Raw genomic sequence first — 61,705 nt, forward strand, 5'->3', positions numbered from 1 at the left:
ATTAGGTTAATCTAGATTTTTATAATCTCGTGATTAATTAAAATAAAGTTGTGTCGTTCATATTTGATATTGAAAATTTTCAATAATGTGCTACTTCAGCCTATAAAAAATATTCAACAAAAAAAGTCAAATGGAAGTGAATAATCATTTTATTTTAAGATTTTTATTCACTCTTTTTCAAAGCGACTATCATTACTATTTTTTTTATCTTTTTTAAGAATTGTTACATTACCGTTGGAATTTGAACAGGTAGAGATTCGACAACACTACTGTTGCGTTTTGCAATGCAATACAATACGATTTGTAAGTGGTAGTTATTGATGTTTTTGGAGGCATAGTAATTGTACTTGTTGTTTATTGCGCTTTTAACGCGTCATGTATTCACTGTTAATCTATGTAAAATAGTGCTTTATATTTTGATCGGTTGGTTGTCACAAAAATGTTTTGTTTTGAATATTAGATCTCCTTGATTTAGTCTTCGAAATTCTTGCAATAAAAGTGTTTTTTTTTTTTAAATATGAGTTTAACCCTTTAAAAGCCAGAGACTTTTACTGAGTCACATGTTATTTTTCTTCAAGAGTCAGTATATATTTCTAAATATACATATACAGTACTTGGTTTACTGATAAATGAAGGTAGTGCAAACATCTTTAATAATAAAAAAATATTGTAAATAATTCGTTAACTTGTTCTTAAAAAAGAATCAAAAAGTGTGCGAGACTTTCTTAAACAAGTTGGATAAAGAATAGAGGGCTAGAGGAATAGATAATTTTATTGTCATTTTTACGAAAAATTAGTGAATTATATATAATACTAAAGAAACTCAAGATATACTTACTGGGATATTTTAATAAAAATTATCCGTAAAAATTATTTAGACCATGATTCTAGGCCCCGTGACAAAAATGACATTTTATATATTTTCTAACATCGTAGTATAATTTCTTGGATAAATAATAATAGGTACGACTAAACCCTTTCTATGCTACAAATAAATATAAAAATTAGCCATATCACTGGCCATAATGCGGTGAACGTTCATTGCCGAGCGCTCCCACTGCGACGGCGCCGACACGATTTTATTGCTTTTGACGTGAATTTTTGCCTTTTGAGAAGTGATAATTGTTTTTGCGCCCTTTCATTGATCAAACACTCGATTATCAAGCGTGTATATATTTTTTATAACAATTTTAAGAGTGAGAATCGAAAAAAGCACATTTAAACCAAATTTTGCCCAATAGGAGAGCGCAAAAAGCAATTATCCCTTCTCAGAAGTCAAAAATCCACGTCAAAAGCAATAAAATCGTGTCGGCGCCGTAGCAGTGGGAACGCTCGGTAACGAGCGTTCCCGCTGCTACGGCGACGGCACGATTTTATTGCTTTTGACGTGAATTTTTGACTTCTGAGAAGGGATAATTGCTTTTTGCGCTCTCCTATTGACCAAAATTTGGTTTGGATGTAATTTGATCAACCCTCTTATATAATAAGTCAATAGTATTATCGTTAAGGATAGCTATCATATTTCAAAAATATAGTATAATATCGAAATGCAGATAAATTATGGAACAATACGTGAGATGCTTATGAAACTTATTTTCCCTGAGAAATGAGTTGGTTAAGTTGGTATCTTAGACTTGACCTATTAAAAGTTCTAAAATTGTAATTAGTTTTAGAACGTTTATTAGGTTAAGTTTGGGTTTGAACAGCAAATGGACGTTTCGCAACTGTCAAATTGGGTTTCATACACATTTTAGAGCAGCATATTAGCGCCTATCAGTTAAATTATATTTTCGCTAGTAGAAATATATATCTACGAGTAAAAATGTATTTGGACTTTACTAGTAAAAATATAACTTTACTAAAAAATAGACATTCATTGTTACTGGTGAATATTTATTTCGATATGATTTTACTGAAATGACATATTTTAAATAATATTTTCGGGATAGATTTGAGACTGTTTTTTTCTAGATTTTCTTTTAGGAATAATCACATGAAACTGAATATTTTGCTCCATTAAATACAATTGTCAAATTACTGATCTATAAAAATTACAATCTATAAAAACATTTAATTTATTTAATCCAGTTGGTGCTGTTATTGATTTTTTGTAATATAATGTTAACAAGCATTACGAACTGCAGTATGCTCCTTAAAAAGTTAGATGATACTGATATGAAATATATTAAAGTTTTATCGGAAATAGTCAATATAATAAAAGTTGTAGTATTTCAAATAACCGAGCATAAACTTTCAACGCATAATATCCACGTCACGTGTTCTTTCAACATAAATGCTAATTAGCGAGTCCAATCTTCGAGTCCGAAAGTTTCTTTATCGTACGCCATCAAAGTGAAACACCATCCTTTTAAAAGTTAGTTTAAAGGATAGCGAGGTAAACATTCAAATACACACCAACTCAAAGCTAATACGTCCTGAAGGAAATATATACGTACTGTGGTGAAAGTTTTAAAGTTTTACCGCGTACAATTCAGCCGCATACCCCACACCATTAAAACATGGTATGTATACTACCTTTATGATTGATGCTTCTTTCATTACACAAAAAAATCACGTCTCAGGAATATAAACTCAACTACTCACCCTCGTTCATTCATCCACTTGGAGATAAGTAAAAGTCGCGTGGGGTGGATGTTTAATGCCTTTCATGAGATTATTTACCGCTTTCACAACTGGATGCTTTTCACATTCGTCTGAATTAACGATCCCCGAAATCTTCAGATGGAAAGTCTCTTCTGTATCAAATACGTAAGATATCCATCTTTCCCCATCCCCTTGCCTTCCTGCCATCTTTGGAATGGCAAATTTAATTTACTTCAGTTAGGTGAGTGGAATGAATTAGCAGAGGTTCGCTGAAGAGCGGAGCGTACAAATTGTAGGCGAATTAAAAAGAGATTATGCTTAAATCAACCCATAATACGTATATATTATATAACGTAATAAATACAGCATTTTCGCTAATAGGTACTTTAATAAATCTAGTACTAATAAATTTTAAATTAATTTTAGAGTTAATACATTTTAGGTGAGAAATTTCAAAGCTATGGCGTTAATTTCTGTGTATGTGATTCAACTCTGGATTTTTATTGTAACATGTATTTATCAACATATGTGATTGCAAAACGTTCTCTTTATCAAAAAAAAAAAAAACGGTAAGATATAGTAGAAACAGTTTTTGACCAAATTTGTGAATCGGTGTATATCCATGGTAACGATAGAAAACATATTAAATATATAAAAAATTAAATAATTAATAAAATTAGGATAAAATTTTGATTACATATAATATATTATATTAGTATTTAACTTGTTTTATTAATATGTCATGTTAATAGCTATTTGTTGATAATATTCTTTCAAAATTACGTCTATACAAAAAATTAAAAAAAAATCTTATAAAAAAAAGTAGGAATGTAAGAAGTTAAAAAATTGAAATTAATGTAAATAAAAAAAACAATATTTCTTGTCATTTATGTGGATTTTTGAGGACATGATACTGTCGTTGTTTCATATTAAAAAGACAGGTTTTAAATTAGATATTGTTAATATTTGGACAAAGTTTGTTAACCAGCTTGATTTGTCATTTTGTTTCAAATTAGTGGCTATTCAAAACATAACTCATAAAAAATTGTTTAAAAAAAATTTTTATGTGACATTTAGCAAAATTTAAGCAGACAAAAACTTCTGTAGTTTTAGTCTTATACATATATGTTACAGGCAAATTGTGAATTTTGAAAGTGCATACATTAACTAGGCAATGTATGAATTGTAAAATCTCTCAAGTTACGGTACACACAAAATAATTTATGAACAATGTAATTTGTTATTGAATGCTCTCACTGATCGGTGTTTTTTAAAGTTGGTAAAATTAAATATTTTTTATATTAAATATATATTTTAAACTATTTATGTAAGGTAAATCTTGTTACCAATTTATGTAATTTTCATTTTAATTACAATAGATTCGTTGCAAAGAGTTATTTATGGGGTTTTCACTGTTCTGATCAACGCTCACTCGCTACCGCTCGCTCGCACCTTTTTTTTTATCGGTTGTCAAACACGCTTATCTATCAAATCTTGTTCTTTGGCGATGTATCTCGCGTCAGAGAGTGCATACACTCACTAGGGAAAGCATATATTATCTATGGAAACTATACACGAAATGTAGCATTGTAAGCTTTGGCTAAAATCATAGTTAGTGCATACTAACATACATATCTAGTCATTGTATACTTTATCGAAATTTAACATTTTAACTGTGACATATATGAAACTCAGTATTAAAATAGCTGTTAAAACTATTGTTTAATTTATTCTGCAATATTGTTTCAAAATTAAGGCTCTGAAAAATAATAATTTTAAAGTAAAAAATGTTTATTTTTTGTCATGAATATTGATGATTTTTTTTATAATATGAAACGATATTTAAAATAAAAAATTCAATCAGTCTTTTTTTTATATATTTTTGTGATTTATTTGGCCTTTTTAGGATAGGATAACTCTATAAATAATTCGCTATCTTGTTTCAAAGTGGCGACTATTCAATTAATCATTTCTTTGCTAAAAATAATCTTAGAGAAAAAAGTAAAAAGACAAAAATGTTTTAAAATTAAAATAAAATCAAAGAAATATTTTTTTATTATATAGAGTATATACAAAATTTAACTGCGTTTAAAAAAGTGCTAGAAAAAGAATTAAGTGATCAAAAATGTTCTATAATAGATATAAAAATAAAATTGTTGTAAACTTATTTTAAAATAGCAGCTATTTAATCAATTAAAAAATCGTTACTTCGTTAAAAAAATAATAAATAAAAAAATACTAAGAAAATGAAATATAAAAATTGTAACTAAGTTTAACACTTATGTTTTTATATCTATCTAATTTTCCAAGTGGATTTTTTTGATCTATTATTTTCATAATATATGAAATGGTGAAAGTAGATTGGCATTATTAAGTATTTTTTTTCAAAAAAAAATAGTTTAATTTAAAGTAGTTAGTTGCTAATAAAAATTGTATTATTATTATTTTCAAACTATTATTTGCTTACATAAAATATAGATATCAATTTTACCTCATTGTTTGCTTACTTTTTTGCTGCTATTTGTGAGTTTAAGAAGGGTTCTAGGGTTTAATCCGGAATGATTATGTTGACGACATAATTACATATATTTGTAAAATCTTCTTTAAATCCTTTCGAATGCTGGCTATAAACAAAAATGTCTTAACAGTTGTTTCTACTAAGGAATGATTTAGAAACTGATAAAATTGTATTCGACCCAAATTTCTTTTGTGTAAGGTTTTGACATAAATGCAGAAATAGTTGCTATTTATAATATTATATTTAAAAATGTCAAAACTGTGATTGAATACGTTTTTATAAGCTAATAATATAACATTTATAATTTTTTTAGGCATACATAGTCTGCAAATAAAACACAGTCTACAGTATAATTACACAATATTTTAATTATAATATTGTTTCAACTTAATAAATAATTAAAAATTAAGTGTAAATAAAATTGCTATTATTTTTTTCTATAATACTTTTCCGATGAGACAACTTTTATTTTAATTTTCTAACCATGCATATATTTCTAAGAATCGGAATGATATATGTATATGTACATAAATAAATTTGTTTGATATTTCACCGACATTTCATATGCAACATCCTTATAAGTAGCATATTATTTTTTCTTATCCAACCTCCAACATAATAGCTTGTTGCAAAAAGTTTGCCCATTGACGATGACGGCGTATGGCGTATGTGAATGGATAAAGGCGGTTGACTATTGACTATCTGCTGTATACACGCAGTACTTGCACCACTTAAGGAATTACTTTTGAAGTACCCTGTATAAACGCCATTGTGTATGGTGTGCTATGGTGTGTGTGTGCGTTTATCTTTGGGGATGTTAGGCGGCTCCTTGTTGCCGGCTGGTTGGATTTTTACAAATAAGGGCTCAATCCGCGAACGACAACACATGCTTTTGTATGGAAATAAAATTAAGATCGGGCATAAGAGTAAATATTGTGGAACGCCTTTTGTAGAGCTCAATACAGTATGTTTAGAAAGATATCATTCATAATAGTCACTGGATAAATTAACATTTTTTTAAAGACATTGCATATAATGTACTCGTAGATGTGGGCCAAGTTTTATATTTAAAATATTTACATAACGAGATTTAATACAAAACTTTGCCATATCTTTTATACTAATACAATTTTGTATTTTATGTGTAAATTAATGTCTTAAAGATGCATTTTGGTACTATAGTTGAATTTATTTAAACAAATTTCATTATGATTTAAGCTCAATTTACCCGCGCGCTTAATTATATTGCGTTTCCCTTTGGAACCGCCCTGTACTTTTAAGCTTTCAGGTACTGACACAAAGGCAGCGGGTATATTGTTCTCATAAGCACCTCTTAATTTCCTTTAAAAACACCTTTGCGCATTGCTGCGGAAAAGGAGATTATCACATCGAAGCATTCCAGTGCTTTAGTGGCCGCGAGCTTTTAGCACCGCAGGGGTGAACCTAATGACAACTACCCCGTTTAATTCCTTTGTTGCTTCTATTCATTTTGTGTATTTATTTTCTCACCCTTGACTTGCAAAATAAACATCGCGGTTGGATGGAAATCCATTTTTATATATTTCAAGAGATTAATTAATTTTTTTATATAATACATTATTAGCATATTGATTTCGTAGTGTTGTGAAAATATGTATGTATTGCTTTTTTTATATAGTTTATGCTTTCCGTTAAGATCTAAGATCGCCGATAGCTCATATTCGGTCCATCGGAGTCTAAAGGGGATTTGCAACTAGAAGTGTCAATTGTTTTCATAACAAAGGTGGCATGTTTTGCTACCAGAAGTGCCGATCATTCGTGGATTAGAGGATTATCTGACACTCAATCCCCCCATAATGGATGTAGTGGCTCGACAAAAGCGCTTAAGTGTGCTTTTATATGAGTATATTCCTAGAAAGATTATCCAGCTCGTGTTTAAAATTCCAGACGCGGCAAAGTGACACAAAAAAATAAACGATATTATCACACGTGTGCTATAGGACCCATTTGCGACGTTAGCAGATTGACATTTCGGTCTCGAGATTGATAACGAATTAGAGCAAAAAAGTACTAGAGGAGAGAGGAGAAAAAACGCTTTTATCATTCGAAACGAACTGAAAGGAGTTTCCTTTGTGTATTTTAAATTCAAAAAGAAAATCGCAGAGTAGTGTCTCGATCTTCTCTGTGTACTTTTTTCGCTTTGGAACCAATCAGAGCTTTTATTCTAGACACCCAGCTCTTCAAAGCATTTTTTAAAGGTACATTTGCCTATTGCTAAAAGAGGTCTTTTTTATTTTTATATAAAATATGTTTAATAATTAAATTAAAATGATAATATAATATCAATCACTTAAGATATGATGAATAATTGCAATAATAAATATTATATATTATTTAAATGCTTAAAAATAATATAATTTTTATTCTATATATTTTATATTATTTATATACTAAACATTTCAAATTAATTATAAAAAAATGTATGTCTGTAGAAAATGCGACGCGTAAGATTAATTAATTAAAATATCCCAATTAAAGTAAACTAATTTTTTATTAAATGAAACTATAGTTTATTGATAGTAGATTTATGTATAATAACATACTGTCAGATTTTATAAAATATAACAATACCTCCAATTAGCTTATACATATTCAGGATCAAATTATTTTTTTAAATTAAATTTTGTAGAAATATTTTATATAATTATAGTTAGGAATAAGTATTTTTTGTGCATATATATGCATGGAGCATCATCTTATTTTTGCGTTTCTGTAAATGATTAAATAGTACGAGTTCGCAATTTAAAAACACAAAGGCAAGTGACAATTGGAATATTTAGAGATTGGTCTCTTTGGAGGAAATAGAGGCAAAAGTAACAAAGGATTCATAAATGGTATAGGGAGTGTTCGTGCAAAACCGCTTTGCAACGTTTATAATACATATTTACTATATGTATGTGGTATATATTGTATAAAATATTAAAATATCTCATAAGCAACTTAGTAATTTATATTAGAATGTATTTTATATTAGAATGATCACTTGATACAAAACATTTATAAAATACGTAATTGATTTATTATTATAGTATTATTCAGTCTTATTTGTATGTACATATTTGGTGTTGTACACTATAAGATAAAATTTTCAAGGATATGGTTTTACTTATTTCCCTTATCTCTGTAAAATAATCACGTTTTGTTTATTTATATATTCATATTCTACGTTAAAGTCGCTCTTAATTTGAAACGCTTGCTGTTTATTTAATTGGGGCATTAAATTAGCAATAAATATTTTAATTAATATATTTTTTTAGTTTATTTATATAAACAATTCAATAAAATTACTATTGCTATTTTTATATTTACAGTTAATCATCACTTTTTATATTAAAAAAACTAAAAATACAGTTTTTTACTTGTTTTGTAATTATAAATGTTTCTTAAATTATTTTATTACAAAATTTTTATAGTTAAATATTAATATATACATAAAATAACATTTTTAATATATTCAATATTAATTTAATACAATAAAAATGTAATACTAATTATATATAATATTTAATACAATAAAATTGTGATACTAATTATATATTAATATTTAACTATGGATATTTTGTACTAAAATAATTTATATAACAATTTCTTTACTAAATAGTAGTATAATAGTGCATAAGAGATTTAAATTAGGACGTTATATATATTTATTTGTGGACGATTTACTAATATAGATAATAATACTATGTGAGAAATAATATTAACACATTACTGTCCGTTCACGCGTTTTCGTGTGATACCGATCAGTCCGTTGAAAATGATGAAATTTAAGCTTATATAAATATTCTGTGAACTTTTGATAAATTTAAACTTTTATAAAGAAATGGCAATAAATACATTTATAATTATTTTCCAGCTTGAAAAAAATAATTTGTACAAAAATTGACATATAAAAATTTAAAAGAAACGGATTAATGTGTAATTACTATCCTTAATTAACCGATCGAGCACTGAAAATACATACTTAAATCAAATATAAGTAACCATTTCTTAGTTTAAAAAGCACAAACCTTTTACAAAGGTAAAAGGGAACAATAATTCACAAGTTATTATTTTAAATTATAATGCTAGCAAAAAATAATTTTATCAACTTTATTAAAATCCATTTTTTTCAATTATTTTGAATGTATTAAACACATTTTCAAGCACAATTTTCTCTAAAAAGCACAAATCAAAACTTAGTTTTACCAAGCACCTTTAATGAAAAAAATTAAATTTTCTGAAAAAGGCAAAACTTCTTGAAACATTGTAACATGGATTTTTATTTATGAATAGGCTCATTTGGCAGATTATTTGCTAATGAAATATTAAATTTTATTAATTACCGGTCTTAGAGCCGCAATGGCAGCAAGCCATTTTGCTCTTTTAAGTATCTTGATCGCTCTCCATTTTATACGTTTTCACTGCTCACTTTTAAAAGGTAGATAAAAATAATTCTGTTTTATCTTGACTGATTTTATAATTACATTATTATTTAAATTCTGCTGAGATTTTTGAAATTGGTTTAAAGACCGTTGGAACTATTTTATTATGTTTTTAGCTTATAAGTCAGTATTTTTTAAATAGGTTTATTAAAAGTATATACAATAAAAAGGCACGGCCCGAGCAGACTGCTCTGTGGGGCTCTTAGAAATATTCTATAAAAATTTGTAATATAAATAGGTGTATTAGATAATATTTTTACTGCTTTATTTTAAATGATTTACTTGAACAATCACTGGTGTTACTCAGTTTATAAGCCGATATTTTAAATCATAAGTATATAGAATGAAAAGGCACAATCTGAGCAGACTGCCCTGCGAATTTTATTCGGTATCAAGAAACTATAATTTAGTGAAACAACATAGCAAAAAAAATGCTCAGATATTTATTGTTAACTCCAGAAATGTTTGTGCAAAATCTGCAATACGTAAAAGTGGGGTCAATTCTAAATACAAATATATACACAAGTAAATAAAAATTAGGGTCTATTTATGGTAATAAAATATAAATGATAAATGTATAGTTAAGAAAATATGTTATTTTGATAGATAGGACAACTTACGAACGTGTAAGGTAAATAATAAAAGTAACTTTATATTGTAATGAAGTAAAACATATTAATAACATAGATTAATATGTATTTTGACTTTTAAACTGTTTCATCCATTATTATATTTTAATATAATAGCATGTTTTGGGTCAAAGATCACTGCAGATACAGACTTTTGTCACGCCATATCTCCCACTACAAACCAAATATTTAAGACAATTCCCTCAGCAGCATATACATGTAAGCTGCATCTCACGACAGATGCCTGGCATCCAACCACGACCATATGATTTGCACGGTTAGTTTAACGCGTTGTTGTGCTGTGTCAGATTGTATCCATTGATCTGGCTATAATGCAAATATCTGCACAATGCATCCGGATCGATTATTATTATCGCCATGGCGAATGTGCGGCCCTCGTGCACAAAGGCACAAAGCGAATCTGTTATGATATTTTCATTTTTGCGCAGAAAGGACCAACCCCCTCGGCAATAATTAAGGGATGATCTGGAGTGCATTTTTGCCGCTTGGGCGAACGCATTTATCGAGTTTCTTTTGCCCAAAGCCGGCGTGGCGTCTTCAAGGTATAAGTTTTGGGGTAAAAAATATTAATGGATGACTATAAGTTATCGCTATGGGAAATTGGATATATTAAAATAAAACATAAAATAAGGTAATTTTTATATTTTAAGTTTATAGAATGCAAGCATTAAAAATATTAAATAAAAAAAGGCTAAGGATAGCATTTTTTTTATATGAATTAATGTAATGTCTATTATAAGTAAAACTATTTTTAATTTAATAGCAATTTATGAGAACTGTGTTATTAACAGATATGATACGCTAACTTTTTTTAGGTAAAGAATCATGTTCGTAGTCTCATTTTAATTACGTTCGAAACACTTTGAACCCCCTTATCGCCCTCTCATCCCCTTTCTTTCAGTGCTTGGTCCTCGGCCCACCCTCCAGCGGACAAAGCAATCACAGCTAATTGATCCTCTCGGTCCTCTCCGGCAATCACGGATTAACAATACAAATTTGTGAATCGACGCCATTAGAGCGAAATTCGCGGACGATATTGGCGAGAGATTAAATCGTTGGCGAAACTGCGGCGGCACTGCGTAGATTGGAAAAATAATCGGACCATTACACCTGTCGGCGCAATTAGACGGAATGTTTTCGTCCTTTTGTCCGATAGTTAATATGTCTTGACCGTTAGTTGGGCGCAAATTGACCGTGAGAGGGTTCTGTGTTTTTCTTTAACTTTTTTCTTCTTCGGCTCCAACTCGAAGATCATTTGTGTATTACTTTCGGAACATAAAAGGGTCAGTTCAATTATCTATATACCGTATATTAATTTCGCTACTTTGCCAAAATTATGTCAGTATTTTTAACTATCACTCAGGGTGGGCCAGTTCAGATATACTTACAACTAGTGTTTCACATTTTCTGAGAAATAAGAAATTGATTTGAATTTCTTGAAATTTGAATATATGAAAATAGATTATTTTTTACTGATTTTATTTACAACAATTTGGATAAATATATAAATTATATAATATCGAAACATCGTTGTCAATGAAGCTGTGGGTTCGAGCCACGGCAGCAGACTCGAATTTTTATTTATAAGAATGCGCTAAAATTAAAAATTAGCCGCAACTGCAAAGTAACATCTGTTGATTATAAATTATAAAGCACATAATAATTTATAATTAATTAAAGGATGAAATGTCGCAGACTAGTAACTCTGAGGTTACGGGTTCGAGCTCCAGCAGCGACACTAAAATTTTTATTTATAAAAAATGCGCTATTATTAAGAAAAAATCGGCCCCAGCTGCAGAGCCATCTATTGATTATAAATTGTATACTACATAGTTTCCCAAACTATGTTCCGCGGAACACTGGTGTTCCGCGGATCCAAAATTGGTGTTCCGCGGAGCCTAAATAGATATTTCACAAAAATTTATAGTAAATTAAAAAAATTGAACATATTCTACTTCATAATGAAAGGCGAATGACGGTTAAACTTAATTGAGATTTATGACGTCAAGAGAAGGCGAAGATTTTAGTACCTAGAAGTTGGGTACAGCCAGTGGCGTAGCTATGAGGGGGCGGGCCGCCCCAGGCGGCACTTGATTAGGGGCGGCATATTCGCGATGGGATCGTCTAGTATGGTTCTTAACCCTTAATGCACTAAAACATATATAAATCCACAAATAACAAGAGCTTAATAATAACCAATTTATTATTTTAAGAAATGCTGATTTTATGACTGCAAAAATGTATGGGGGGAGGGGGGGCCGCAATTTTATGGATCGCCCTGGGCAGCACATACCTTAGCTACGCCACTGGGTACAGCAAAATAAGCTAAGTGTTCCGTCGCTGAAAAAGTTTGGGAAACCCTGGTATACTACATAATAATTTATAATTATTAATATAAATCTTACCAATACTTAGACTTTCAGTCTGGTGGTTAATACTTACTTGTAGGTATTCATGATGTCCGATTGACTGTTACAGATTTGCCTGTTGTAACGCATTGGGCTTACGCCTATCAGGTTACTACTTACAACTAAAATATAAACAAACGCAAAGAATTATAAAACATTTATTAAAATATATGAGTACATAATTACAACATTATTAATTTATTGCAAATTCTTATGAAAATATTATTATATGAGTAAAATATTTGATAAATATTTAATTAATTATGTATTTTTTGTCTTATCGTATAATTTAAAGCATTTACATAAAACTTTGACTTTTGTTTCATTTAGCTGGCGAACGAATCCTTGCCAAAGACTTTTTCAGTGGTTGTTATTTGCATTCCTGATTTTTTCTTAATATATAAATGTTCGAGGAAGGCAAAACCAATTAATAGCTAAAATCGGCCATAAAACATATATTAACAAACAATGTTAATCGGATATCTCTGTCCCTTTTCTTACTACCTGCTCTGGATTTAGCTGATTTAAGCCAGTACTGTTTTTTTAAATGTACTGGTTGTATATTATTTAAAAATATGTAGTTAGAATTCTCAAACATTTTAATTTATTGAAAAATCGAAAATTATAATTTCACATTTTTCTGAAAAAATAATTTTTGAGAAGAAACTCTTTTTATAACTATTAAAATACGTTGAGTTATAAAGACATAAATAATATTAAAAATATTTTGAAAACCATAAATTCATCACCTAGCAATTAAACTTGAAATATATAACAAGAGTATCATCAATGATAGTTTTGTGAATACTATTTGAAACCTATATTATTTTAAGAGAAATAATAATAGTAATTTTTTACAATTGTGCAGTTTGCTTCAATTTTAGTGGTTTCAAAGTACTAGGGAAATACCCAAGAGTTAAGCAAGCGTTAAATAAAGTTGTTAGGTAATGAATGAATATTTCAGGAAGGTGCTTAGAGGGGGGCATATGCCTCAGGGCGAAAGATTGAGGGGGCGTCAAAATCCATATACATACAATATATTTAATTTTGCCAGAAATCATATGACTGTGAAAAACATAATCTAAATTATCTGAAATAATGATATTTAATTATATTTATTTTTGATTGTTTTTTTTTTATTTCCCGTGTACTTATTATTTATATTATTGTTAAAAGTTACATTAATTAAATTTGAGTTTTAAATGTTAATGTAAATACTATAGAAAAAAACATGCAAATACTGCATAACTATTTTAGTCCCAGACATTTTGGCTTTAAATATGCGAATCTCTACAATATACAAAGCAAATATGATTGAAGTAGAATTGGAAATAAGCAAACTTCTAAATTATTGATAATTAATATCTAAAGATTGTATTTGATTATTCCAAAGAGAAGTCGTTTTCTGAAATAGTTGTTGTTAAGACGTGCGAATTTTTTAGATCTTTATTTTCTGCATTTTATGAAATTAAAAAAAAGTTATATAAAATGCCTTTGAAAATAAATTTTATTGCATTGCAAAAAATACTTTATTTTTCCAACAAAATAGTTATCAGTTTTTTTTAAATGATTATTTGTCGTATATTTTGTTCTTTCATTTTGGTAGTTTTATTAAAAAATAATATAAAAGTTATGCTAAAATATTATGAAATTTTATTTTTAATTAATTTTTTTGCGAGCTTTAGATTGGATACCCCTGCTTTAATCGACTCTTTATTTAAGAGCGTTATCGTAAAAATCAATAACTCAAAGAAATACAATATTTTTAATTTTAATATGTATGTTCAGTGTAAAAATAATTAGTAATTTAAAATAACTTGTATAAAAATATTATTTTTTTGTCATTACTGTCACTTAGAAAAATTATACCGTATATTAAAAAAGTTTGTGGAATTAGTAAAAAAATTCGCTTCTTGCTGAAATTTTGATTATGATTATTTTCTATTATTCTTAATAATTTTTTTTTTTTTATATAAAATACCGAAATAACGGTATTGAATATATGTATATGGTCCGGTATGAAAGCTCCAATGCTATATGAAACGAAATTTCCAGATATTATCCTATCGTGTTGCATCGCGCAAAGAGTGAGTGAGTGAGTGAGTGAGTGAGTGAGTGTATGTGCGTCCGTCGGCCGTTGCGATTGTGAGGACATTAGCGGCGGCGCTGTATCGGAAAAGCTTGTGTGACGTCACAGGACGCTGCCGCCCCATTGGTGCGCAAACGAAACGCCCCACCCCCCACCGCTCGATTAACTTAATTCACGATCTGCAACTTGGCTGCTATGTCAACGCACTTCTTCGACGCAACTGCGAACCGCGCACGACTCGATTTGCTGCGTTAGAAAATTTGAATAAAATATCAAATTTGTATTCCATAATTTATTTCATTTTCAGTTAGCACGTTTTTCATATATCTAGAATAAAAAAACGTAGTAAAAGTGCAGATGTTTTGCAATACGTTCAAATTCCATCGGTGTACTCGTTAATTTATATATCAGTGCAGTAAACTTACAGTTACAATTTCTATGACTTTATTATCATTATCCATTTGAGTGCCACTCAACTTTTTCTTATGTGAAAAAAATCAGATTTTTATTTTTGGGCGTAATTTTTTCAATAGCTGATGTTTTATGAAATGACACGTATTTTAAAAACACAGTAACTGTCATATTTTTAATTTGATCATCATGTAAGTTTTATGAAAATAAAATAGTGTCGTTGCTATCGCAATGAGAATGCTTGGTTATGTAGCGTTCATATTCGATATTTTTAAAATAATATTACGGTTTAGAATAAGTGAGAATCAAATGAAGCACAACTAAACCAAATTTTGACCAATAGAAGAGTGCAAAAAACAATTATCCCTTCTCAGAAGTCAAAAATCCACGTCAAAAGCAATAAAATCGTGCCGTCGCCGTAGCAGCGGGAACGCTCGTTACCGAGCGTTCCCACTGCTACGGCGCCGACACGATTTTATTGCTTTTGACGTGAATTTTTGACTTCTGAGAAGTGATAATTGTTTTTGCGCCCTCCTATTGACCAAAATTCGGTTTGAATACACTTCAACCAAAACCTTCATATCAGAAATCCGTAGTTATAATATATTGATAAGGATAGCTTTCATATTTTTAACACATAGTTTAATATTGTAGTGCAGACAAACCATGGAGCGATATGCGAGACATGTCTGTCTGTATTTATTTTTCCGCTTATTTCCCCCTGAGAGATGAGTTGCTCAGTTTGTATTTTTGACTCGACCTAATGAAAGTTATAATACTTTTGGTTTGAATAGCAAATGGACGTTTCGCAACCGTCAAATTGAGTTTCATAGACATTTAAGAGCAGCATATCAGTTAAATTATATTTTCGCTAGTAAAAATAAAATGTATTTGTGCTTCAATAATAAAAATATAGCTTAACTGTAACACATGTATATCACATGTAAATAAATTATGATAAGCGTGTAAATGTACATATTACTAAATATGGAAAAGTTGAGCTCATATATTATCACCAGCACCTGTCAGATAAATTATATTTTCACTGGTAATATTATATATTAATCGGGGCTAGAATCAGGGACGACATTTTAGATTTTTTCAAAGTGGGAAAGTTTTATTTTTTTATTTTAATTTTATTTAGATTCATAGTATCCATTAAATGACATGCATTTTTCTGACCTAATTCAAGGGGAGCAAATTCCCCCATTTGAGACATTCTCCAGACATAGATGATGCTACAAGAACATCACGTATATCTTGTTTCAAAATAACAGCTAATAAAAATGTCACACTGTTGAAATAACAGAAATTTAAATTAAATAAAAAAATATTATACGCATTTTTCTTTTTAAATAATAATATTTTTTTAAGCAAAAAACTAATATTTTTTTGCAAAAATAGCAGCGTGAGATTAAAAGTAAATTAAATATATATTTTATTTAAAAATAATTACTTTAACCCTTTATGTGCTAGGTGCAGATAAATGTGAATCACATTGTACAGCTCTTAAGTGCAAAATTCTGATTTATCCCACGCCCAAAAATTTTTTTTTGATTTTTTGATGTACTGAATTAGTTTTCATAAAAAGTTACGTAATTAGTCAATAATACGGTAAATATAAAATTCTTCATTTAATTCTTAAGGTGAATATATATGCAGCATGGAATAATAAATATATACATACACATGAACATATAAAAAGTTTAATACATACACATTAACATATAAAAAGTAATTAAACTGTACATATAGTTTAACTAATTACCCGACTTTTTATAAAATTAATTCAGCATTTATAAGGTTTACCCATTTAAACCTAAATTATTATTACAAATATTTTAGTTTTTTCCTGAATTAAATACAATTAAATCTTGAGGGTGACGAAATGCATTATTTATTACCATAATTAGACACAATAATTTAAATTTAATTTATGTGAATAAAATAAAATTGAATAACACTAATTGTGCTCTTTTGTAGATTTTTTCGCCATTTTGATTTAAATATCGATTAACTCAGGTATAACTTGACACACGCTTACATATATTCAAAACCCACTTAACCACTGGTATATCAGGTAGCATATTATATAAAATTGTTTTTATTTAATATGCTATATATAATTAAGTGGTAATGTTTATAAAAATAATTTTAATAAAAAAATGAAATAACACGAGTAGTAAAATAAGAGGGATATTTAATTATTAAAAGCAAGAATAATTAGGCAAAATGTTTAATAACATTTTACAAAAATAAATTTATATTTTTAGTAAAAAATATATTTTATTTAATGTTTTCATTAAAAAGTTCATAAGAACTTCAGCAAACACCATCATAAGATTTATGTGAATTTATACAATAAATTCTCTCTAAAATAAAAAATAGTAAAATATTTATTAAAATATATATAAAATAGTGTTTACCACATGGATTATAAATATATTTTTTTCTTAATAAATAATTGTTTGAGTTATGCTAATAAACCTTAAAATTACTTTGCTGTTATTGTTAAATAAGAAATCAAATAAATTATTTAACAAGCATCAACCAATAACAGTATAGAAACCGAAAAATATAGTATAGTAGTAGTTGCCCTAAAAAATAAATAAATAAAAGGTAGAACGAATTAATAACTACATATTATTTACGTATAAAGGTGAAAAAGACACTTAACTTTTGATGATGTTGCAAATACATAAGTAGCTTTTATATAGTAAAAATAATAATTAACAATATAAGGTATTCGCAATTTTCTTCTTCACTTAAATACGATTAGTAAACTATAACAATTAACTATAAATAATTAATATACGTGAGTAAATAGTCTATAATTTACCAGGGGTAACCAGAGTTTTTCGTTTTAACTTTAATTTTAGTATAAAGCTCATAAAAAGTAAGATTAAAACCAATATTTTATGAATATTTTAAAATGCTCATTGCAGTGCAGTGCATAAACCATAAATTAATAAACTGATATCAAAGAAACAAGCCGACAAACAAACACATTAAGAATAGTATGTTATTGTTTACTGTGTATAGTATAATAATGTAGGCTATAATTTAGTTGAAAATTAATATTAGGTTTTATATGCAGCTCTTGAAATTTTTTTAGACGATGCTGCTTAAAATATATGAAAAGTTGGACATCTCTGTATGGACACATGAAAATAAAAAAATTTGAGCTTTTATTTGTAGTCGAAATATCTTATATATATTCAGGCCATGTGATTATCCCTTAAAGAAAATCTAGAAAAAAAAGTTTCGAATCTATCACGAAAATATTTTTTAAAATATGTCATTAAAGTAAAATCATATCGAAATACATTTTCACAACTAAATGTATATTTTTACCAGTAAAAATATAAAAACACAATTTATTATTAGGTAAATATTACGAGTAGATATTTTTAATAGATAGCATATGCTATATATGCTTTAGCATAGAAAAGGTTAACTCGTACCTATTAATATTTATTCAATGAATTCTATTACGATGCTCAAAATTTTTTGTCATTTGGCCCGGAATCATTGTTTTCTGAAATTATTATAAAAAATATTACAAAAAATATAGTTTAATTATAAAAAAATATAAATTCACTATGAGATTTAGCATAACAAAATTATGCTAAAGCTCAGAGTGAATTTTTAACTACACCTATGTTTAATAATACTTTTTATATTATGGTAAAAAAAATATTAATAGTAATCTTATTTTATTATCTCCCCAGTAAAACAAGCCATCTGAATACACTATTTTTCAACCCATTATATTTTTTATATAATTGAAAAGCGAAGAGCAAATAATAATTAGAATTATAATCACAGTATTTTAATACAAAATGTAAACATACAAATAGGAAAAAAATACTATTTAATACTAAGAGAGACTGCGGATAATTGAAACATTAATACTAGGTAATATATAGATAAGGTTACCATAAATGTCGATTAAGGATACGAGACAGTGATAAATTGCGGGTGAAGTTAGTGGGAGGAGAAGGGCAGTTAAAGCTTAAAATTATTAGAAACAAATATTGACCATAGCATTTGTATTATTAATGATGTTTATTTATTGACGTTTTATAGTAGAGCTTTGTAGTAATCATATAGATTGTAGAAAATAGTTATTAAAACTAGACACTCTTGATTCGACAGACCATGTATTTTATTTTTAACCTAAAAAATATAGAAGTATGCACCTTATATATATATATATAGTTTTGTAGGTTATTATTCTAATAATAATTAGTTTTTTTATTAAAATAATGAGGGTTGTAAAAGCTTTTAAACAGTCCCCTAAATATATGTTATATAGTTATCCGCAGATACTTATTTAAGTCGGATTGTTTTAGGTTTGCTATTGGCTTGAGTTTGAATTTTTTAATATAGGTCAATTCAATGTAAGACACTGTAACGCACGAGTGTGTTCCATAGCAAAAACTGAAGCATTTTAATTTTAAAATGGCCATGTATCGTAGAAATATTTTTTTTTGATTTCTGAAAAAAATATTTAGCTTGATGTTCTGTGCGAGATTTAAATTCACTGATATTTGAATACTCGCAAGTATTGTTACTTATATTATACAATAATATGTATCCGATACTATATATTATTTTTTAAAGACTACAATACAAACTTTCTAAAAATACAAATAGTAATAATAAAGGTATTCAAACACCTCGCTTCACACCACAAACCTCATACTCTCACCTCACACACTATACACCCAGAGCATATAAAATTCACGTTTACGTCCCGAGAAATTCCAACACCTCCCGCGACAAGAGGAAAAAACAAATCAAAATCTAATAATCGTCCTCTCTGTGGACCGAGAGATAAAATCGACTTTCCATTGCAACAGAAAGAGACGCTATACCGCCGGGGTGGTTTTAGAGCGAGAGGCTAGTGTATGCGTCCTTTTCGCCAGGGGGTGTGTTCAACCCTCTGTCGCCGCCCCTTCCGATCTATACCCTGTGTTTCCCAAAAAGCGAACCAGTCCATCGAAAGCGTCGCGGCGGCGACGTCGTTCAACGGACAAAGTAATATATCATAAGCGACGTCGTTTTGATTAGTCATAAAAACGAGCGCTTCTCAAACGTGTGACATAGATGGACAAATAGACTTTTAACTATATTGTTGAAAAGTCAAAAACGAACTTTATGAAATAAGTTGGTATTGTTGTTTGTGTGCGACGTTCAAGTTTTGTTTGCTGGCGTCGGATATGGAACTTTTTGGTAATCATTAATTAATTTAAATCATTTTTTTATCTGTGTTTTAATATTGCAATCTTTGCTTAACCATATATAAATATGTGTTTAATACTTCTTGTAGATTAGGTTGAAAAAAATATTTCAACCTAATGTCATTTTCAATGAAGAAAAATATCACGAAAATTCTAAAACTGTAGTATATATTTATATATTATGTCTACAACGTGTGTTATTTATAAATGTTTGGTCAAACACATTTTTATCAAAGTTTTTAAAATATGCTTTATATTATATTATGACTATAATAGAATATGACATTTAATATATTTGTAGATATGCTTAAATAGCTATCACATATTTTTAAATAAATGTAGAATATACGTGTATTTAAAAGACACTTACTATTTTAAGCAATGCTTTTATAAATTTGATATGTTAAACATGTAAAAAATAAGACTTATGCTTACGAATTTGAAATTATATCTCAAAAAACTTTTTTAAATTATGCTTTTGATTTTGATATAAATATTATTCTAAAATAAATACGATACTGCATAATATAAATTCATCTAAATTATATCCTGTTAAATTAACCACACGTGAATTTAAAGGACATTTAAAAAAATCTCTTACATATTCTTTTAGATTATTTAAACTTTTTTTGTTCAATATGTATTTATATAAATATAAGATTTCAAAATTATATCATATAATTTTTTTCTTTAATATTAATAAAAGCTACATTAAAAAAACTTGACTAAAAACAAAAACAAGTTATAAAACATATCATTTTGCGATAAACTTTCTTAAATCTTATTTTAAAATAAGGTTATATTAAATACGACTTTTATATTTATATAGACAATACAAATTTATCTAAATACCATCACCGTTAAATTAAAACCACACGTGTATATGTAACACAGTAAAAAATACTTTTTTAATGTGTTACATATACATAAAATAGTACTTTTATTTTACTTTAAAGTTCACTTTTTGCCTTTTTTCTATTTTTTGAGTATAAATAAATAATATGGTATTTTAAAATTGTACAAATTAAAAATCTTGTATTATGATTTTTTCTTTAATTTTAAAAACAAAACCAATTTATAAAACATATAATTTTGCGATAAAAAAAAAAATGTTTCAATCTTATTTTGACTTAAGATTTATCTAATCGATATAAATTTATCTTGCACATTTTGCAATAGTTTATATTTTTTTGTGATATTTTAAAGTTAGCTTTTACAGTAATTTTTTGTATAATATATATATTATATGATATTTTGAAATTATATTACAATATGTTAATAACTTTAAGTTTGATGAAAAGATACATTAAAAAACTTTACTAAAAACAAAACCAAATTATAGGTAGAACATATAATTTTGCAATAAAAACTTATTTTAAGTAATACGACTTTTTGATTTATTAAATCAATATATATTTATCTAAATTATATCACAGTAAAATTAAAACCACTAGGGCATATAAAATACTTTTTAAAGACGCAAATTTTATATTTTTGTTATAAACATATAAGATGTTATTTTAAAAAGCTACAATAAAACAGAACAAAGTTTAAAAACTTTTATGATAAAATGGTGTAATTAATATAATTTTCTTTTCATTAATCTGAACCATATAAATTATTATAAAAAACATAACCGTTAAATTATAAGCACGCGTGTATTTGAAAGACAATTTTATATCTTCTGCACATATTTTTTAATAGTTTTTTTTACTATAACGATATCCCTATAAATGTATTTGTTAAATATATTAAATATCTATATTATATGATATTTTAAAATCATACAAAATAAAAATTTTGTTCTAGGAATTTTTTTGTACTTTTAAATAAAAGCTACATTAAAAATCTTGATTTAAAACATAACTAAGTTTTTAAATATATTATTTTAAGATAATAATACTGTGAATCTTAAAATAAAATATGACATAATTAGATATGGCTTTCTGATTTATCTAAGCACTTAATTCATATCAGCTTTAAATTAAAATGACATTTTAATCTATATTTTTTGTAGTAACCTTAAATTAAGCTTTTCAATTTTTTTTTTGTTATAAATATATATTATATGATATTTAAAAACTGTTAAAAAAAAGTACTCGTAATTTTTCTTTAATTAGAATAAATGCTAGATTAAAAATATGAATGAAAAGCAAAATTTTGATGTAATACATTTTCGAGATAAAAATACTTTGAACGCGTTTTTTTATTTATCAAAATCATTACCATTAAATTTTAATAACGCGTGTATTTAAAAAAACATTTTAAATAGACACATGTTTTTTTAATTTTCTCAAAATAGTTAAATGGTAAATATGTAATATATGCTATATTAAATCTGTACAAAATTAATCTCTGCACTTAAACGTTTAAAAACAACCTTATTAATAACACAATTAAGCTAAAGTATCTGTAATTTTATAGTAAAAATATCTAGTTTAAATATTATTGAAAGTATATTACACACGACTTATATTATCAATACAAAAGTATGTATATAACCGTTAAATTATAACTACGCGAATATATTTAAAAGACATTTTAATGTATTTTTTTTGCACATTTTGCAATATATTTTTTAGTTGCTTTAGATACGTTATTTTAAATATTATATTTATTTATTAAATATATATTAAATAGTATTTAAATATTTTACAGTAACGTTTTTATTAGCTTAATAATACATGAAAAATAAATAAAATAAAACAAAGTTATGAAAGTATATAATAAACACGACTTTCCGATTTATTTAATATTTTTTCAACTAAAAATAAATTTTTACTTTTAATTTAATATTATATAAAAATACTTTTCTATCTATAATTTATAAAACTTATTATAGTAAATAATATTGTTAAAAATATAAATCACATCTGTAGAATGATTGATTCCAATATGCGGTTAAATAGATAAACTCTATGGAGTAAATTTACCGTGAAAATAAAAAAATAAAAGATTGCGTTACATGCGATTGTTGGTTTGAATATCCGTCTCGTAACCCATCGGTTAAAATATAATGTTACACTCTGACTGTCTACCAAAAAAAAAAAAACAACCGCACACAAGAATCAACCCCTAAAATCTAATAATCGACGTATCGCTGATAAGATCGGATCTTTTGTGGCGTTTTGATGTGAAAGACCGCACGGGATAATTTGATATTTTTTTACATCCACTGTGTCAAACCACCCTCTGATCCTGGAGATAAGGCTCGATTAAATTTTCATCAGGAGTAATATTTTTAAATTATGTGGGCACACTGTCCAAATTGGCCATTTGAATATTCAAAGCTCTGCTGCCAAAACATCGACTTGTATCTGAGGCAGACATCTAAACCGAGCAGATGTTGTTGATGCTCGGTCACAAATTGCGTCATAACGTGTAAGGAAAGGTCCGATGAATATTCAAACGATTCCCCGGCGGGTTAATTTGACCGTTGATAACGATTTTAGGGGTTTAGATGACAGAGATAAGGAACAAGGGTCTGTTGTAGTCGACGACGAGCGGGCGTTTTTCTCGATTGATTTGTTCCGGTTTTTTGTTGGGTAATTTTATTAACTAATTGCGTGCTTGGAACTAGTGATTATATAGTTGAGATAGTCAATATTGATTTAGGAAGAACGTAATTGGTCTTGGTTTAACTTTAAATTGCTTACATATGTTATACCAATTATAAACATTTTGTTATAAAATATAATTAGAGCATCTGAAAAATTATGTTTTAAAATAAAACTTAGTATTTATATAACATAACAATTATTATTATTTTTTTTGTATAAAAAAACATAATTTATATTATATTTGTATTTTTAACTAATTAAGGATTTGCAATAGTAATATTTTTGACAAGTAATGATATTGGTTGTATCATACGATAATAGTATATATATATTTCTATGAGATAATATTATGTTTATATTAAGTATATTTTTTATGTCCTATGTATAAATATTTTTTTCCATTGCATATTTAATCTATTTATTTATTATTTCATAGGTCACTTCTCCAACGCCCGCCGTCGCGAATCGAACCACCGCTGAACATCCGAACATGAACCTCACAAATTATGTTATTAATTAACGGATTGTCGAAACCTTTTGTGCCAATCACACAAAATAAAACCACAGAACAAAATGAATTCACCATTGTCACAAGACGATCGTGATATTGAAGTGAACGTTGTGTCCGAACCGGAAAGTCCGGATTCTACAAAATACCAATCCGTCAACTCACCTCAGAACAAACCTCAAAACTATAGTTTAAGCGCCGGAAGAAAATCACCAACAAGCGGGCGAAAGCCCCTCGATTTAAATTTGGGGAAATATAAACCAAGAAGTCCAGAATCTCCGGGGAAGAGCAGAAGTTTGCATCAGATCAGGGCTGTTGGAAAGCAGCACGAGATTTCGCCTTCCACTTCGAAGGACAAGAGTTCGCCTACTAGTCAGATTTTAGCATCAAATCTAAGCATGAGGGACGAGGTGACCAAGGACGTGGCGCCGAAGCTGGCGACCAGGACGACACCTGGACACGTGTCGTTCTCCATATCTAGTATTCTCAACAAGAGTGATCCTAAGAAGTCTGAAAGTGCACCTAGATTGTCCAGTCCTCCGAGAGCATCTCTGGAAGCTTTCGCGGCGCATCATTTGCATTGTCCTGATGCTGCCATGTTGTCAAGGTAATGATTTTAATAATATTTTATATAGTTATTGCTTTATGTCCGCGTTTGTCCATAAATTTTTTTCAGAGAATATACTGCTATTTTAAAATATTTAGAGTGTATTTATTGTATATTCTATTTATTTTTTAAATTACCATATACATGGGCTTAAAAAATATATATGCTATTAAAAAATTCAATGCTGTAAGGGTTTTAATTTTTACTATCTCTGTGACGTATGTATTATATATAGTATTTACTTTAGGAAATAGTATAAATTATAATTAATAGTATTAAATTTATTAAAAATATTTTAGGCACATTAATTTTATTGTGATCTATGTTAGTAACAATTGTGACAGTCAATGAACTGTACTAATTTTTCTTAAAGTCAATTAGAGGCATATAGTTCTGGATTTAACAATTTACAATTGCAACTTTCTATCTAATCATTTAGGGCATTCTTTTTTTATTTATTTATAAAAAGTCAATGAAAATCATTAAGGTCTTCAAAAATCAATAATAAAATCATTTATTTTGCAGATATAATGAGAATAAAATATACATTAATTAAAATGTAAATATATTTATTTAACAAATCTTAAATAAATATTTTTTTTAAATATAAAAATATTTGGGTTAGTCTTTATTATCAATTTTTTTGTAGTATTAATTAACTCTGAAGACTGAATTATTATAACACAAAAATACTGTGTATAAAACATATTTTAATATGATCTTATATGTATTTATATAAATTTATAGGCTAATTAAAAATCAATAATATAAAAAAATAGGTCTAATCAATATTATTAATGATTATGTTTAATTAATTTAGTCTTCAGACTACATTAATTAACCATAAACACTAGAGAAAGTTTAATATGCTATGAAAAAAATATATATTAGTTGAATATATTAGTCAATAGTAAAATTTTAATTAATAATGATGATAATATAAAAAAAATAGTGTATATTGTATATAATATACGCATATATGCATATACATATGTGCTTAAAAATTAAAGCTAATTGTAAAATATAACTAAAAATAAATAAATTAGGCCCATTCTTTATTCATCTAAAGAATTTGAAGTTTCTTTCTTCTACTTTTTTTAGCCTTACTTACACATTAGTAATTAATTTTAGTTTTAAAATAATATATACTTATCTGTATATATATATAACGAAATATCTAAGGAAATATTGCATGACTTAAAAAATAATTATATATTCAATAAAATTTAAAAATCTAAATATAGTATCGGTCGTAATGAGCAACATTGTCGATGCGCCTTTCCGTTTCCGCTTGAATATGCGCGGCCGGTCAAAATTTTTTAATGCTTTTCCAACAACGGTAATTATTTGGAAAAGTTTTCCGCGAAAATCGCCGCAATACATTCCCCGGTCTATTCGCTGTCCCGCTGCGAGTTTTCCGAGAGAAACGTCGCCGGCCCCGAGGCACGGAATAAAAAAGGGCCACCCCTCCGCATTTCACCCTTCCAGATGTTTTTACACAAATTAGACATGTATCCCGCCAATCCCTGCAAGCGTCTGTGTCTCGTTTACAAATGTCTACGACCTTTCTGCGTAGACGGGACTACGTTAAGCGAGTGGAGAGGGTTAAGGAAATGGCCGACATTCTGTGCCGACACCTGAGGGATTTTTTATTTTAGCAAAAAAGGTCGGGTTTACACATATTGTAATAGTTTAATGCATTACTCTTAGATTTGATTCAGGTTTTAGAGCAAAAATATATATTATATACTTTTAGTATATATCTTCTTTTGCATATAATATGTTATGCAAGAATATCTTATTAGGAATATATTGAAATAAACGTAGTTTAAATATGTATAAATCAAATTAAAATAAAAATAACTAAAGGCTACATAGTTTTAAAGCAGGGTTGTATGTCTTTATTAATATCATTGTCTTAATTACATATTATATATATAAAAGAAACTGAGTATAATTTGAAACTGCAGCTGGATCATCTTTTATTTTACTGTACAATAATACATATTGTAAATAAATGCGTATTATATCTGATTGTATAGTAATTTTTAATTTGATTAATATTATTTTCGAAAGAACACGCTAACTATATATGTAGTAGTTTACTACATTATTGCCTTTAATAGTATATTAGTGCTTTACTAAATTTGCAGTTATTATTTTCCTTGTTTTCTTGTGTGAGTATAGAAATAGTAACTGCCTTCAAAACGAAGTTTAATGTCGTGAATATTATATCTCATTTTCAATTAAAAATTAGGTTGTCATACACATAAATTAGAATTTATACCGTACAAATTGTTTTATTTGAAGTAATTAATACTTTATTTAAGGGTCCAGAATAAAAACATTTTTGAACAACAGATTTAGGGATACTTCGTGCAATTATATCTTATTTTTGATAAAATTGAAGTATTCATATATAATATATATAAATTAAATTATCTACAGTCCAAATTGCATCTAGTTCGACAAAAAATATCTAGTTAAGTTAGCAATTCCTAAAACAAAAATATTAAGTCCATGCTTAACTATTTTTTTTAAGTCTATGCTAATAATGATATTTGATGCGAAAAATTAAATAAAATTTTAGTGTCACGATATAGCATAGAAACTACATTTTTTTAATGAAAAATGTACATTTCAATTTATTTATAAACCAATATATCTGTGCGTCCTGTGTCGTCAACTCCACGGAGGTATCTGTCTTTATATGTGCCTTTCGTTGGAAATTTATGTTCTCGTAATTTTCATCTTAACATAGTATGTATAAAATTAATTTAAAGTATACATTATTTAGTTTAGATCTTTACATAAACAGATTTCTACAGTTATTTAAAAGCATAAAAAATTATACGATTTGTGTAATTTTTGTGCTTTTATTATTGTCACTGTAGTATTGTTTTTTCTTAAAAAGATTTATAGTATTTACATATATTTGCAATGAGCACATAAATATAAAAATAGTTAAATTTTCATAGAAAGCTGATGCTCTTCAAGTATAATGTTAGGTTATGTTTTAAATTTTAAGAAATTGTAGTGTTTATATACTTGATGTTTTATTTTATTTATTTATTAAAAAATATAACAAAAAACCTCAACTTAAAATAAATTTATTATATACTATGCATTATAATTTATTATTAGCTTAATATATTATATATTAAAAAAATAGTCTTAAAAATTAGAATGTATTAAAAAAAAATAATACAATTTTTTTTCGTTTAATCACTACATGATTAGTTGTATCGTTTTTTTATAGCCTCTAAGAAATCTAGTGCATAAATTAAATTTATTTTGGCACAAAAGTATGTCTAATTTTTATTTTAATTCTTTATTAAATCAGCTTTAAATAAATTGATTATATAAATACAGTAAATTTAATCTGAAAAATCGTTAAAATAAAAATAAAAAATAATTAAGATGAAAATCTGTTACTACTTATATTTTTTTATTAGAAGCCTTAGAATTTTAATCGCTTTATCGTAGACATAAACATACAATTAGGAGTGCAAATATTATAAATAAAATTAAATCATAGTTAATTAATGTTTCTTATTATGTTTTAAACTTAAACTGAATTTTCTATATTAAAATAGTTATTCTTTCTATGTAGCAAAAAACTGAAAAAAAAATGTTTACACTTTGCTAAGCTTTGATTTGCTTAACTTTTATTTTAAAACAAAATTTGTTTCAAGTCCTTTAATATAATCAAAACCCCATTTTAATATTTGTTGGTTTAAATATATACAAAAATATATAAATTTACAGTTATTCATTAACTGGTAATGCTGAAAAAAATATAATATTTTCAGAAAGTTCTGCTAAAAAATCGTAGCTTTTAATCGTCTTGTATATTTTATACTATTTCAAGTTATACACACTAAAAAAAAGATTGGTTTTATATAGTATATAGTATATGTTAATTGTATATACTATATACAATTAACATTTATATGAAGTTAACATTAATGTCAATGTCAAACTTTTATGCTTCACTTTGATGTTAAATAGTAAATTTTGCTTTTTGTATCCTTATTGTAATAAAAATATATTGTTATTATAATAGTTTTAAAATTGAACGGTTGATTTTTTACAATACTACATAAAATATGCATATATCCATTAGTTCAATGGAGCAACAACAGCACTTTTTCCATAGAAAAAAATCTTATTCCATTCTGGAAAATTATTACGTTATATTTTATTATCTGATAAGCATACTTTGTAACTGGTATTATTATATGTAAAGCCTAGTACTTTAAGAATAAGAAAACATATATTTACGAATGAATCAGATTTGATCTTATATGGAGACAAATCAATGCAAATTATATTTGTTCCTATTAATGTCATATATATAGAATAAATAAATTAATAATCAGAGAAATTATGCCATCGTTCTATTACATAGTTAATTGACTCGACTAAAAATTTTTAATCGATATCAATTGATCAATTAAAGAGACTCAAGTTGCTAATGCATCACGTACATAATTACCTTATCGTATGAATTCGTTATAATACGATTTTATCAGTGTATACGCAGTATTCATAACTATAAAATAAAAGTTAATACCAATTCAATATTAGTAATATTCGAATAATTTTTGTTTCACGTTGCTGGTTTGTTGAGATGTTTTTTTATTTGGAGATGCGCCGGTAGATGCGAATTGTCTAGCTAGGACAATCTTGCAGAGCGACGTTCTAAGCTTTTAAATGTTTTGTTCGCATTTCAAACCACTATACGTTTTCGAAGAATATCGTCTCCATCCTCCATCGTCCATTGTGAAAGCTGAAAGATGTTCTTTCATTTTAAGCGATAGCCGATGACAATAGCGCGCGCTACCAGAAAGCGCTATTTGATCTCTCAATGCCCAAAACTAGCCAGTCATTATCCAGCAACACTTTTTTTATTGGAATAAATAAAATTAACAAAAACGGAATTGTATTTGTTGTTTCATATGTAATTTGATATAAACTGATATTGCCTAGGATTTTAAGAATATCTATTTATAAATCATTTTAACATACGCTCTTTCATTGATGATTTGCGCCAATGCTGTGAATTTCTTTTTACTTTATTGAAAAGTCAAGGTACTTTGAAAGTACTATTTGTTAAAAAAGCTTTTATGTTTATTTAATTAAATACACTAAAATTATAAAATAACTAAAAGAGCGATAACGATTGGTGTATCTAATAAAGTATGGACTTTTGATTAAAAAAATTAAAATAACTTTACTAATAAATAAATACAGTTTTAAAGTAACTACAGTTTTATATTTATTACAGTTGCATTTAAATTTAAAATACATATGTTATAAGTACGTTTTTAAGCTAAGCAGAAAATATTAATATAATTTTTCTAAAAAAAAGACTGATCCTTTGATGCTACAGTGTTTTTAAAAATCCTATTTTTCACATATTCATCATTATAAGTGTCATTCAAAAACTGCTTCATGTCGTTGTCATACTAACGGAGTAAAAAGTTCACAAATTAAATTATATTTTCGAGCATCATAACGTCAACACTGATTTTTGTTAGAATTTATTATATATAATGACGAATATCGATATATAATTGTTAAGCACCCAAAAGGTTAAAAAGTTTATATAGAATTTAGCATATAATAAATTTGTAAAATATGTTTTGAATAATATCTTACATATATAGATTTTTACTGAGCAAAACATATTTTTACTTATAAAGTATGTCCAACTTTTTCCTATTTCTAAATAACTATATTATATATCACCAATTAACTTGTAGTAATTCATTATGTCGGATTGATTTATGCATTTGGTACAAATTTAGATCGTTGTAACGTATTGGGCTTACGCCTCTCAAATTCCAAAAATATATTAATAATTTATATATTTATTCAGTAAGCAGATGATAAGAATAACACATTATTTTCAATTTAAATTGATCAATAAATTAATATAAATTAAATGTATTGCTCGGTAATAAAATATGCTAGCTATCATTTTTAGCTTATCAGTTGTTTATGCGATCAATAAGCTGCTAGCGATAAATTGCTGGCGGTGTATTGCGGGCGATTAATTTCCTGGACCCTTTGCCTTTGAGTTCGAGCCACTATGGCTCAGTTCTGATTATTTCAATAAAATAAAAAGTGACTAGTGCAAAAGGTTAAAGATCATTCGATCGAACCAACACTACCGCACGCCGTTTTCTCGCCGCGCGACCATCGGGTTAATTAAAGTTAAGCTGCGGGCATTGTAAGTCGATCTTTGGCCGTTTTGCTCAAGTGTGCTAAGAGCGGGCCAAGTATCCCGTAGTAATTTGTGGCCACGTTGGGTTACGGAGGTTGCCCTCCTCTCGGTCCTACTACCTACTAGATTGGTCCATTAACGAGCCGGCTTAAGTGACCTTAAGCGACGGGACCGCATCATTCACGGACGAGCGGATTAGCATTGCCCGGATAGCCACCAATCTGGCCAGAGTGGAGAATTTCGGATGAATCGGTCAGAAACGTACTTTGCTTACTACCAGCATCTCAAATGGGCGATACTTGGAAATCAATCTAGAAGCGGTGTCAAAGGCGGTTTTAGCTGATTGGAAAGCTTCCGTGTGATCTAATTATTGAGTTCGGTTATTGAGATGAGCTCAACGATTTTATGTTAAAATCTTATCAAAACAAATACTCTAACGATAACCTCTAATAAAATATACTTTAAAACCATTAGATTATGAAATTTTAAATCGATTTTTCAGTTAGTAAAATTTTATTTTAACTAGTGAAAATATAATTTTATGTAATATAATACATATATTAAAATATTTTTAGTGATTAAAATATTAGTGGCAATAAAATAGGAATCGTCAGCCACTAGGCAAATATGAATTTAAATAATAAATAAATTAATTAAAAAAATAAAAGGGGAGGAGTGAAATAATAATTAAATCAAGTGTCATTAAATAATGTAAATATTTTCAATTTTTCAATCAAAACCAATTTTTTTTATACTATATGTATACAAATAATATAATATTATTATAAAAATCCAGACATATGTAAAAGTTTCTTACCCCTGTATTAATGCATAAATCTACTCTACATAGTACATATATGTACCTATAAAAAGTACATAAACTCTCAAGACTCACCGACGTATAGTGAATTACTTAAATAATCTGCCCTTAAATATTAACGAGGCTCGGGCGGCGAAATATTAAGGGGTGGAAAATCGTCAATGGCTTTCTTTAAGTGTGCCTGATCCTCCGGGAATATATTTGCTTTAAACATTCAGCTACTTAAGAGTCTCGGGCGAAGTTCCTGGAAGCTGATAAAGAAGGGAAGCGGCGTCTGGAGGAGGGATTGAGAGAGCCCTGGCTCCACCCTGGGGGAAGAAATCTTTCGGGGTGGCTGAGAGAAACACACCCCTCGAGGGGTGGTCTGTGGAAAAGTTGCGCGATAATTATGAAACGTTATACACCCAAACGAATAATTTTATAAATGGTATTAAAAGCGTCGAGAAGTTTAGCGCATAAATACAAATTACGTTTGCGCTTCGCCGACTTAATTAGTACGGGTTGTGTACGTGAACGCCAGGTAATTGCTGGAGGACTTGAGATTTTTCGATTACAAGTAATTGTTTAAAGGTGCTTTATTGTATAATTTACATTGTCGCTAAACTTATGTTTAGTTACTGAATTCATAGATTGTTTAAAATATGTTTAGTATAAATATCTTATCAATAAAGCAAGTGTGATTTTAAAACATTAAAAAATATATATCTGTAAATCCACGTGTGTATAGAATTATGTATGTATTTAAATTAAATTAAGATCATTGTGACCAAACTGCTTACCTAATTCAGAAGCATTCGATTGAAAACAATGATTTTTTAGACTTATTGTTCCAAAAAAGAAAGATCTGGCGCCCGTATTCTGAAAAATATTTTTTTACTCGAAAATAGTAAATTAATGAAAATGAGGACAGAATGATTTTTATTAGTTTTTGTATATCACAGAATAAAGAATAAGCGTATAAAGTATTTTTAGTAGTACCTGAATGTAAGCAAATGTAAGCAAAAATATAATTTAGCTCATAGGCGCTAACATGCTGCGCTAAAATGTCTATGAAGCTCAAATTGATAGTTGCAAAACATCCATTTGCTGTTCAAATCCAAACCTAACCTAATGTAAGTTTTAAAACTAATTATAGATTATATAAGAAGGCTGATCAAAGTATATTCAAACCAAATTTTGATCAATAGGAGAGCGCAAAAACAATTATCCCTTCTCAGAAGTCAAAAATCCACGTCAAAAGCAATAAAATCGTGCCGTTGCCGTCGCAGTGGGAACGCTCGGTAACGAGCGTTCCCACTGCGACGGCAACGGCACGATTTTATTGCTTTTGACGTGGATTTTTGGCTTCTGAGAAGGGATAATTGTTTTTTGCGCTCTCCTATTGGTCAAAATTCGGTTTGGATGTGCTTTATTTGATTGTTATAAAAAGCTCTAATATAAAAACTTGACAATCGAAGGTTTTTACCACGATTGCACGATTTTATTGTTTTTGATCTAGACTGGAAATTTATTATATGGCAACACTGAGCAGCAAAAAAACACGACTAATTTTTAGATAAATATGAGTAGATATTTTTAATAATTTTTAATGCCTAATTAAAATATTTTGCATAAAATATGATTTCAGAAAATATGTCTTTACAGTGGCTAATTTTTGTATTTATTTGTAGCATAGAAATGGTTAACTCATACCTGTTATTATATTTTTAAGAAACTTTATTGAGGTGTTAAATAATATATAAAATGTAATCATTGTTTTTCTATGGTCAGGGTTCGCTTTTGGCGGTCCTGGCCATACATGTCAGCAACTTCGAAATTAAGAAAAACTAATGAATCTCTAATAACATATTTAGTACCGCTGACCCGGCCGTCTCAAGCTGGGTGCCCACCCATAGGGTTAGACTCGTCGGGCCTTATTAACGGTAAGCATCATAAGATTCCCTATCGAGCTCGACGGTTTACCGTTACATTCTAATTAGAATCCACTACTATTTGCCTCTCAGCCATACACCGTGGGGGTGTTACCCTGCGCTTCTAAAGAAATATTCACCATTTTATTTGTATTATATAATAATGCTCTTTTCTTATAATAAATAAAAATATTTTATTGCTTTTGGAAACAACAATAGTAGGAACACATTTAATAATGACTATAATAATTATTTTTATTTAAAAAAACTTTGAAATTCTGCGCAAAATTAAAAAAATCAGATACATAAGTAGCAAAATTATAGAATGAAGTTAGTGGTATTGTAGGTTAATCAAATTTATTCATTTAACAATCCAGAACTGACACCGACACTCTATAAATAAAAGTAGGAGGGGTGTCGCACGCAGCGAAGAAAGAGATAAAGCATGCTATTTCGTGTAACGGTACTTCGTCCAGACGACATGGGAATCTTATGAAGCTAACGGTAACGGTAGTGGTGCGTGCAATGTATAACACGTAGTTAAGCTTCAGTTACTACATATTTATTCAATATCTTTAAAGAAAATTTTCCGACTCTCAAATCTTTATATTTTTCGCAAAATTCGCAAGCATGTATCAACATTGAACAATTTATTATATTATACATAAATTTAGTTATTAAGCATTAAGTTTGGCTTTATATGAATAGAGTCTTTTTTATTACTAATTAATAAAAATAATAATTAAAATGACACTCCTGGTAATTTATTAATGTACTAATTGCTCACCACTTTTGAAGTCATAAACAGTATATATATTAAGATTTTAAATACAGAATAAATATACAATACAATCTATGTAGAAAGTTCATGAAAAACTCTTCTCATAAAAATTGTTTATATGTGAACAGAAGAGAAAATTCAAGCTTCTTGAATTATACATTACGCGATAGTTAAAGTATGTAATAAAAAGAGATGCGTATGTAATTATATATAATACATATCGAGAAGATTTTTATTTCAATTAAAAACTGTAACTTAAACGAGATTTAAAATCTGTATTGTAATTTACTCAGCTTATAAAAACAGAAAGCACAAAAATTATAATATGTTTAATTTTTTTTTAAAATACAATGAAGTATCAGTTGTAAGAAAATAAAAAAGATAAATACAGTTATTTTATTTACATAAATAATTATTCATGAGAATTTGTATTTAAAACATTAAAATCTGTTAATTTAATTATGTAGGTTACGTAAAAGCTTTCAAACATGTAATATCAAACTTTAAATTAAAAAGATCTCCGACTTTTGATGTATTATATAATCATCTGATTTATATTTATTGTTTTTTGCGATGTATATTTTGTGCATGAGATTCAGTTAAAAGCAGTTTTATTGTTTATGCCTTTTAATGTTAACTAAACTATTTTTAATTAATTTAAATTTTACTCTAATAAAAGCGACACCAGTTATTTTTGTAAATAGAAGAAATACATATTTGTGCGAATACTTTGAAACATATAATATTCTAGTTCTTAATTGCTGCATGTATGTATGTCAGATTCTCCAGAATGAGAAAAATACTCATTGGAGCGATGAATATCATAGATCACACTCGTAACCCAAAAAAACTATCTCATGACGAAATTTGTCGAATGCTTTTTAAAAGTCGGTATCAATCTGGATTTTGCCACTGCCTTCGAAAGACAAATTAATAATTTATATATTATTAAAAGCTCTTTTAAAAATTATTGTGACTCTAAATATAATAAAATAAAAGTTCACGATGTATACTATTATTATGTAAACATCGCTTTTATAGTTGTTATAAAATAAAATATAGAAATTGCAGTTTTAAATTACTAAAAAATAGCGTTTCAGATCTAGAAATTCTCGTTGAAAATACTAATTATAGATATTATATAGCGTAAAAGGTAAAGTTAATATTATAGTTACTTGAAACATTTGCGAGCTTTTAGTGCCATATTAAATTACATAGTTGTATGCTCTTAATAACTTTTATAGTTTCGCACACACATGCAAATGCCTTATAGTGTGAGAAGCTCACATTGAGTCGAACGACTCCTCGGGGAAGATACCTTTATATAAATCGATATTTAACGTTTCGTTCAGAGTTTTAAGCTCGAAACATCAACAGTTTTCCCAAACGACCAAATACCACTTTGGTCCTGACAGCACTTGATGGTTTTCGATAAGCACTTTACGGTTAGTGTAAAATGTACACACTTTCTATAGAGAAGCTTACGTTTCGTTCACTTTGTACCTACATACGTATTGTGTATATAGCATACGTATGCATTCACATGTATAGATACTTATATAATGTTATAAAACACCAGGTGAGAAGGGCGTTTCATCATCGTTCGAGTCGGAGAGAGAAAACAAATCGGGGTCGCTAAAAGCCAGCTCAATTCTTCAAGGAATTGCTTCGGAAGTAAGAGAACTTAACTAAAGTGGCTCTTGTAGTTACTTGGGCAACTTTGAGTATGCTTACGGAAGATGCCTATGTATCTATTATACATCCGCGCTCAATCTAAACTTGCTGGGGTGAACGCTCCTCTGGGTTAATCGATATGCTCGCTTTTAAACTGCGATACCATAACATCCATTGTTCATGAAGATCCTTTTGTTTTTTTCAGGCTGGGATTCATGTCGCCTTTTGGTCCTTTCGGAGGACGCTATGGACCCTTAGCTCCAGCGCCTTGGTGTGCCTGGGGTGCTATACCACCTTTAATAGATAGACCAAGTCCTGTTCATGGTAAGTTAACTAGTATTAATAGCATATCCGATTGACGATTGACATACCTATGTAAATGCGGTTGAAATTAACAATCAATGCCTGCGGATAACTATAGTTTTGGAGGATGTGTACAAAGGTATTGAGTTACTTATGTACGTTACATATTAACGCCGTAATGTGATCGGGTATTTTGGATTGGAATTTCAATCATGTCTTTAAACAAATATGTATTTGCATTCAAGGTACGTTACATTAAAGGAGCTGTATAGTTCAAAGAAAATAATATACATATTTCTGATTAGCTTTTCATATTTTCATAGTTAATTATCTAGTTGCTTAGCAACCTACATAAAGATACTATTAGGTGATTTAATAACGAGCTACATAAATGTATGATAGTTCAGTAAGAACTATATGTATATTTTTAATATATATAGATATATATATATATTTTGTTTGAGTTTTTACCGGATCTATTCAACAAGCTTTATGAGATGTCAGGGCTTTCTCTCATGCACTCGAATCTCATTAGCCGATGTTGGGATCATTATCTTGAGCGTAATTTTGACCTCAACTCAACATCTGCGTCGTTTTTGATTCGATCTTGTGTTTGTTTGTTACTAAGGGAACAACAAGTGCATTCATTTTCGAATACGTTTATTTAAATAGATTTATATTTGTGTGAGTTTAATTTAACTTGGCTTAAAACCGATAACCAAGTATCCGAAATTGATTTTCGTATCTCTTATTTAGTGCTATTTTTTTATAATTTCGATTTCCATTGCTTCTTCATTGAGTTTTTAATTTTGCCTAAAGTTTTAGTTATTTATGTAATGATTTTCATTAAAAGTGTGGTTTGCCAAAGTTGATTTTTCATCAAAGCATTTTATTGCGTTTTTAGGTTATATTTTTCTTTGTAAAATCCAACGGTTAAAATCCAAAACCAATGTGAATTTTGTCACAATTACCACAAAATATTTGTAAATTTTGTCTTTTTCATTCGGTAGGATATTTCCTATTTTATTTATAGATTTAAAATTGTCCTATTTTTTTATGTAATCCCTCGAACATATGGTAGATGTAAAATACATTTTTTAATAATTTTTTTATATATCTCTATTTAATTTATTATATCTTATATTGCGAATAGTGAAGCCATTTTATTTTTTATGCTTTCTTGACATTTTTAAATTCCTTAAATTTTTGCTTACTTTCAGTAAGTTTTTCTAATATATTAAATAGGGAGGCTGCTATTTAATTAATTTGGGAAGTATGATATTGAGAATTAGCATTTAAATATCGGTTTGTCAAAAAGTAATAAATTAGATCGACTTTGTTTGTCAAAAAGTAAATAATTAGATCGACGCAGTGGCGTAGCTATGGGGCGGGCCGCCCCGGGCGGCACTTGCTTGGGGGCGGCATATTCGCGATGAATGCACTAAAACATATATATTAATAATAACCAATTTATTATTTTAAGAAATGCTGATTTTATGACCCTGCAAAAAATGTATAGGGGGGGGGGGTGGCAATTTTAATATTCAACACTAACATAAATTAACCCTTAAATGCATGACTTTTCCAAATTCAAAAATAAAAATATTCTTATACTAAAATTATTTAGGCTTATTTGTGGATTATATTTATAAAAAAATGCTTGTTGTAAATATGCAACATCATGCAGAACGCGAATAAAATATATTAAAATTAAAACATACAAAAAATATTTACAAGTGGAAATTCTTAAAGCAATTTTTCTTCTTATTAAAACATAAGATCACACCACATTTTTTGTGAAATTCCATTGCATTCGGAATTTTGCATCTGTTCCTTTTGGTCAATATGGGCCAGTGTCTACAACCGCATGTTTTGTTTATTTTATGCAACTATTACAAAAAATAGAAATCAAAAATAAATTAACAATGGTAGACTAACGTTTTTGGAGTATTTAAATTAATTTTATTTCGTTTTATATCCACTATCACCAATGAAAACATATGTTGAAATTTCCAAAAATGTGGTAAATCTGCACATAACGATTTTTTTTTTAAAATGGCATTATGACGCGTACAGAGACATCTGTCGGAATAATTTTAAAACACAATGGCTCGGCGCTTGTCACACATATATAACACTATGAAATAGAGTTCCTTTATTGAACGTAGACGGAGTTATAAGCGCTTAAATAGATTGTTTCAGATTTGCAACACCATGTATTTAAGGGTTAAAACAAAAATAATAGTCAAAATAAAGTTCCACTTGAGGAAAGTCACAATATTAGTAATAAAAAATATGGTAATTAATTAAGTAGCAATTACAACCTGTTGCATACCAAACCGAAAATACTGTACATCTGGATTTACATTTTGGCACCAAAACTTTATTGCAATAAGGCCTCACTTTTTTTTAGATGAACTTTTTTTATGTGACATCGTTTGTAAGGCAAAAATTAAATACATAAAATTAACGTTACATTTTATAAAATAAAATTATGCTTCTAAGACATCATCCGAACTGTACTAACCAGTCTAATATTATCGTGCTTCAGATATATATTACGATTACAAAGGGTTAGGGGAAAAAATATACAAAGTCATTTGAATACATTGCTACATCAGGAATTATTTAAGGTTCTAATCTCGGTTCATTAATGTTTTCTTGTTTATTATTAATGGTGTTGATAAAGTTTTTTATAATTACAAATTATTACATTTTTTTAAATAGATTATATCAAGGACTGTAAAAAACTTTGTTCTTTTTTAAAGCAAAAGAACCACTTAAATTTGATTATAAAATGGATAACAATATGCTTAATCGCACAGAAATGGTAACCGATTTGTGTGTCCTATTTTAAGAGAACTACAAATCTCAACAGCATATATAAAATATGTGCAATACAGCTTCAAAGATGTGATTTATCTTGCGATACGCGCTCGAGGATACTGTGTCTTTTGTATAATTATTTAGTGCGCAATATCAGCAATCATGATTTTTTTATAGAAAAGGTCTAAAAAAGGTGTCTCAGATATGCATATGTAGTAGAATATAAATATTATCAATTTTTATTTTCCACAAAATTCCTACAAGGTATGCTAGAATATGATTCCCTCGATTCGCATCGACCTTTTTTGGCAACTTCTTAATAAAACTCATACACTTATCTAATTTTATATATATTTATTCTCATGCATTATATATAATGTTTTATTCATATGTATTGTTTTAATTAGTGCATGTTGCATTGGCGTAAAGCTGTTATGCCATGCAAAAAAGTATATGCAATAGAAAAAGCGTCTTGGGAAATAATTTATAATTAGCAATATCAAGGGTGAATATATCTTATAAATATATTTTAAATGGGTTACAGTATTATTTTTTTAAGGGTAAATAACGGATCATAAAATCAAACTAATTTGCTACTTTTATGAATATTTATCGACAAAATATGTATTGAATATTTATTTTCAATAAATGTCGTTACATAATAAATCAATAAAACAAGGAATACGTCGTAGCAAATTACAGTTAATAATCGAGATTACTGTGGGTCCTGTCATAGGTAGATATACATTAATTTATACATTCACGTATTTATGTAGAAACATGTAAGTCTAATGACTTGGGTGACTGCACAACACGCTAATCTCTTATCTGTTGAAATTAATGAGTGGGTCAGTTCGGTCGTTATGGCTCGTCGGGCCGGCCCTATATAATTATACAATTTGTGTGTTTATTTTCACTTCGTAACGTCCCGAACAAGCGATTATGCTAATTTCACACTAATGGAATATTTTAACCGAATTAGAACCCGTCCTTATCCGGACGAGGCGATCGGCGCCATGTGCACGCGCCTAGCCCTATCGCTATTATTGGATTACACCAAATTGGCCGTGATGTTGGACAATTTATCAAGCGGTTTGTTAACTTTCAATTATATCAGTATCACTAAGGACGATTGGTGTTTAGCTCAGTTTTCCCTTCTTATGATAATTTAAAGTTAAGCAAGATACCAATCGAATAAATAATGGTTTACATGATCTGATCAAAATATGTTTTGATCAAGGCTTTCAATACCGGTATCCAAAAAAATCTGATTAATTTTAAATATCGTAATATGTATTTGTATCTAAACTGTGCTCTCTTAAATTAATCAGCATTTCTATACAAATAAAATATGAAGAGCTTGATTATATTTATAGCTTTTATTTTATTATTTTATATTAAATAAAGTTTTTTTTAAAAAACATACATTTCGCGCAATTTCTTCAAATAGGTTTTTTATTTAAATAAAATTATTGAGATTTACTTATTTCTAATATTTAATACTTTGTAATTAAAGTAATTTTGTCTATGTAATAGCTGCTTTTGTTTTCACTTCGCCAGCCATCCCTATCATAAAAAAGTGCTAGGTCATTTCTCAGTAGTTATAAGCCATACGAGTACGATTACTAACATTATTGCTATCCCTAGTAATGGATAATGCTCCATTACGCAACCCCATTAATCAACAAGTTATTTAAAACTTAAAAAAAAGAAGAGGTGAAATAGATTCTTTCAAAATATAACGGAAATATTCTTATAAAACTCTTATCTTTAAAGTTTGTAAATTAAACCTAAATGCCTTTAAAAAAACATATTTTTATTGCGTTCGTATAATAAAGTGGACCAGGCGTATTTAAGTCTAGGTAAATATATGTTTCTTAATGATAAGTTGCATCGACTCGTAGTGTATTCTTAGCTACTTATTTATAATTTGTGCTGAGTATTATATACTTTTTTAGAAATGCTATTTAAGTTTTATTGATATTAGATTTGATAGTATACTTTAACCGAAACGGTTAACTTTAACCTGAAACCCTTTGAGCCGTTAACCGCGTCCCGTTACAAACACGGTCGTGGATCAATCCGTATTGAATTCCTTCTTTAAACATAAAATAAAAAAAGATGCGGTCAGTGACGAAAGTGGATTTTAGCGTTTTCCACTTGTGGGCTTTCGCTGTTCTAACAGTGCTTAGTTAATGCTCACCAATCCATTTATGTACCAGGGATTACCTTGTTTGCTTGTCGAGTTGATTTTCGCTTTATTGCTTATCGATTGTTATTTATTTCCTAAGTCCCAAATCTACGTCGTGTATCAGATTACGCTTTAATTATCGAAGCCTAAGAATTCTATTTAGGCATAATTGTATTTGCGGGTCTTTGTTTTATTTGCCATAATCTTATTATCCAGTTCGAAAAACGCAATATGTTCACTTTATATTTTTTTGTTAATAAGATTGAATGGAAGTGTTTTCTATTTTTATTATTATTTGTTTTTTTTATATGAAAATATTATTTAAATATAAGGTTTATTATTAGGTGGGTAAACTACGGACTAATCTATAAAAATGCGCTTATGCCAATTAAATTGTGAATGCATTCTAAACCTTAATCCCTATATTGTGTCAAGGCACGACTAATGCAATTGCATACTAAAATGGATAGATTAGATTCACGTGTATATCGTATTATAAATTAGTCGCATTATTTTTAAATATTACTATATCAAATTACTAAAAAAATTGAAATATATTTAGTTAAAAAATAGCAAATAATATTAATATATTTATGAATAGGTAAATCAAAGTAATACTCTGTAACTTTTTCTCAACCTCAGCACACCAAATTTATTTAAAAGAAATATAATAAACCTGTATGTAAAAATGGCAGATAATTAAATCAAACATACATAAAAATTACATGTTTTTTATTAGTAAATTTATAATAGTTCTTAAAATTAAAATCCTATTAATAAATATGTAGAATTGACTTTATTTTTCAGTAAATATTATTTAAGAATACAAAGACAGTGCTATGTTTCCAGTTTTTTTGCAGAAGAAACTATATTTTACTGTTAAGCTATACAAAAATAGGAATAGTTATTATTTCAGCTATTTTCAAACGTCTGTCATTAATATTTTTTTATGAATATCACAAATGAGTTTATATATTTTTATATCTAAAAATATGTGAAAATAACTTCCTTACTACATTTTTAGGTATAAGCAATAGTATATAAAAGAATAGTTATATTTTAGCTATTTTTTTATTTTTTTTATTTTATATTTTAGCTATTTTCCCTAGTGTGCTATTAATTTTTTTGATATCCTACGCAGAAGGGTTAAAATATTTTTAAATCTAATAAAAATATGTAACATTAACTGATTTTTTAGATTGTTTAAACAGTTTTACATTTTAATTTTTTTGCAGAAGAAACCACATAAAAATGTGGTTTCTTCTGCAATACAATTAAAACTGATAATTAAAACACTACAATTAAAACAATAAAACATATTTCTTTATATCTTATAAGATATATAGAAATATGTTTTAATGTATATGTAAACTATGAAATAAGTAACTTTTTTCAATAAAAAAATAAAAATGTATAAATTGTATTATCAAAAATAAAAGAATAGCCAAACACTTTTAAGACCGCGAGAGAACCTACTACAGGGCTTTGTCTTTTGCTTATCAAGCCTCTACAGAGACATGCACAGCAGCGCGCTGCCGCCAGGGCTTCGCCCTTGACTGTTAAGACTCGTTCGAAACAGAATATAATAAATAAATACAATATTTCAATTACTTTTATTTGCCTCAGATTAGGTTTTTAAAAAAACTGATAAGTAAATAGTAGACATGAAAAGCTATGAGAAATTTGTACGATATAAAACTTTTAATTACTATTTTACTACTTAAAATAGATTAATGTTAATTTATTTTTAATAAAACTATATTTTTATAGTTATTAATAAAAATATTATAAATATACTAATACGACGATAAAATAAAGCAGTTAACAGCATTAATACATTATTTTAATTACTTATATATTTTAAAGATTAAGTTCTTTAAAAAATGATAAATAAATAGTAAATATGAAAAAGAATGAGAACTTCGTGTAATATTATATAAAACTTTTACCAATAAAAATTGTCATTACTATATTACTCTTAAAATAAATAATATTTTTTAAAATAACAGCAGATTACTTTTAATTTAATATTAGATGATTACAGTCAGTGTATCTTATAAATAATTTCTTGAAAAAAATGCAAAATGATGATTTATTATTTCTCGAGAAATTGAATTTTTTTATTTAAAAACATTTTTGAACTTCTTATTTTTTTTTCTACAATATTTTTTTAAATGAGTAACAAATGTTGAATAGCCGCCATTTAGAAACAAGATTTCGATTCAGGCTTGCTAATGAACATCATAAAACAACATTTTCATAAGATCTATTATTATATTTTGATTTAAATAACGGTAAAAATTCGCTACATTCAATAAGTTCAAAGCAGGTAGTGAAAAAAGGGACAGAGATTTCTGATTTAAGCTTTAAAAAATGTTTGAAATATATTAGTATTTTATTTGCCATGAGCACTACCGATTAACAAAAAACTAAGAATACTGAAATTAACGACTCAAAAATGTCTATAAATCGACTTTAAATCGTACAGTCAGATTTTAAGTATTTATTTTTCAAAATATAAAAATATATGCTAATTAAACAAGAATTAGATTTTTTAGTCAGATTATCTCATATAAAAATAATAAATAAATAAACGACTCACTCGTGTTTTCAATCAAATCAGTAAAAAGATTGCAATAAAATTAGTAAAAAGATTAAATTAAATCAGTTAAAAGATTTTCCTAAAGATGTACAAGTCCAAATCTCGTGAATTGTCGAGAAATTGTATATTTATCAAGAAATGGAATACATCGATAAATGAGAAACACTATTTGTTAAATCAATATATTAAACCTTTTATTATATTAATTGACATATGAATATAAACATTTCTTTTAAAAGTCACAAATTGATTAATGGTTTAATAATAACGGAATAATATGAATTTAAGGCTATTTTTTGACCTTTTAGTATTAATTAAGGAAAAGAAAAATGATTGAATCAGATTTAGCCCAAGAGGTGTATGTTCAATGACACGTAAATGAAAAGTAAAACTGAAGCCGCATAAGTCACGCCTAGACAGACCTGTATTACACTCGCTTACATCACGGCTGATTGTCAGTGGTGCTCAACTATTGACTCTTATTTATATTCTTTTTTTATTATTTACAGACGGCTCCAGTACGACGAACGAAGAAGGCTCACCCCCTGTTTCGCCGACCCTTCCAAGAAACCAATCGCCTAGAAGTCGAAGTCGCTCCCCTAGACCGACTGGTTCTCCGCACCAATTGGATCACCAAAACCAGCCTCAGTCTTCAGCGCACCCTGCCTATTTAGAGGCAGAGTCATACTTTCAAAGATTTCGACCTAAAAGCCCCATGAGCCATAGAGACCAGCAGAGTTTTTCTTCTCCACAGTTCAATTCTCCCACAGACAACCAGAACAACGATAGTATGGTCGTCGATTCCGATGGAGATGTCGATGAGAGCGATGATTTTGAGAGCATAAAGGATTCGGATAAGCGATCGACGAATAATATGTCTCCAAATGGCCAGAATTCATTGAATAAGCGGAAAAAGAAGACCAGGACAGTTTTTTCGAGATCGCAGGTGTTCCAATTGGAATCGACTTTTGATATGAAGCGTTATTTGAGCAGCTCTGAAAGAGCCGGTTTGGCTGCTTCGCTTCATTTGACTGAGACTCAAGTGAAGATCTGGTTTCAAAACAGGAGGAACAAGTGGAAGAGGCAGCTGGCGGCCGAGTTGGAAGCTGCTAATATGGCCCACGCCGCTCAGAGACTAGTTAGGGTGCCTATTTTGTACCACGAGGCTTCTGGGGGCGGGGGACAAGGTCTGGGTCCCTTGGGGGCGCCGCTCCATCATCATCCGGCTCTGGGGCTCCACCACCACTTCGATGGCGGATCCGTCCCTCCGTCGGGTCTCTTCCTTCAACAGTCGTCCAACATGCCTCAGAGTCCCGTCACCCCGAGAGCACCGCTGTCGGGACTGGTCTAATACTGTGATTTTTAAGATTCGAAAAAGTGATAATAATTTTAATGACTCATAATTAAATACTGAAGAGTGCTTCGATACTTGTTTCGATTAAAAAAAGTGATTTGTATGGGAACGTTCATACTATGCGTACAAAGACGTAACGCGCCGTGCCGGATCCACCTTGTGCATACATATAACATTGCTAATTTATTTGATATAAATTATTATGTGCAATTATTTTTATTTTTAATACAAACACGTGTAAATATTAAAATTTATATGGACGACTTAGTGAATTAAATAAATTGTAAATATGCGATGTAACATACGCTATGTTCTATTGTTGTGAATATTCTTATGCTATATAAATTATAAAAAATATGTCATATAGGATAATATAATGTTATTGTGAAATCATTGACAGCAATTTATTTAAATTATGTATGATTTCTTATCTTATTGTTTTGTACAAATGAACAAAAAACAGAGTAGCTTTAATGTATTTATTGAATTTATTAGCACCTATGAATCTAGTCCAAATATATATATTTGTGCATCGTCGACATTTTTAAAAATTGTGGAGTTTTGTTTAAAAAATAATTACTACAAAAACTGGTTATTAAAATAGGCTAATAAAACGTTTAAACGAATAAAATAACATATATTTGTAATGAAACGCTGTCTTTTATGTGTCGATATATAAATAAAAATCAATGTGAATAATAAAATATAAATGTCAAAATATCAAAAGGATTTTTATTACTATTATTTTAAATATAAAAATCTGAAATACTTTCCAGAATGCATAATGAGTTAAAAGTAAGTATAATTGTTGATTTATTTATCATTATTAGAGTCTCCAATTCGAGTAATCGAGTACTCGATACTCGAGTATTTTTGTCAATTTTTCCAGTACTTGATAATCGAGTATTTTGAAAATTACTCGATTAATACTCGAAATTAAAAAAATTTGAAATATTTCAGAAACAAAAATAACTTTAACTCGGTCCGGTAAAGGTTAACGTCTTGCTTTTATTTGGCGTTTATGCCCGAAGTCCCGAGTTAGAGCGGTTACTATCCGGTATCATTTTTTCATAGTTCCATAGTTGCATAGTTCCGGTCGTCGGCTATGTTAGTGGGTACGACGGAGAAATTTCTTTTGTGTTTTCTTCTCCGACAGTCCCGACTTATCTAATTTATGGCAATGAACAATATGAAATATCAACAAAAATTTTTTTTAGGTTTTATGACTATACAGTTGTAGCGTGTGTGTTGTCAATTGTTTATACTGATCCCTCAGCTTAAAATATAAATCAAAACAATTGTGTGTTTTAAAGGCATTTAAAGTAAAGTTAGTTCTTTGCGAACCGTTACGCTCTAGAGTGAATGGGATTCACCCAAATACATATTCGAAGGATATAGATTTAAATTCTTCGCAATAATCAGAAGGAGTAGAATATTGTATATTGTTAAGAAAAAAATCTATTCAAGAAGAATTACAAAATAATATTTTGTCAATAGTCGAAGGAAATAAGAGAAAAGCAGAGAAGGGAATGAAAGAAGAGAACATAAAAAGAGAGTTCAAAAAATTTTAAATCTATAAAAAGCGAACAGATATAAATTAGAAGCCTTATCCAACGCGTTAATGACAATAAGACCAACATCAACAGCAACGGAAAGGGTTTTTTCCATAACGGGAATAATAAAACCAAAGGTTAGCAGTAATATTAAATTCGAGACACTTTTTGCTTTATTGTTTTTAAAAAGTATGTTCGTGAAGTTAAAATAATTGTAAAAATTAACATACTAAGTATTTTATTTATTTATTTATATGTGCACGAATTTGAATAATAGCTATTTTGGTACATTTGGTAAATACTCGAAAGTACTCGAGTACTCGAGTATTTTAAAATTTTAATATTCGATACTCGAGTAGTTGATGGTTCGAGTAATTGGAGACTCTAATCATTATTGAGCCGCGTAGCAAGAATTTAGTTTTGCTTGCTTCTTATCGGTTCATTTTGTGTTCATATTAAATACAATCTTAATTTAAAAAAACAGGTAATGAAACATGAAATGTTAATATAATTACACTAAGAATAAAATATGACAATTAATGACATTTAAAGTTCTCAGCAGCAAATTAAGACCCTGCATTTTATTTAAAAGTGTATATTGTTATTTTTAAAGTGGCATAGGTTATATTGTTTCTTATTCTATCCAAAAATAAAAATGTTGCGTGGAGAAATATCCTTTTTTATTTAAAAAAAGTTGTTTTTTTAAAATATGTTAATAAATAATATATAAAATTATTATTAATAAAATTAAATATAAATAATATAATATATTAGGTTAATATTTTTTTTGATATTATTATTTACGCCATTGGTTTAAAAAGTTATATTGTTATGCATTGACATAATTTGGGGTAGCAATAAAAAAAGAACTATGTACTTTTATTAAAATAAATAAAATATAATAAATTGCATAAATATTAACATATTTTTTTACTAAAGTAGCTTTTATGTAATGATAATTTTATTGCAATACAGTTATATGCCTTTAAGTATCCTTTTAGCTAATAAAAAATACTCTATATTTCGTAACATATCCTGAGCCGTAACATGAGCCATCTAGCTTCTCAACTAGCTTGCCAAACAAAGATGTTTTCGAGAATAGTTATGAGGAGCCAGAAAAAACATGTGTGGTGGTACTCATCTATTTTAGGTGTGCAACATTGTTTTTTAATAAATTAAAATAAATGTTTATTATTGTATATATAATATATAGAATATTAATCATGACGCATTGGGTATATCTGTCACTACCAGACTCTTAATAAAAAATATTTATTTAAAAAAATAATATCTTATTAAATTTAAAAATAATAATAATGTGTTCAGGACTACCCATAAAAGTTGCAATGAAATTTGCGACATTCTAATAATGTTTTTTTTCGTTAGCGTTATATAATAACTCAAAATATAAGTCGATGATCGATATCTGTAAGATCAGAATTAGTGATTATTATATCATTTAATTTCAATCGCTCGTCACAGATTAGGTTTTCCTAGATTTTTCCCATCTCACGGATAAGTACCGTGATAATTAATTAAAATAAAATCTGATTAGGTTACGTGTAGTAACATCTTTTAATTAAAGTTTTTAATTAATATAATGTATGTCATTGGTTTGCTGACTTTGATTTCAGTGGTGCTACAATATAAATAAGCAATATATAAAATATTTCTTTCATAAAACAAATTATTTGCACATTATTTCATTTATCAGAACAGTGAACACCCCATGAATAACTCTCTGCAAAAAAGCTTTATAGGATTTACCGTGCATAAATTCATAAGCAATTTATTTTGTTATACAAAGTATTTATTTAAATGCACATATTTCTTAAGCTAATTCCCTGTTAAATAGCAATTGAAACAATTTGAACTCACGCTTGTTATGTTGTAACGGAAGATTTACAATTTATAAATGAATCTATATAACGATTTCACAGCACTTGTAAAAAGCTTATGAACCTGAGAAAATGCCATGTTGGCAATTCAATTTATATTTAAATTTAATTCTAATATGGTTTTCTATGAATTAAACAGTAACAAAAAGTCTGTTTCCGCCCAGAATCATCGTATTGACCAAACACTTTAAAAATGTATATATTTATTATTAAAAACAGCTTTGTTATAACTACCCACAAGCGTTGCGACTTAATTAATAAAAACTTTTCTATTAAAGCACATAAAATTAAAACTTCATTAATAATGAAATATATAATAATGTAGTTTTTGTCAAAGTATTGATAAGTGTGTATAATTAATTAACGGTAATAAAGGATTGGAAAAAAGAACCCGAATAAAATGCTGTATGGTAAGTGCCAAATACAATGGAATGCGTTGCGTATCTCTACCGACATATAATCTAAACTCAAGAATATACATCGTCTATTTTAATAACTTTTGAATCATCATGTACCGACAGACTATGTTTTTATTAAACCATAAAAATAGTCTGTTTCCACCCCAAATCATTGCATTGGGTAAAATATATAAACTCAAAAATGGTATATGTTTGCGATATTCATGATTTTATTTATTATACTCGATTACTTATTCAAATTATCACAAATCAATGATTTAAATACAGACAATTAACTGCATTTAAAAAAAATATAATATTTTTTAAATATTGTCATACATAATTGAGTACGCGCGGAAAATTGCAAGCAGCTACTCAAACTTACTGATTTTGAAAGTTTATGCAGCTCTCTTTATTTTATTTTATATATCTTAAAAAATGCACCAATAGCATTTTAATCAATGTACAACGTGAGGATCAAATATAGCGCCATCAATTTGCATGTATGATGAAATGCAGAAATGATTCTTACAAGATTTGAGCAGATAAATCTATACTCAAAAGCATGCAGACGTGTCTTTAATTTATAAATGGTATATGTAAATTATAGCTATGCTTGCTTAATTAGGAGCAAGCAGCGTGAGATTTTGAGCGCGTATGTATCTATCAAAAATAAATAATCATTACTGTAATTTATGTAATACGACGTAATATTTTATTTATTTAAATTTACTTGATTATTGACTATATGTTTGAAGTACTGTTACATTCACGCTGTTAATGCTTATTATGTTACAGTGGACGAAGTTAGGTTAAATTATATTATATTATAATTCATTTATAAGACTCGTATAAAAATTATAAAGCGACCAGATCGACTGATGTTTCTTTGTAGTGATTAATCACGAAAGCCACACTAATATTTTAGTAATGGTTGTCGCGTGCCAGGACCTCATTTACCTCACAAAAATTACTCAATCGGCGTTTGAAGTGCGCATGTTCGGTCGTTTTACGTTATATTATGTGTCCATAAAGTATTTATCGCATTTTTCATAGGACGCCATGTTGCTGTCGAGCGGGGTTAGAAACTGATGAGAAGTTATTCGTTAATTAATGGCGCATTTTTCGAACGCCAAGGGGCGAGTTAGGGGTGGTTGATTTTTATACACTTTTTTTAACACGGTCCGATAAATTAACAAAAATATTGCTCGCCATGTGTTGATGATAATCAATTATGGCATTTTTTGAAATCCGGATGAGTTTTATAGTTAAATTCCTAATTAAGAATTAATATTAAATATCTTTAATTAAACTATACGTTATTTTAAAAACATATATTAACGTTTTAATATTTATATACTGACAAATCAAGTGAGTAGCTCATAACTTTTCACGAAAAATGGCAATTTGGGATTTGGCGAGGGTACTGTTAGTCAGAGAACTGTAGGACCTTGGTTCGAAAAAAAATTTTTGTGATGAAAAATATATGACAACAGTATTTAAATTTAAATTATGTTACAAAAATCTATTTTTAGGTCCTTAAATTAATATTTTTTTATATTAAATAAATATATTAATAAAGAAGAATTATTATTATTTTTTATAATAATTTATTTAAAAATGTTGTAATGTATGATTATTTATTATAAAAATATTATGTATTGTTAGATAATAATATAAAACTCTTTTATAGAAATATTGATAGAATATAATATTTAGGAGTAACTGTAGATAAAAAAATAATTTTAAAGAACATTGTAATTAGTAGAAAAATGGGTATAAATCCAGAATTAAAATGCGTTTTAAGATATGTTATATATATAATATAACACAAAGAACAGTCGGCGTCTATCCAAATGTAAAAATACAATCCACAAGTCTGTAGAATATGCTTATACAGGTACAGATTAAGAGTGCCATATTGCACAACATCGAGAAATCTCCAGCTGTTTCAAACATAGTTGTAACACAAACATTCATATAAAATAAATAGCACAACAACATAATCTGCATCTGCCTTTAATCATCGCATTGACTCGAGAGTTGAGAGTAAGAAAAATTCTAACACTTTCTCATTCCCTCAAAAGTGCTTTTGTCCACATAATTTGTGGCGCAGTGTATCGCCTTTCACAAGTAATAATGTAGAAAAAACTAGAAGGTAAACTGTGCATCGGAAGAAAGGGACTCTCGTTGTTAAAGAATTGTTTTGTATTGCCTAAAATATAGAGGAGTTAAATGAATGCGGCACGAAAATAATAATTAATTATATTATTAACACATCCAAATCCGTGCCCATCACAAACCCATCCCTAGGTGACTTCTCTCTCGCTATTTAAACACAAAACTCCTAATTGTCAGATCTTGCGGACAGATGTACTCGATTTGTCGGCACTCGTTCGTGTTCCACGTCCAAATAATGTTTGTTTAATGATTTATGTAACGAGATTAGATAATCGCGAGGGGGGCCAGACGTCACGTTTAATTTGTATTAAAAGGGCCAAGGCACGCGACCCCCGACTTTTAATCGATGCCTATCTCTCGCTATACTTTTATTATTATATTAATTAGCGGCCCTCGAAAAGTGCGGAAGTCCAACTATTAGGAACATCTCGCTACCAAAGTTTAGCGAGGCTATCAAAAAATACAACCAACAGATGGCAAGCTCTAACGACAGCTTCAATTACTCGTTGAAATTTGCCTATAATTATTTTTATCGCAGTTGTGAATACCAATCAGTAGCAACACTGGATCAAGACTGAAGATTGCATCGCGAAAAATACAGGAAATCGTGCACAAGAGAGTCTCTGGCAGATTAACTCAACAATAAACTACAATATATTTCTACAGTCAAGTAGGTATTGAATGATACAATAAACAGTTACTAACTTGGGATTGGAATATTGGTATTGAAGCAAAAATTGATGGTATTAAAAAATGAAATATCGGTAAAAAAATGAAATAACTGAGAAATGCAAGTGTTGCCGGCTCTTTTTTTATAATAGGGATGGCTAGCGAAGTGAATACAAAATTTTTCTATTATTAGTACACTTTGAAATGAAAGATAAATTTGATTTTTTTTAATAAAATAAAAATAACATTGATGTGGTGTATTTTACTAATTCTTAATTATGTAAGATCAGATTGAATATAAGCTTTTTATTATAGTTTTATCCCCCGTTAGCACTGAAAAGTTATCTGATTCTCAGTCATTTCAATTAAATCAAATAAATTAATGAAATGAAAGTGTTTTATATAGGGAATAATAGAAAATATCGATAGAATGCAACACGGGCGATAATTGGAGCGTTATGTTTATTCTATGGGACAATATGGCGCTGCGAAGCCACTTATTGTGGCGCGTGCGCGGATTTCCGGTGCGCCATTGGCCGCCCATAGACAAGCGACCGTACTTTATGGTAATTGAGTTCAAAATGCGGGGGAGCTCACACTTTATCGCACACCGTGTAAAACTGATGCAAAACGTTTCAATTAATCAAATTGATACGCGATAATATAATAAAAAATATTTACATAATTTAGCGACAATTGATTCACCTATTATTCCACTCCTCCCCTTTTATTTTTAATACATTAATTCATAAATTACTTTAAATTATTATTGAAGACCTTATATGATATAGTGTCAATTTACACTTTTTTGAAATGTGTTTTATTGTCGAAATGGATATTATCGTTAAGGAAAAAAATTGTAAAACCACAAAGAAAAAATATCACTACTTTTGGAAAAACAAACATCTTGACATTTAAACTAACTATGCAATATATGTATAAATAAAAAATAAATAAATGATAATTTATCATAATTGAAGTTTATACAATTATACATACAAATGTATGTATAATTGTATAAACTGTCGACCCTTAGCGATCCTTTTTATACATAGGAGGATTAAGCAGATTATATTGCAAAAACGCCGCAAAAACACAAGAGCAAACGCATCACGTACATACAAAGAACAGATATTCGCTATTTTGTGAGAGCATATAATATATTTTTACATGTTAATGAGATACTTATTTATTAGATTACTTAAAAAAAGGAAGAAAAAATATGCAACATGTACAAATATTCTCTGACCAGTTGTATTTTATATTTTAAAAATACATTAGTTACAGATCGTCATTTGATTGTTTCGGTTGTGATTTTTTAACACTTGACATTTAATAATGGGAAGTTCTTCTTCTTGACCAACATTTGGAACCTCTTCCATTGCTCTTGCAGTGCGACCTGAGTTGCTTTTTGCAGTGCACGTGTGTCACTGAAGATTTTTTGCAAATTCAAATGAATTTGCTTCATTGCTTTCCGAGACACCGGTAATGCGTTCTTTTGTTTCGACCAATAAAAATAAGCGTTCAAATATAAAACAAAATGGCCGACAGTACCATGACAACCGTTTTAAATAATTATTATTTTATAATAAAATTTTGCTACGCGACTATAATTTTCATTAATTCTTCATTTGACTGAATATAAATAATTGGATTGCAAATTAACTAGGTGTGTTTTAAGTGTAAAAATTAAATATATACATAATGTGTTGAGGATAAGAAGAATATATTGATTAAAATAGATACACAAACATAAAACAATCTTCGTAATGAAATCTTCAAATTTTGAATTCCCGTCGCCGGACTCTGAGGCCAAAAAGTGAGTTTTTTCGTTTTATATTACATAAACATTATCATTGCTTTCGATTTAATGCACATATACGTTAAATTTACGAGGTACGTTTTAAACTTGAACGTGTAATATATCCCTAGTATGTATGAGGATTGAAAGTTAATTTTTATTTTTTTAGATTAAATTAAGACCATCGTGGCCTAACAGGTTACCCCAATGCGCCACGATGGTCGAAAACAAATTTTAAATTTATAAAACAAAAAAAAAACGTATATATACATAAATAGAACAATACTTAAAAATAATAAACATAACAAAAAATTATAAAATATCAAAATTAAATGAGACAAACTGGATCAGCTCCTTGTAGCCAACATTAAACAGGTCAATATGTAATGCAAGCGTATTAAGGAGCCGTATGGCCACAGCTATAGGTGAGACGGCAAGTGCGGATGTCCTAGCCCTAACTGCCATCAAAAGAGGTCTCGATCGTGATTCTCGAAAATGTTCCGGAACCCAAAACTGGAATTCCTCGAGAATAGCTGGATTGTCGACAGCACCTTTTAGTAGTTTGAAAAAATGCTTAGCGACATACAGCTTTCTGCGAGAATTCAGCGAATCATATCCCAACGCCCCTAAAAGAAAGGCGCTGGGATATAAGTACGGATAATAACCAAATGTCCTTTTGTAAAGGTATCTTAAATACCTTTTTTTAATTTTTTCCACTAAAAGGGAATATTTGGCTATTCGGGGATTCCAAATTATAGATCCCGATTCAAGAATGCTACGAACTAAGGTGTCATAGAGGATGCGAATAACTGACGGATCGTCAAAGTGAAAGGCATTCCTCATAACAAAGCCGAGCATCTTGGAAGATTTATCACAGACGTCGTGTATGTGTAGAGAGAACCTCCATTTGCTCTTGAAAGTGATTCCGAGATCTTTAATGGAAGTTTCTCTAGTCAAAATGTTACCACCGAGATGGTAGAAATAAGCTGATGGCGAACGGGATCGAGAAAATGACACAGTATGGCACTTTCCGACACTAAAGGGCAGACGGTTAACGGAAGTCCATCTCCACAGAGAGTCTAAATCACTTTGTAGAGAGAAGGAGTCCGCAACAGATCGAATGCATTTATATAATTTTAAATCATCTGCGTACAGAAGAAAACTTGAATTTTTAATTGCTGTATTTATGTCATTAATAAATAACACAAAAAGCAGAGGTCCCAGATTGGATCCTTGAGGAACCCCCGAAGGGGTAAAATATTCCTTTGACAATCGGCCACCATAGGTTACAAACTGTCTACGATTGCTTAAATAACTCGAAAATAACCGAGTTAAATTATCTGAGCAACCGAGGTTCGACAATTTTTTTAATAATAACGTATGACAAACTTTGTCAAAGGCTTTCTCAAAATCTGTATACACGACGTCTACTTGAATTCCGTCATCGAGAGAAGTTGTCACCGTTTTGGTGAACGACAGAAGATTAGTAACAGTGGAACGGGCAGGACGAAACCCGTGCTGTTGGTCTAATAAAACTTGCTGAAAGTGATTGTAAAGATATTTATGAATAATTATTTCAAATAATTTAGCAGGAGCTGACAACACTGCCACTGGTCTATAATTCTTTACATATAATTTGTCACCTTTTTTATGAATAGGGGTGACTTTTGTGCATTTCCATAGATCAGGAAATGATGATGTTTTGAGAATCAGATCATAAATACATTTTAGAGGAGCAGCGAGACTTACTTCGCAACCCTTCAAAATAAAATCGGGAATTAAATCAGGTCCAGAAGAACGCCCTGTCTTTAATTTATTAAATCCGTATTTAAGATCTGAGTGCTCAGTTTCTCTGATGGTCAGTACTGAAGACCAAGAACATGAAGAAGAAAGCGACTGAGCAGAAGGCGAAAAATATTCCTCGAAAACAGAACGAAAATATTGCGCAAAACCGTCAGCAATATTTTGTGAACCGTCCAATGTTTTATCGTCGAGGTTCATCACTTTCAACGTAGACTGAGTAGCGCGTTTAGTGCTAATGAATTTCCAGAACGCTTTGGGATCATTAATTATTTGTTTTTGGCAATTTTTGTAATGATTGCGATGACAGGAAATTATCAAACACTTAACAATATAATATAATGTCGATCAAATCGGCGCCGTCGCAGTGGGAACGCTATATATATCAGCCAATGGACAGATTATAAATGTGTAGTTTCTTGGATGTTATCTAATAAACGACATTTTACAATGATTATAAATATGTGATTGCATACCTGGAATAATCGATAGCCAAAATATCTAAGAGTGGGTTTTTTTTTAATTCCAATGTGGCAAAATATACGTCATGGTTTTTATTCAACTTTTGTTCTGTGCCATCATTCCTCCTTCGGAATAGCCAAATTAAAGATATTCAGTTATATCAAACTTATGTAAGCTTTTAAATATATATATATTATATACATAAATTATTAAAATGAAAAATTGTCATACGTGTAGATGTGCATTGAGGTATTCAACGGAACGATTTGGCAATAATACTGTATCACAAACCATTCAAATTAAAATATGTTTTTCATTAATTGCATTTATTAGCTGAATTTAATAATTGACATTTTTGATAAATCAATAATGGTAATGATGATCATGTGGATGATGATGCTCATCAAAATCATGGTGTCCATGATCTGGAACGTACACAGGTACTGGTACTGGAACCGGTTTATATACTGGCACTTCCTTATATACTGGCACTGGATATGGCACAGGTTTCTCAATCACTTTTGGTTTGTAGTCATATTCTTCGTAACCTGCAATAAATAAATAATAAAAATAAAATGGTATGGAATAATTTTAATTTGTATATTTTTATTCCTTTGGTTGCCAAAATCCGATATATCGGCAATTGCTAATTTTATTAAAATTCAAGGAATTGGCGTTATCGTTAAATTTTTTTTATATTAATTATAAGGTATTTGATTCAGAAAAATTTTTTTTTACTCATTTAATGTATCGATATTTATATAATCATAACAGGGTTGATAAAAAATAATATTAAGTAATAATTACCGTACACAGCTGCGATGCACGCGATTAAACTCAAAGCGACGAAGATCTATTTATATAATAATATTTTAAGTAATATATATAATTATGAAAATACACATTAATATTTTAAATAATATTACCTTCATTGTTGATACTTGAAGACACTTCACAAGTTGAATGTATTAACATGAAAATATTTTTTCTTTATATACATATCTCAAATGAAGCGTAATGTATCTTGAATGCTATATCAATCAAATTTATCTTTGTTACTATTAGGATAAATAATTTACTTTTAATTGAAATGATATTGACTCAACAAAATTACCACTGTGCAATATATATTAACGTAATGGCTGGCTTGTATAAAATTAAATGTATGGTAATTATTTTGAAGTTAATTAAAATATCATTAGGAAAACTTGCTAGATTTACAATTTAGTCATTTGAAGTAAATTCGAATATAAAGTAATTATTACATTCGATTTCCCACTTTATTTAATAGTTACGAGGAAAAAATTAATGGATATTGTTCAAGAAAGACATTACGCTTCATTTGAGATATGTATATAAAGTAAAAATATTTTCATGTTAACACATTCAACTTGAGAAGTACCTCAAAGTATCAACAATGAAGGTAATAATAATCTAAATATTATTGCATATTTTCATTATTAAATCTATTATTAATATTATATAATTAGGTCTTCGTCGCTTTGACTTTAATCGCATGCATCGCAGCTGTATATGGTAATTATTATTTTTTTAATATTTTATAACCCTTTACGGTCTACTATCTAAATATCAATACGTTACATATTTTGAACCATGAATCAAATACCTTACAATTTATCCGACTTTTTTTCAATTTCAATTTTAACTAAAGTAGCAATTGCCGATACATTTAATTTTAGCAACCATGGGGTTAAAAATATATTAATTGAAAATTTTCCATAACATTTTATTTTTTATTATTTATTTATTGCAGGCGAAGAATATGACTACAAACCAAAAGTGATTGAGAAACCTGTGCCATATCCAGTGCCAGTATATAAGGAAGTGCCAGTATATAAACCGGTTCCAGTACCAGTACCTGTGCACGTTCCATATCATGAACACCATGATTTTGAAGAGCATCATCATCATCCACATGATTATCATCACCATTATTGATTTTTCTAAAATGTCAATTATTAAATTGTGCTAATAAATGAAATTATAATTTATATATGTATATAATTTATTAATTTATAAATATTTTTAAGGCTCAAGAATTAGTTACCGAGTGGTTTGAATTTTCAGTCAGCTAGATATTGTAAGAACTGTTTGAATAATGTCTATTGCATACACATATATAATTAATACTGATAAGCAATATAAATGCAAGAGGGTAACATTTTTAAATAGGGAATATCGTAGAATTTTGCAAAAGTGAATCTCTCTGGTCTCTGGTTCGTGGTCATGGTCGTGTCGTAAGTTTCGATTTGAATTAAACGCATCACAGAGAATTAAAATTTTAGACCAGTCGCAATATTGTTTAACTCCACCTCCGATACATACCTTAGTGAAAGCGTAACTTTCAAGAAGGCTATTTATTGGCAACCTTCTGATAATTGCAAAACATTTATAAAATAATGATTTATAGCGTTTACATATTATTGTGATTATAATAGTTTATGGTTCTAGAAAGTCCGCATGAATATTGTAAATTAAAATTTAAAAATCTTAATACGTCATAGTAAAACTTTTTTGCCCGTTAAAAGGATTAAATGGTTAACTTTTGTTTGTTTTGTAACGTTTTGTTGGGCAGTTAACCTCAAGTTCATTTAAATGTCAATTTCTAAATATTTAATACCACTGTTCAGACCGCATTGCCTCGTCCGTTAAATGACCATAAAAACTACCATTTTGTGCATTGGTAATGCAGTAAAAAATGCGTCTTAACAGCATAAAAACCACCGTTATGATATACCACTTTGCTAGTATATTTTGGCTACAAAGTCACACTTCTTTGGCCCAAAACCCGAAAGCTTATTTTCACTGGCATTTCAGTGAAAACATATCAAAATTTTATTTGTAGTAATTTATTTTACCGATAGGTGTTAGTGAAATTTTATAAGTGTGAAACGTTTGTTGGTTGTGAATATACACAATCCAGAGATTATTTGAGAACTTTCGTTTTTGTATGCCAGCTAATAACCACGCTTGCGTTTCCAGTCATTGTTTAAAGTAACATGCAATAATTAAAACAAATATTGGACAACTCCCCAATTAGTACTGATTTGTTTTTATTCAGGTACTCATTTTTTTTTTGTATTTAACATGTATTTAAAAAAATAATTTAATATGCAGCCTTAGACAATTTTTTAACTCCAAAAGATGCATTGGTCAAATATTGCACTACTCATTTGGCCACAGCAACATATGGACGCGCGTCCAGTGATATATGTAACACATCATAATAAACAATATGTATAGATATGCTAATGCGTCAAGGGCCGAGCGTTAGAATTAAAGGGATAACAGTTGGTTTCGTAATTAATATTCCCGAACAACGCATGCATGTCTAATGGTCGAGCGTACATTTTCAATTATTGTTATTTTTCAAGCTCGTGTCACACAATTAATTACTGTATCTATACAACACGCGTTATCGTGTCGGCCGCATGTATAATCGTGAATTTAATTTCTAACTCATTAATATTTTATTTCGTACATTGTATGCTGTGAGGAATATAGGAAAACGATGCAAATTTTTAACACTAGCAACTCCGAACGACGCGCGACTAATTCGAGGAACGCGCCGGTCACGTGACTGCGTTTAAGCACCTAATGGCCGTTTGACTGCGTGTTAAATATTTGCTTTAATTAAATATGTCAGAACCCTCTCGGTTAATGAAATACTATGAGTTTGTTCTTAGCTATATTGTATCCTTCAACAATTGACCATGTAGTATGATTATTCTGTTTATATTTAAATTAAATTTTCCGATGAAATATTCATATTTTGTCATAAAATTAACAATAAAAGAAGCATTTGGGTAGGGAGGAGCGAGGGGGGGGGGCATTTGCCCCCATTGAATTTAATTAAATATAATATTTAAAAAATATAAATATTTATATAAATATTTATAATATATTTTTATAATATAAATATTTATAATATATCAAAAAAAAGGCTGGATGACGCCTCTGATTCTATACCAGTAATTCGCAGTGAAATCATATCGGAATACATTTTCACCAGTAGCTATATATTTTTACCAATAAAAATATCAAGTGTTATTAAAAAAATATGATTTCAACTTTTCCATATGTACTATTATTCGTCTTCTAAAATTTGTTTGACCTTAATAAGGAATTATATATTTTTATTTACTTAAATACAGGGTCATTTAGGGGAAGAGGCAGCTGGGGCCATTACCCCCCCTTAAATTAGGACAAAAAAAAATACATGTCATTTAATGAAATATCACGAATTTTAATGATATCAAAATATTAATAAAAAAAAACTACTAACTTTTGCCCCCCCCCCCATTAAAAAGGTGAAATGACATCTCTGATTCTGAACTAGAAGTTTTCGGGGTGTCCCTCAAACAAAATCTAAAGAAAAACAATCTCGAAAATATTTTCTAAAATTTGTCATTTCAGTGAAAGCATATCAGAATACACTTTCACCGGTAGATATATATTTTTACCAGTGAAAATATAATTTATCTGGCAGGTGTTAGTAAAATTATATGATTTAAGCTTTTCCATACGTAGTAATATATACATTTATGTATTTAGTATATTTATTTATATGCGATGTGTAAATGTTACAGTGGATGTGTATTTTTATTTTTATTATTATTTTAAGTCCAAATACATTTTTATCAGTAGATATATATTTCTATTAGCAAAAATATAATTTAATCGATACGCGCTAATATGCTGCTCTAAAATGTCTATAAAGTTCAATTTGACAGTTGTGAAACGTCCATTTGCTGTTCAAACCCAAACCTAGCCTAACTTTCATTTGGTTAAGTCCAAAAAGCAAACTAACCCAACTTAACTCTCAAGGGAAAATAAGCGAAAAAATAATTACAGACAGACATCACATTTCACATATTGCTCCATAGTTTGTCTGCATTTCGATATTACACTATATTTTAAAACATGATAGTTATCCTTATCGATATTACTATGGACTTCTAATATAAAAGGGCTGACCAAAGAATTTTCAAACCAAATTTTGGTCAATAGAAGAGCACAAAAGCAATTATCACTTCTCAGAAGGCAAAAATTCACGTCAAAAGCAATGAAACCCTGTTGGCGCTGTTGCAGTGGGAACGCTCGGTAACGAGCGTTCCTCTCCATTTATTATTTTGATGGCGGAATATGGGTTAAAAAACACCTGC

The 61,705-nt window shown here is 28.6% G+C and overlaps 1 protein-coding gene across 1 annotated transcript; it reads left to right on the plus strand.

The window, feature by feature from the left end:
* The first annotated feature begins 20,141 nt into the window (after positions 1-20,141).
* Hmx (H6 family homeobox) lies at positions 20,142-46,483 on the plus strand. The gene is made up of 4 exons (XM_088201544.1): positions 20,142-20,381; positions 24,386-25,064; positions 36,687-36,805; positions 44,913-46,483. The coding sequence occupies exons 2-4, from the start codon at positions 24,523-24,525 to the stop codon at positions 45,752-45,754; spliced, it is 1,503 nt and encodes a 500-aa protein (XP_088057670.1). The 5' UTR covers positions 20,142-20,381; positions 24,386-24,522; the 3' UTR covers positions 45,755-46,483.
* The last annotated feature ends 15,222 nt before the right edge of the window (positions 46,484-61,705 follow it).

This window comes from Plectrocnemia conspersa, unplaced genomic scaffold (assembly GCF_051122295.1).
Source record: "Plectrocnemia conspersa isolate PC_06_02 unplaced genomic scaffold, ASM5112229v1 ptg000013l, whole genome shotgun sequence".
Taxonomy (NCBI): Eukaryota; Metazoa; Arthropoda; class Insecta; order Trichoptera; family Polycentropodidae; genus Plectrocnemia; species Plectrocnemia conspersa.

Excerpts from the sequence above, each read along its gene's own strand:
- Hmx (XM_088201544.1), top strand. The coding sequence starts at position 24,523 with ATGAATTCACCATTGTCACAAGACGATCGTGATATTGAAGTGAACGTT. Across the intron at positions 25,065-36,686 it reads GATGCTGCCATGTTGTCAAG|GCTGGGATTCATGTCGCCTT; the intron begins GTAATGATTTTA and ends TGTTTTTTTCAG. Across the intron at positions 36,806-44,912 it reads TAGACCAAGTCCTGTTCATG|ACGGCTCCAGTACGACGAAC; the intron begins GTAAGTTAACTA and ends TATTATTTACAG.